The sequence below is a fragment of the Pelodiscus sinensis genome, chromosome 2 (assembly GCF_052426305.1).
Source record: "Pelodiscus sinensis isolate ZL-2025 chromosome 2, ASM5242630v1, whole genome shotgun sequence".
Lineage (NCBI taxonomy): Eukaryota > Metazoa > Chordata > Testudines > Trionychidae > Pelodiscus > Pelodiscus sinensis.
The window spans coordinates 5,202,024-5,256,179 of NC_143053.1; the positions used below are offsets into that span (position 1 = coordinate 5,202,024).

General features: G+C 51.3%; 2 protein-coding genes across 2 annotated transcripts; both read left to right on the forward strand.

Annotated features, from left to right (window-relative positions):
- The first annotated feature begins 20,385 nt into the window (after positions 1-20,385).
- On the forward strand, positions 20,386-29,344 carry LOC102459004 (lymphocyte antigen 6E-like). Its single transcript, XM_006125936.5, has 3 exons — positions 20,386-20,526; positions 25,616-25,735; positions 27,262-29,344. The coding sequence occupies exons 1-3, from the start codon at positions 20,475-20,477 to the stop codon at positions 27,468-27,470; spliced, it is 381 nt and encodes a 126-aa protein (XP_006125998.3). The 5' UTR covers positions 20,386-20,474; the 3' UTR covers positions 27,471-29,344.
- Positions 29,345-38,393: 9,049 nt separating this feature from the next.
- On the forward strand, positions 38,394-49,575 carry LOC102459720 (lymphocyte antigen 6E-like). Its single transcript, XM_025186062.3, has 3 exons — positions 38,394-38,731; positions 42,728-42,847; positions 47,696-49,575. Exons 1-3 carry the CDS (start codon positions 38,680-38,682, stop codon positions 47,902-47,904), a joined length of 381 nt encoding a protein of 126 aa, XP_025041847.2. The 5' UTR covers positions 38,394-38,679; the 3' UTR covers positions 47,905-49,575.
- Positions 49,576-54,156: the final 4,581 nt, after the last annotated feature.

Genomic DNA, 54,156 nt, shown 5'->3' on the forward strand with positions numbered 1-54,156 from the left:
TGGTCAGTTTCAGCAGCGGCAGACTTGGGGAAGCCGGGGGCAGAGCAGCTCCAATTGTCTGGCTGGCCGGAGTACTTCCGGGTTCCAGTTGGTGACGGACTATCGGGAGTGCTGGACCACTGGATGCCGGACAATTGGAGTTTTACTGTATTTTACTTACGGTTCAATTATTCCCTTTTACTCTCAGGTTTGACTCTCTCTTTTACCTTTCTTTTCTGGATTGGATGGTCACAATTTGAGCCTAGTTTGCTGACAAGGTATATTCATTATGGACAGTTTTTGCCTTCCCTTATTAGCTATGTCATTTGCACTCCCACTTTCTGACTTGCTTTTAGATCCAAAGCTATCATAACTCAGAAACTCTGTCTTAAAAAGGGGCACAATTAACATCCACCAGAGTCCTGATTACTTTTTTATGTTGAAGACCTGCTTCCATAACACACAGCAAAACCACAACCCATTCCCCTCTTCCACCATCTGGCACTAAAATTACTGGGCCTTCAGGTTATCTCTCCAAACAACCATATTCCAAATTCTTTCACTCCCCCTCCGAGGCTTGCCAGATGCTTTCACCAAAAATCCCAAATATGGCAGGAAAAAAACTTGGTTGAGGAAAAAAAAAAAGAGACACACAAAAGTTGTTGAGCAAAACAAAACAAAAAAACCCTCACGACAACAAAAAAAAAGGTCTCTGCACCTTTAAGAATCCCTGGACTCCTCAGTTCCCTCCGCCCACGCCAGACAGTCCCCGCCGGCCTTTCATCGGAGAGAAACAGAAAATGTTTTTCTTTTCTTTTTTTACAGGACAGGGGAGAGAAAAACTGGACACCTGGCAATCCTACCCCCTCCCTAGGAACTACACAATCATGTCATACATGGGAAAAGGGATACAATTGTTCATACAAAAGGTATCAATCTAATTCCGAACACAAAACTTCCATTAATACAAACTTTTAATTCGTTCAGTGTATTTTCTTTATACTACAATCGGTATTCTAATTACTCCCAAGAGCAACAGTGTGACGGTGCTGACTCACAAGAATCCCTCTGATCTTTCTCTGTCTTGATGTCAGATATAAATACAAGGGCGATGTCTACATTGGCAAGATTTTGCGCAAATACTTTCAACGCAAGAGTTTTTGCATTGAAGTATTTGCGCAAGAGAGTGTCTAAATTGGCATGTGCTTTTGTGCAAAAGCATCCGTGCCAGTGTAGACGCTCTTTTGCGCAAGAAAGCTCTGATGGCCATTTTAGCCATCGGGCTTTCTTGCGCAAGAAATTCATGTTGCCTGTCTACACTGGCCTCTTGCGCAAGAACAGTTGTGCAAGAGGGCTTATTCCTGAGCAGGAGCATCATAGTTCTTGCGCAAGAAGCCCTGATTTCATACATTAGAACGTCCGTGTTCTTGCGCAAGAACTCGCGGCCAGTGTAGACAGGCAGCAAGTTTTTGCGCAAAACCGGCTGCTTTTGCGCAAAATCTTGCCAATGTAGACACAGCCAAGCACTTTGCCTGATGCATCGTTATTAAGGGTCTAGAAAACTTCTTCCCTGCTATCCAGAGAAGGGTGGCCAGTGGAGTTATAGTTGTTTATTCTCACACTACCCAATAAGCACATTACATAAAACAATAAAACTCGTGGTTTACAATGGACATCTGTCAGGGATGATCTAGATGGTGTTTGGTTCTGCCATGAGGGCAGGGGACTGGACTCGATAACCTCTTGAGGTCCCTTCCAGTTCTATGATTCTATGAAAATTATTTTGCTGACGAGCAGCCTCAGCAATACAAGCAGGGCCCTTCCTGTCGTCTGCAAACACCCACAGGCAGGGCATGTGGGCTGCCAGAGGAGTGTGTGGGAAAGCTGTGGACCACTTGTTTGGATCACAAAAGTGCCCTCCTGGGATTAAGACCCAAGCTTTGCCAGCACAGAGTAACAGACTGTCCTTGCTCAGAAGACGAGCAAGTGAAGCTAATTCTGCAGAGCTTCTGACCCCAGAAACTAAACCAAACAAAACTTCTCTGCAGAATGGAAACTGATTCTCCTGCCAGCAAATCCGAGAAATGAAACGTACTATGAAATACTATTGTCAAAACACAGAGAGTGCAGCCAAAGGAAAATACAACACAACTAGGTGTGTAGAGGAGGGGAAACAAAGCATTTTCTTTTCTTTAAGCACCACTCAGTATTAGGTATCAACAGGGTTGCCAAAATTAAAAAAAACAAGCAAACGAACAAGGCCTAACTAAATAGAGGCTATCAATACCAGGAAATAAGATATTCCAAAAAGAACGACAAGAAAAGATTTTTCAAATGTCATAACAAAGCAAGAAAAGATTAAAATGTCTAAAACTAGAGAAGGGAAGTGATTAAAAAACAACCAAGATTGTTAACCAATGCTGGTCTGAAAGGCTATGTCCTGAAATAACTATCCTGTGTCTTAATAGCAAGTCCGTTATTTTGAAATATAACAGGCTCGTTATTCGGATATCCCTGTAAACCTCATTTCACGAGGAGTAAGAGACATTTCAGAATAGCGGGTTATTTCAAAATTAAGCGCTGTGTCGCGAGTGCCAAATTATGAACTAAGCTATTTAGAAATAAGATACACAATTGGCGTAGCTCAAATTGTGTAGCTTATTTCGACCACCGGTGCAGTGTAAAAAAGCCCCAAATCCTCAGACGCTACTCGTAGGTCATGTGTATCAGCCCCTTCATCATTTTGATTGCCCTCCACTGGACCCTCTCCAATGCATCCACATCCTTTCTATTGTGGGGGGCCCAGAACTGGACACAATACTCCAGATGTGGCCTCTCTAGTGCCGAAAAAAGGGGAATAATCACATCTCTAGATCTGCTGGCAATGCTCCTCCTAATGCACCCTAATATGCCATTAGCCTTCTTGGCTACAAGGGCGCCCTGTTGACTTGTATCCAGCTTCTCATCCACTGTAACCCCCAGGTCCTTTTCTGCCAGACTCCTACTTAGCCAGTTGGTCTTTACTTCTTCCTCCCCGGTGAAGTGCTCTCTTAGGCTACTCTGCCTGTGACCAAGATTAGCCAGCCAAGCTTTTAAAACAGCAGATTCTCGTACCATCTCAGGGCTTTGCACCACCTGACGTCCCATCTCCAGCTATGGCCAAACTCTGCAGCATAAGAGCATAGGTTCCCAAGCGAGGGAGTGCGCCCCCCCTGGGGGGGGCATGAAGAAATTCTAGGGGTGTGTGAGGCAACCCAGCCCTCCCCCCGTCAATCCCCTCCAAGAAAGAGCCCAGTCCGTCCGGGAAAAAAATTCAGAAAACACCATGGGTATGTCTACACTACCCTCCTAGTTCGAACTAGGAGGGTAATGTATGCATACCGCACTTACTAATGAAACCCGGGATTTGAATTTCCCGGGCTTCATTAGCATAAGCGGGGAGCCGCCATTTTTAAATCCCCGCTGCTTCGAACCCCGTGCAGCGCGGCTACACGGGGCTCGAACTAGGTAGTTCGGACTAGGGTGCCTATTCCGAACTACCGGTACACCTCGTTTCACCAGGAGTAACGGTAGTTCAGAATAGGCACCTAGTCCGAACTACCTAGTTCGAGCCCCGTGTAGCCGCGCTGCACGGGGTTCGAAGCAGCGGGGATTTAAAAATGGCGGCTCCCCGCTTATGCTAATGAAGCCCGGGAAATTCAAATCCCGGGCTTCATTAGCAAGTGCGGTATGCATACATTACCCCGCTAGTTCGAACTAGGAGGGTAGTGTAGACATACCCCATGTGAAATGCTCGGTATTTTCTGTATTCCTAGCTCGGGGCGTCTGTCGGAACACGTGCAGCTCGGGCTGGCTGGGGGGAGTATGGAGCATTCCAGGTAGACTTAAAAATGGCCACCTTAAAAGGGCAATGACTGCTCTGCTCTTTAAAGGGCAATTTTTTTGGGGGGAGGCATGAGGATTTCTCAAAAATCAAAAAGGGGGCGTGATGCCGAAAAGTTTGGGAACCACTACTTCAGAGGAAGGTGACTAACCCTGCTATATACATCTGGCCAGGCTAAAATCTTTCCTGACCCCTGCCAGTGACCTGCAGAAACCCTAGAGCAGGCATGTCCAAAGTCCGGCCCGCGGGCCAAATGCGGCCCGCGGTCGGATTTAATACGGCCCCCTGCTTCTCCCGGCTCCCCGGTGCTTTTTTTTAACTGGCGCGCTCAGCGCACCGCTTCGGGCCGCCGCCGCCACCGTGGTCCCAAACCCTGCCCCTGCACTCCGCTTTGGGGCTGAGAGTGCAAGGACAGCCCCCGCTTCCTCCCCCTCTCCTGGCTCCCCGGCGCTCCTCTGACTGGCGCTGCTTCCGGCCGCTTCCGGCCGCGCCGCCGCCGTCCATGGCGGCCGCTGGGGTCCTAAAGTCCTCCATGTAGGGCACGTCCGCAGCCCCGCTCCCCCGCTTGGCTACGGGTTCGCCCTGCCCCCGGGCCGCCGTGAGGCCAGCGTGCCCTGCGCTCTCCGCCTGCCTCTGACCCTGCAAGCCCTCTACCTTGGGGCTGAGAGTGCAGGGACAGACTCCGCAGCTGCTGAGATCAGGGACTGCCTTTGAACCAGACCTAGCCTATGTACTGCAGTCCAGATCTCAGTTTCACCCTTCACATTAGTGTAGGCAAGTTTTTTTTTCAATTGAGATGAATACATTGTAAAATCTCAGTTAATGTCAGTTGGTCTAAATCAGTTATAAATATATTTGGACACAACATGTATAGTTGGTGTTATGTCGTTTGCCGTTTGCAATAAACTTTGCATAAAATAGTTAATTTGCATTTAATTTTAATGGTTCAAAGAATGTCAGGCAAAATGGTCGGCCCTCACGCATGTTCACTTCATCAAATCTGGCCCTCTTTGAAAAAAGTTTGGACACCCCTGCCCTAGAGCATGAGCTTTTAAGTATAGCCAGTGTCTTAATGCAGACCTGCAAATGTTACAAATGTGTTGAGTGAAGCCGGCAGTTTCCTTCCCGAGCCTTGGGAAGGAACAAGGAGATTCAGAGATTCCCAGGCCAGAACGGACCACAGCGCTCCAGCCCAACCCAAAACCGTTCTCAGAGAGTGGTTATTAACGGTTCACAGTCATGCGGGAAAGGTATAACAAGTGGAGTTCCACAGGGGTCTGTTTTGGGACCGGCTCTGTTCAGTATCTTCATCAGCGATTTAGATATTGGCATAGAGAGGACGCTTATTAAGTTTGCAGATGATACCAACCGGGGAGAATTGCAAGTGCTTTGGAGGAGAGGGTCGTAATTCAGAAATGATCTGGGCAAACTGGAGAAATGGTCTGAGGCAAATAGGTTGATGTTTAATAAGGACAAATGCACAGTGCTCCACTGAGGAAGGAACAATCCATTTCACACATACACAAGGAGAAGTGATTGTCTAGGAAGGAGTCCTGCAGAAAGGGATCTAGGGGTCTCTGCTACATACGAGTCAACAGAGTGACACTGTTGCAAGAAACATGATTCTGGGCTGCGTGAACAGGAGTGTTGTGAGAAGTCATTCTTCCGCTCTGCTCTGCACTGATTAGGCCTCAGTTGGAGTATTGTGTCCAGTTCTGGACATCACATTTCAAGAAAGATGTGGAGAAACTGGAGAAGATCTAGAGAAAAGCAACAAGAATGATGAAAGGTCTAGAGAACATGACCTATGAGGGAAGGCTGAAAGAATTGGGTTTGTTTAGTTTGGAAAAGAGAAGACAGAGAGGGAACATTATAGCAGTTTTCAAGTATCTAAAAGGGTGTCACAGGGAGGAGGGGGGAAAATTGTTCTCCTTGGCCTCTAAGGATAGGACAAGAAGCAATAGGCTTAAACTGCAGCAAGGAAAGTTTATGTTGGACATTAGGAAAAACTTGCTAACTGTCAGGGTGGTGAAACACTGGAATAAATTGCCCAGGGAGGTTGTGGAATCCCCATCTCTGGAGATATTTAAAAGCAGGTTAGATAAATGTCTATCAGGGGTGGTCTGGATGGTACTAGGTCTTACTGTGAGGGCAGGGGACTGGACTCCACGACCTCTCAAGGTCCCTTCAGGTTCTAGGGTACTATGAAAGTCTCAGACAGTTCATACATGGCAAAGTTCTCGGTGTTCAGGCCACTGACAGAGGTTTGTGTTTCATGTCCCCAGAATTCTGGGTGGGACCGTGAGTATGTTTGGTTGGTGTTAGCAGCACTATGGCTTCTCTCCAACCCATGCCAACTGCTGAACTCCTAGCTCTCCTGTGTCTGCCACGTACCATCTACTTTGGCACCTGTCATCACATAAACAAATAGGCCGTTATCTGTCCTCATCTGGAACTGAGCTCTGTAAATATGTGTCTCGTGCCCATCCCTTCCCAGAAGGCTCCAAGGGAGCAGGAAGCATCTGTTCAGGAGGCCTTGTGGTAGAGCGACTGTATTTCCCAAAATGAGCCGGATACCCTGCAATAGCGAGACAGAGCTCCTTGTGGAGTTGCTTCCCACATTGCTGGCAGTGGCTAGCAGGAGTTTTCCCTGGTGCCAGCTTCTGTTGGAATAGGAACGGCAGGTCGGCTGGCTTGTGTGGGTATCTTTTTTCCTATTACTTAAACTAAAACAAGACTGTTCCCCGTGCCTCGGTTTCCCTGTCTATCAAATGGGCCTGAGGAGGCTCACACAGGCAGGCTGGGAGGGAACATTTTCAAGTGCCGGCAATAGCTCTGCCCAGGGTGCGGCTGAAGGCCAAGTGTCATCATGTGTCCCTTTGGCCTGCACTGTGTGGGCCACTGATGGCCTGGCCTGCAGCGCCCCCCGCAGGATGGGGCTTGTGCCCTACAGCAGGCGTTCTGGGGCTGAGTGTGGGCGGGGCCAGGCAGGCGGTTTGTTTCAATTCAAATTTCCAACCAATGAGTACGTTGGCAAGGTGACAGGTCACTCGTGGACCACTGGGGTGGGGAAATTCGGGGGGGGGGGTCGCACCTCCCTCGGGGAGGTGCAGGAATATCGCTGGGGGTGAGGAGTCAGGCCAGACCCAGAGCTGCAAGGTGCCGAGTGCCCCCTGAGCGCTGGAGCCCAGCGGGGAGACTGCGGCGGAGGGAGGGCTTGGCGCTGGACGCGGGGAAGCCGTGTGTCAAAGGCACCGGGCTCCCCGCCCTGGAGTCGGGCCTGTTGGCTGCTGTGCCCAGCCAGGGCCTGTCTGGCCAGTCAGAGGCAGCGCGGCGCTGCCAGCAAAATCCCCAGGGACCAAGCGGGCCCACGGCTGAGCCCTGCTCAACGGACCTGGGCAACTGGGTCTGTCCTGACACTGGGGGTGCCCGTCTCCCTGCCCCTCGACTGGGTCCCTGTGGGAGACACAGAGCCAGCTCCCGGCTCCCTGCCCTATCGCTAGGCCAGCCCTGCAGGGCTCATGGGCCAGCTCCTGGCTCCCTGCCCTGTCGCTAGGCCAGCCCTGCAGCACTCTTGGGGCCAGCTCCTGGCTCCCTGCCCTGTCACTAGGCCAGCCCTGCAGGGCTCATGGGGCCAGCTCCCGGCTCCCTGCCCTGTCGCTGGGCCAGGCAGGCAGGGCTCCTGGGCCAGCTCCCAGCTCCCTGCCCTGTCACTAGGCCAGCCCTGCAGGGCTCATGGGGCCAGCTCCCGGCTCCCTGCCCTGTCACTAGGCCAGGCAGGCAGGGCTCCTGGGCCAGCTCCCAGCTCCCTGCCCTGTCACTAGGCCAGGCAGGCAGGGCTCATGGGCCAGCTCCCAGCTCCTTGCCCTGTCACTAGGCCAGCCCTGCAGGGCTCCTGGGCCAGCTCCCAGCTCCCTGCCCTGTCACTAGGCCAGCCCTGCAGGGCTCCTGGGGCCAGCTCCCGGCTCCCTGCCCTGTCGCTAGGCCGGCCCTGCAGGGCTCCTGGGCCAGCTCCCAGCTCCCTGCCCTGTCACTAGGCCAGCCCTGCAGGGCTCATGGGGCCAGCTCCCGGCTCCCTGCCCTGTCGCTAGGCCGGCCCTGCAGGGCTCCTGGGCCAGCTCCCAGCTCCCTGCCCTGTCACTAGGCCAGCCCTGCAGGGCTCCTGGGGCCAGCTCCCGGCTCTCTGCCCTGTCACTGGGATGGCCCTGCAGGGCTCCTGGGGCCAGCTCCTGGCTCCCTGCCCTGTCACTAGGCCAGCCAGGCAGGGCTCATGGGCCAGCTCCCAGCTCCCTGCCCTGTCACTAGGCCAGGCAGGCAGGGCTCCTGGGCCAGCTCCCAGCTCCCTGCCCTGTCACTAGGCCAGGCAGGCAGGGCTCATGGGCCAGCTCCCAGCTCCTTGCCCTGTCACTAGGCCAGCCCTGCAGGGCTCCTGGGCCAGCTCCCAGCTCCCTGCCCTGTCACTAGGCCAGCCCTGCAGGGCTCCTGGGGCCAGCTCCCGGCTCCCTGCCCTGTCGCTAGGCCGGCCCTGCAGGGCTCCTGGGCCAGCTCCCAGCTCCCTGCCCTGTCACTAGGCCAGCCCTGCAGGGCTCATGGGGCCAGCTCCCAGCTCCCTGCCCTGTCACTAGGCCAGCCCTGCAGGGCTCCTGGGGCCAGCTCCCGGCTCTCTGCCCTGTCACTGGGATGGCCCTGCAGGGCTCCTGGGGCCAGCTCCTGGCTCCCTGCCCTGTCACTAGGCCGGCCCTGCAGGGCTCCTGGGCCAGCTCCCAGCTCCCTGCCCTGTCACTAGGCCAGCCCTGCAGGGCTCCTGGGGCCAGCTCCCGGCTCTCTGCCCTGTCACTGGGATGGCCCTGCAGGGCTCCTGGGGCCAGCTCCCGGCTCCCTGTCCTGTCGCTAGGCTCCCTGCCCTGTCACTAGGCCAGCCAGGCAGGGCTCATGGGGCCAGCTCCCGGCTCCCTGCCCTGTCACTAGGCCAGCCAGGCAGGGCTCATGGGGCCAGCTCCCAGGTCCCTGCCCTATCGCTAGGCCAGCCAGGCAGGGTTATGGGCCAGCTCCCGGCTCCCTGCCCTGTCGCTAGGCCGGCCCTGCAGGCCTCTTGGGGCCAGCTCCCTGCCCTGTCACTGGGCCGGGCCTGTGGGGTGCAGCAGCCAGGCTAGAGGAAAGGGGCTGCAGGACAAAGCGGGGAGCCCGTCCCAGGGGAAGGGAGGGGAGGTCTGGCTCTTAATGCAGCTCAGAACCCGTCCCCCCCCACACTCTGGGTTGGGCATTTTGCTTTCTGCCCCCAGGGAGAGGAGAAGCCATTCCGGGCGGTTCTCTGGTGCCACTCGGGAGACCCCCATGCTGCAGGCCAAAGCCCATCACCTTCCTACGCCAGGTGAGCAGCGTCGATCCCCCTGCAGCCCCGGGGGGTGGGGAGTAGAGACCAGTGGAAACCGCTGGGCTGCCACCCCCCCATCTCCTCCTACCTCCCCCCATGTGGGAGGGAGCAGGAGCGCCCACCCGGGTTTCCCCCACCCCGCTGCAATGTAGACAGCAGCCTCCTGTAGCCCAGCCCTGCCCCTGGTACCACATGGACACAGACCCAGGCCCTGGCCTGCTGTGCAAATCCAGTGACCGACAGCCGCAGGCCTGGGGAGACCAGCTGACACAGCAAGAAATGCCAGGAGTGGGAGGGGAAACTGAGGCCCACGGTGTGACGTAGTGGGGGGGCTGTCTGCTCTGCAACCCAGGGTTCCCCCATGCTGGGCTGTGTCATTCCCACTGGCTCACCCACATGTGGATTGGCCCAGACACCTACTCCCAGCCTGCTCAGATAACAAGGCTCTTCCCAGGGGGAGAGACAAAGGAAGGGAGGTGGCTGCGGGGCAGGGCCAGGGAGCTGGGCAGTTTTTTGCAGGGAAACCATGAAGAGAAGAGACTAAGCAGAGTGCTTATGTCCATGCTGTGCTGCAGCCTGGAGAAGCGATATTCTACAGGCTGGCGGAGTCTCATCTTCCTGCTATGGGGGCGCAGGATGGGGGGGATCCCTGACACATCGCCACACACGGTCACCCTGAGCACGAACGACCCCTTCCTCCATGAGCTGCCTCCCCGTGTCCCTGAGCGCCCCACAACATGTGTGCCCCCCCCTTTACCAGCGACCCCCCCTCTCTGAGTTGCCTCCACCTCTGCGATCACCCCTCGCTCGGCAGCTGGCCTTCCTCGGGCAGCTTTCAGCGGAGGATCCCGATGCGCAGGACAAGCCCTGGGGTGAAATTCCTCCCTGCTCCCAGAGCCAGCCCCTCCTAAGTCACCCCGTGACTAGGGCTGGGGTGGCGACCGTGTGCCGATCCCCTCTCCCCCGCCCCCGGCGGCGCACTAGGACGAGAACGCCGGCCCACGTGAACCCCAAGGTCTCCCGATTCCTAGCAGCGTTCCTGGGAAGCCGAGCACGTGGGCGGCCGCCTGGGGGAGAGTCAGGTGCGGCCCAGCTGACTGGCAGAGCGCCCTCAGTCGCCCACAGCTGGCAGCGTGTTTCGGGGGGGGGGGCATGTCTGTGCCTGCGTGGGTGCACAGCAGAAAATGTCTTCCGGGCAGGGAGGGAAACAATTGGAAGGAATTTTGCTTCTAAGAGTCGATTTTTTGTCCCCAGTTTGGTTTTACAGGCCGGTGTCGATTAGAGCTGAGGCCACTTTCCCAACACCCTCCCTTCTCAGTCGGGAGCCTGGCGTGACTCAGCCCTGGGCGTCTCCCCTTTCGCATCTGGCCCAGCCAGGCCACTTGAAACAAACAGAAGCAGCAATTAAACAGTCAAACCACGTCAGGGCACGTCGGTCTGAAAACCTTCCAGGCTGAGGGCCTCTATCCCAGCACGCCAGGTCCTCTCCGGTGTTGCCTATAATTTTTCCTCAAGCCTGTGCGGAATGAATTTTGTTATGTGCACAAAGGTGGAGGGGGTCTGTGACACATCACTTTCATATGGGTGCGTATAAAAAAAATCATGTGGTGGGGGTGGGGCCATAATATGAGAGGGGGCTTACGCCTGCGGCAGGGGGGGTTGGAGTGCAGGGGTCTGAGGGCTCTGGCTGGGGGTGGGACGGGCTCTGTGTTGGGGCCAATTTGAGGTGCTACTGCGAGGAGAGATGACTCCCTCCATCTCTCTCTCCTCGCAGCAGCGCCTGGACTGGCGGAGGGGACAACATACCTCCCCACCGTGGAATATTCATAAATATTCTTAGTCTGTAGAAGAGAAGAGTGAGGGGGGATTTGGTAGCAGCCTTCAATTTCCTGAAGGGAGGCTCCAAAGAGGAAGGAGAAAGGCTGTTCTCCGTGGTGTCAGATGGCAGAACGAGGAGCAATGGTCTCAAGTTAAAAGAAAAGTTATTCATTAGTTCCCATAATAGAAGAACTAGAGGACACCAAATGAAATTAATGGGGAGCAGGTTTAAAACTAATAAAAGAAAGTTCTTCTTCACACAGCGTGTAGTCAACCTGTGGAACTCCTTGCCAGAGGAGGCTGTGAAGGCTAGGACGATAACAGAGTTTAAAGAGAAGCTAGATAATTTCATGGAGGTTAGGTCCATAAAAGGCTATTAGCCAGGGGATAGAAATGGTGTCCCTGGCCTCTGTCTGTCAGAGGCTGGAGAAGGATGGCAGAAGACAAATCGCTTGATCATTGTCTTTGGTCCACCCTCTCTGGGGCACCTGGTGCTGGCCTCTGTCGGCAGACAGGATACTGGGCTAGATGGACCTTTGGTCTGACCCAGTACGGCCGTTCTTATGTTCTTAAGTTGCACTAGGGGAGGTCTCAGTTGGATATTCGGAAAATCTATTTCCCTAGGAGGGTGGGGAAGCACTGGGATGGGTTCCCTAGGGAGGGGGTGGAATCTCCATCCCTAGAGGTGTTTAAGTCCCAGCTTGACCAAGCTCTGGCTGGGTTGATTGAGTTGGGATTGGTCCTGCTTTGGGCAGGGGGCTGGACTCGATGACTCCTGAGGCCTCTTCCAGCCCTAGGATTTTATGACTCTATAAATGATCTGGAAAAAGGGAGGATTTTACAGGTGATACAAAACTAGTCAAGATATTTCAGTCCTCAGCCAACTGAAAAATGCTACAGCAGGATCTCACAAAACTGGGTGACTGGGCAACAAAATGGTAGCTGAAATTTAATGTTGATATACGCAGAAAGTAGGGGGGAAACATAACCCCAACTGCTCATACAAAACAATGGGGTCCAAATTAGCTGTTTCCACTCAAGACTGAGATCTCAGAGTCATCGTGGATAGTTCTCTGGAAACAGCCACTCAATGGGCAGCGGCCGTCAAAAAAGCAAACAGAATGTTTGGAATGGTTAGAAAGGGATCACTAATATGACAGAAAATATCTTATTGCCTCTATATAAATCTGTGGCAAACTCACGTCTCGAATACTCTGTGTAGATGTAGTCTCTCCAACTTAAAAAAGAGATCTTAGTGTTGGAAAAGGTACAAAGAAGAACATCTGAAATGATTAGGGATACTGAACATCTTCCATAAGAGGAGAGATTTCAAACACTGTTGCTACGTCTACACTGGCATGATTTTCCGGAAATGCTTTTAACAGAAAAGTTTTCCGTTAAAAGCATTTTTGGAAAAGCGCGTCTAGATTGGCAGGACGCTTTTCCGCAAAAACACTTTTCGCGGAAAAGCGTCCGTGGCCAATCTAGACGTGCTTTTCAGCAAAAAAGCCCTGATCGCCATTTTCGCGATCGGGGCTTTTTTGTGCAAAACAAATCTGAGCTGTCTACACTGGCCCTTTTGTGCAAAAGCTTTTCGGAAAAAGACTTTTGCCTGAACGGGAGCAGCATAGTATTTCCGCAAAAGCACTGATGATTTTACATGAGATCGTCAGTGCTTTTGTGGAAATTCAAGCGGCCAATGTAGACAGCTGGCAAGTTTTTCCAGAAAAGTGGCTGCTTTTTTGGAGATTGCCTATCTCCTAGAACTGGAAGAGACCTTGAAAGATCATCAAGTCCAGCCCCCTGCCTTCACAGCAGGACCAAGTACCACCCCTGACAAATTTTTGCCCCACATCCCTAAATGGCCTACACAAGGATTGGACTCACAACCCTGGGTTTAGCAGGCCAACGCTCAAACCACTGAGCTATCCCTCCCCCTTTTTTGGAAAAAGTGGCCAGTCTAGACATAGCCTGGGACTTTTCAGCTTGGAAAAAATAAAATTAAGTGGGGATATGATACAGATCTACAAAGTCGGGGAGGATGTGGTGAAAGTAAAGAAGGAAATGTTATTTACGCCTTCTCATAACACGAGACCTAAAGGTCACTCAGTGAAGTTAATGGGCAGCAAGATTTAAAACAAACAATTGGAAGTATTCTTTCTCACCATGCCCACTCAACTTGTGGAACTCCTTGCCAGAGGATGCTATGAAGGCCAAGACTATAACGGGGTTCAAAAAAGAACTAGATAAGTTCATGGAGGACAGGTCCCACAGTGGCTTTTAGCCAGGATGGGCAGGGATGTTTTCCTGGCATTTGTTTGCCAGAAGCTTGTTTTGGCAATGGGGGATGGATCGCTTGATGATTCCCTGTCTGGGGTGCCTGGCATTGTCCACTGTCAGAAGTCAAGACACTGAGCTAGAAGGACCATTGAACTGGCCGTTCTTATGTTCTTATCATTGTGCCAGCTGAAATTGTTCCAGGTTGAAAGTGGTTTAAATTAAGATGTGCTGCAAAGCAATAATCCCAGTTGTGGTTGGTGAGCGTTAACCAGTGGCCGGCAGGCCTGGGCAGGGAGGCTGCTTGTGCTCTTCAGACCTGCATCTGTCTCAAGGGAGATGCATTGCTTGTTCTCCAAAGAATGATGCTTTTTGCAGGCCCACGGTGGGCTTTAGGAAGGTTTTCCAGCCTTTCTTGCCCATAAACCACCTTGGCTCCTTGTGGGGCTGCTTCACCCCATGCTTGGTCAGGTGTTTCATGGCATGAATTCACACGTGGTCAACGTTGCTGCCAAAGCTGGCACTGGAGCAGGGAGGCATCAAATAACCAAGGCAACCAAGGAGGCAACCAAGAAGCGCAGTGACTTGGGGAGATGAGAAAAGCAGCAGGGACAATCAGCATGAAGAAAAGTGCGTCCTGCCATTCGAGGTGAGGAAGGGAACCGCCCAGCAATTAAAAGGAGGGTTGAAGCCCAGCAGAGACTCTGATGCACATGAATTTCACCTCGTCTAGTCTCTAATTGCTGCTTCTAGGGTGCGGAAGGTACCATTAGGATCTCCCTCCCCTGCTGGCATGGCAGTGGCCATGGAGATGGTGCACATCTTTTCCATATTGGTGCACATAACAAAATTCATTCTGCAGAGGGGGTGGGAAAATTGTAGGGAACACTACAGAGGCCTTGGTGTGCTGGGACAGAGGCTGCCAGCCAACTGTCCTCTGCCTCATGCGTGATACCACCCTAAAAACCTGGAAGGTTTTCAGACCGACACACCCTTGTGAGGTTTGGTTGCTTAACTGTTTCTTCTGTTGGTTCCAAGTGTCAACAGTGGAGCTCCTAGGAAAGCAGAGACATGCCTGGGCCTCACACCGGGCTCCCTATTAGCAAGATTGATGTGTCTGGGAAAAGAGGGTGTTGGGAAAATGGCATTGCCTCTAAATAGCATCTGCCTGGAACACAGAGCATGCAAAACCACACTTAGGGTCATTACGTTGATTGCTTCAGAAAAAAAGAACAGTCAGACTGGGTCAAACCAAAGATCCATATAGTGCAGGATCCTGTCTGCCGACAGTGGCCAATGTCAGATGCCCCAGAGGGAGTGAACAGAACAGGGAACCATCAAGTGATTTCTTTCCTGTCATCCATTTCCAGACTCTGGCAAATAAAGGGTAGGGACACCATTCCTGCCCGTTCTGGCTAATAGCCATTGGTGGACCTATTCTCCATGAATTTATCTAGTTCTTTTTTGAACCCTGTTAAAGTCCAACATCCCCCAGCAAGGAGTTCCACAGGTTGACTGTGCACTGAGTGAAGAAAAACTTCCTTTGGTTTGTTTTAAACCTGCCACCTATTCATTTCATTTAGTGACCCCTAGTGCTAATAAGAGGATAGAACAAGAAGCAATGGGCTTAAACTGCAGCAAGGGAGGTTTAGGTTGGACATTAGGAAAAAGTTCCTAACTGTCAGGGTGGTCAAACACTGGAATAAATTGCCCAGGGAGGTTGTGGAATCTCCGTCTCTGGAGATATTTAAGAGCAGGTTAGATAAATGTCTATCAGGGATGGTTTAGACAGTATTTGGCCCTGCCATGAGGGCAGGGGACTGGACTCGATGACCTCTCGAGGTCCCTTCAAGTCCTAGTATTCTAGTATTGGATTAATGTTATGGGAACAAGTAAATAACTTTTCCTTATTCACTTTCTCCATACCTGTCATGATTTTATAGACCTCTATCCTTACTCTGCCCCCTTAGTCTCCTCTTTCCTAAGCTGAAAAGTCCCAATCTTTTTAAATCTCAATTTTAAAAATTGACTCAAATCCACAAGGAACGTCATATCCACCACAATCTCTCTCCTGTGGAGAACACAGCTGTCCCTGTACTCTAAGCACCAAAAACCGATCAAACCAGCAGACAAAGGGGACACCAATTGGGAAGACTACAGTAACGTGGTCAACCAACATCTCTCCAAAACCACCTAATGAAGAGAACTCAAAGATGACCCCACATCACGCTTTCCCTAGGAATTGAAGGGTATCATCAAAGCAGTTGGTCCAATAAAAGATATTACCTCAGCCACCTTGTCTCTCTTATCACCTCTGAGTGACAAGCATATGTGCCAAGTGATTATGCAGGGGGAGAGAGAAATGGGATGATGAAGACCATCATGTCTGGGTGAGGTCTGCTTTGGGGATGCTAAATCCCCAGCCCCGCCCCTTCTGCCAGAGGCCCCGCCTCTACTCCGCCCCCTGCACGCACCCTTTGCCTGCTGAAGACCTAATTCCTCCTCCCACCTCAAGGTCGGAGAAGCGCTGGCTGAACCACCCCAACCCTCAACCGGCCGGAGCACTGATCCGCACCTCCTGGAGCAGAAGACGTAGCTAAGGCTTTTTATAAACAACTAACGGAATCAGTCCAGGACGTGGTGATGTTGAGGGACTTCAGCTAGTCAGACATCTGTTGGGAAAATAACACAGCACGGCACAGATGGAAAAGGATAAATATAGTGCCCATCCATAAAAAGGGAAATAAGGAAAATCCAGAGAAATATAGAACAGTCAGCTTAACTTCTATACCTGGAAAGGTAATGGTGCAATAATTAAGCAATCAGTTTGCAAACATATGGAAAATGCAAGTTGATAAGTAACAGTCGGCATGGATTTGTCAAGAACAAATCATGTCCAATCAACCTGATCATTTTCTTTGATAGGATAACAAGCCTTGTAGATGAGGGAAGGTGGTAGACTTCGTATATCTTGACTTCAGTCAAGCTTTTAATGCAATCTCGCATGATCTTTTATAAACAAACTTGGGATGCGTTAACAGGAGTATTGTGAACAAGACACAAGGGCTGTGTTTAGACTAGCCAGTTTTTCCGGAAAATCAGCCGCTTTTCTGGAAAAACTTGCCAGCTGTCTACACTGGCCGCTTGAATTTCCGCAAAAGCACTGACTTCCTACTGTCTGAAATCAGTGCTTCTTGCGGAAATACTATGCTGCTCCCGTTTGGGCAAAAGTCCTTTTGAGCAAAACTTTTGCGCAAAAGGGCCAGTGTAGACAGCTCAGATTTGTTTTCCGCAAAAAAAGCCCCGATGGCGAAAATGGCGATTGGGGCTTTTTTGCGGAAAAGCGCGTCTAGATTGGCATGGACGCTTTTCCGCAAAAAGTGCTTTTGTGGAAAAGCATCTGTGCCAATCTAGACACTCTTTTCTGAAAATGCTTTTAACGGAAAACTTTTCCAGTAAAAGCATTTCTGGAAAATCATGCCAGTCTAGACACAGCCAAGAAGTCATTCTTACACTCTACTCTGCACTGTTTAGGCCTCAGTTGGAGTATTGTGTCCAGTTTTGGGCACCACATTTCAAGAAAGATGTGGAGAAATTGGCGAAAGTCCAAAGAAGAGCAACAAGAATGATGAAAGGTCTAGAAAACATGAGGTATGAAGGAAGACTGAAAGAATTGGGCTTGTTTAGTTTGGAAAGGAGAAGACTGAGAGGGGACATGAGAGCAGTTTTCAGAGTGTCACAGAGGAGGGGTGAAAATTGGTCTCCTTGGCCTCTGAGGACAGGACAAGAAGCAATGGGCTTAAACTGCAGCAAGGGAGGTTTAGGTTGGACATTAGGAAATACTTCCTAACTGTGAGGGTGGTGAAACACTGGAATAAATTGCCCCTGGAGATTGTGGAATCTCCATCGCTATAGATATTTAAGAGCAGATTAGACAGACATCTATCAGGGATGTTCTAGATGGTGCTTGGTCCTGCCATGAGGGCAGGGGACTGGACTTGATGACCTCTTGAGGTCCCTTCCAGTTCTAGTGTTCTATGATTCTATGAAATGCATCCTAGATGGAGCTACTACAAGATGGGTGCAAAACAGAGTGGAAAACCATGCCCAGAGAGTGGTCCAAGAGTGTTACTGGAAGGGCATAACGAGTGGGATTCCACAAGGATCAACTATAAGTGCTACTCTGCACAGATCAGGCCTTGATTGGAGTACTGTATCCACATTTCAGGAAAGATGGGGAGAAATTGGTAAAGTCCAGAGTAAAGCAACAAAAAAGATTAAAGGTCTAGAAAACATGAGCTATGAGGGAAGATTGAACAAACTGGGTTTGTTTAGTCTGGAAAAGAGAAGACTGAGAGGGGACATGAGAGCAGTTTTCAAGTACTGAAAAGGGTGTTCCAGGGAGGAGGGAGAAAAATTGTTCTCTTTGGCCTCTGAGGATAGGACAAGAAGCAATGGGCTTAAATTGCATGCTTTCAAATTGCCGACAGTTCTTTATACAATACATCTGTATTTTCCTCTGAATTCCTTCACTCCTTGCATTTCCCTCACTGGCTGTGGGCATGTTGACTTGGGATGGTTCTGAAGAAAATGTTAACAAAAGAATGAAACCCTAAACCTTCTGCATAATTAAAAACAAATTTTCATGGGAACCCTACACTCTCATGATGTAGGACGTAAAACCTGCCATGATGTAGGATGTAAGCCAAACAGTAACTGATAGGATCAGGCAGAAACTTCCCATAAAGGGAGGTTATTTGTGTCGGCTACGGGTTTATTTCCACTTTCCTCTGAAGGCCCCAGAGGGCAGATCCAGTCTGACAGTTCTTATGCTCGTTTGTAAAACAGAAGAAAATCGGGAGAAAAAAAAATCCATCTGGGTTCTTAACGTGGACAAGCTCCCTCCGACATGCATCAGCGTGGTGTTGTGCTCCAAGAGACACCCAATCCCCCAAATTACCACAATCTGGGGATACATCTCCACAGCAGTGTTATTTCAGAATAGCTGACGTTATTCCGAAATAGCATCGTGCGCGTCTCCACAGCAAGCCGTTATTTCGAAATAACGTCGAGCTGGAGGACTTCTGACTCGGCCTCGTGTAAGCCTCGTTACACGAGGAGGAAGGGAAGGCGGAGGAACAGTTCTTCCTTCGGCTTCCTGCAGTGTAGTTTGGCCAAAAGCCAAATGAAGCTATTTTGACTTCAGTTACGCAATTGACGTAGCTGCTGTCACGTCACTGAATTCGACTTGGCCCTGCGGTGGAGACGCACCCACAGTAATTTAAAACAAACATTGCAGAGCCATGCGCCACAAAAGGCAGGGAAGACAATGCCTCCTCTGGGTCTTAGTGCTCAACATGTCCCATATTCTGACCATATCTACAAGCTCCCCCAGCAGCCTCGCTCAGCCGTGTGAGTCTCCCCCTCGCCCCAGTGGATCTGTTAACTTAAAAGCGAAAAGCCTTCCAGCAGCTTGCCAGACCTATTAGCCTAACACTGGACCTGTGAAAGAGCCATGAAACGGCAATGAAGCCATGGAGCAGGCATGTGCCAACCTGTCAGCTTCTGAACGTGCTGAGAAAACCAGCTGTGCACGACCGTAGTCGTTGAATATTTGCTGTCAATATTTCCCTAGTTTGTGGCTGAAGATTATAAAAATCACAGCTCTAACAAATCCTGACATAGATATTTAAATGCACAATCTGTGTATTCTTAAATGCGTGCATCTTCAAACATACCGTTTTTAAATACGTTCTTCAGAAAACCACCTTTTTCTAAAATACACATTTTAATTTTCAGTACTATCGGACAAACACTTGCTTTCAAAATCTTCCTCTCCTTTCATCCTCTTGTTGAAGAGAACCCTTCCAGATAGCTGGGAAAATGAGTTTCCCTTTTTGTTTTAGTCTGACTATTTGATTAACTAGTTTTAAGAGAATCCTTCATCATGATCAGTATCTTGGTAAGGTATAGTATCAGAGGGGTAGCTCTGTTAGTCTAAATCTTCATGAACAACAAGAAGTCCTGTGGCACCTTATAGACTAACAGATTTACTGGAGCATAAGCTTTCGTGGGCAAAGATGAAGTGGGTCTTTGCCCATGAAAGCTTATGCTCCAATAAATCTGTTAGTCTACAAAGTGCCACGGGACTTTTCATTGTTTAGTAAGATATAGAAGCCTTTGTTTTGCTTGACATCTTTGGAAACCAATTTGTAACAGGCACCTACGATGAAATTTTGTCAGCATATCTGTTATGCTGACACACAAAATAAAGTAGTGTTCCCTTTTTTCTAAAAACCATGAACACTGCTAACCCATATTGACTGCTTAGGGAATGGATTACTTGCTGGAGGATTCTCTGCATCTTGGGGTCTTTAAACCATCATTTGAGGACTTCAATATCTGACATATAGGTGGGAGGATTATTCTAGGAGTGGGTGGGTGAGATTCTGTGGCCTGCATTGTGCACGGGGTCAGACTAGATAATCATGGTGGTCCCTTCTGACCTTAAAGTCTATGAATCTATTTAAAATAATGCCTTTGTTTCAGTGCATTCAATATGTAGTAATCCGGAATGATTACTTTATGGAGGTTTAAGAGGGCATTTAAAATATAAACTCTGCTTAGAAATACTGATGAAGCAAATGTAAAACAGAGATGGGCTGCATCATGTATTCCATGCTATTTAACGCTGCATTCGGCGGAACAGCTGACTTCCCCTTCGTTTTTGCACATAAATCTGACAAACTTGAGGGTATATCAAAAAACCTGTGATGGACATTTTTTTTATTCCCAAATGTAGGGCTTTTAATGAGGTACCTTCCTCATGCTCAGTCTTCCCAGTCTGGCATGCAGGAGAAAACACGCGCCATTCTCTTTCGAAAGACATTTCGGAAGCGTGGTTTTTTTTTTTCAAATGTCATTTGCTATACTTGGACTCAGGGATATGGCTGGAAAGAGTGAGTAAAGAGGGACGGAAGAGAGGAGGGAGGCAGTGGGGAGGGGGCGGGGCCTGGGCAGAGCAGAGATGGAGAATGGGCGGAGCCATGGGCTGGCGAGTTGGCTTCCCCAAGCTCATGTGCAGGACTATAAAAACTGCCCAGATGCAGCCGTGCTTATGCAGTCTGCAGAGACGGAGAGAAGATGAAGGCTTTCCTTTTCATCCTACTGGCTGTGGCCCTGGGCATGGAGCAAGGTAAGATCATCAAAATTTGTCTTTGCTAGTCAAAGAACGCGCCGATGAAAGAGAAATAGTTTAGAAATGGCGGGGGCAAGGGGTGTTTTTCCAGTGTCAGTGGTAAAGAATCTACCGTTAACAGTGCCCCAAGACGTGCCATATTTCTTGCGGTGGGGTCCTCCTCTATCCCAAGATGCACCCTGTGTCTCTCCCTGTGCCGAACCAAGCCATGACACAGTACCTTGTACAATTTACTAAGCTAAACAAGAAGTGCATGGAGGATAGACCAGCTTTATTACAGCTGCTGAAGAGCAGGTGTGTTGCACAGCTAACGGTGGGGCACGTTCACGGGGACAGCTGGTTCTGCTCCCGCTCTGCCGGATCTCATCGGCTTTGAAATGCAAAAGCCCTGGTCCAGCAAACCACAGCCTTTGTGAGATGTTGGCTGCGTGTGAGTCAACCTGGGGCAGGTGCCAGGACTGCTGACATGTGAAGGTTTCTCAGCTTGGCGTGTTTGGGGAATGAGAACTAGGCAGGGATGAGTCTGATCAATGCCTGTTAGAGGAAACCTTACAGGGGAACAGGGCACCACGTTTATAGGTTACAGCCTCTCTGCAGCAACCTGTGAAGAAGATGCTGTGGCGGTAGGTAACCTACAAGAGTTGCTGTTGAAAAGCACATCGGCAACGAAAATTGTCTGACCAGTTTCTACAGCTGTTATCGGTGACCCCTGGGGTTACTATTTCGGCAATCAGGAAAAAAAAACAACCCCACCTTTGTTCCTATTTTTCCCAGTTGCTAGGGACATTTCCTAGTTTCCAGTTTCCTCTGTTCTATTGTGTCACTTCACGTCTCCGGGGGAGAGAAAGCACATTAAAAAGGAAGCAAAATGTCATTCTAAGCCAAGGCTATGCCTACACTATTCTGAAATAGATCATTTCGAATTAGCACGTCTACACTGCAAAGGAGCCTCAAAGGGTATGTCTACACTGCCACCCTAGTTCGAACTAGGGTGGCTAATGTAGGCATTCGAAGTTGCAAATGAAGCCCGGGTTTAAATATCCCGGGCTTCATTTGCATCTTGCTGGGCACCGCCATTTTTAAATCCCCCTTAGTGTGGACTCCGTGCCCGCGGCTATACACGGCACGGAGTAGGTAGTTCGAATTAGGCTCTCTAATTCGAACTACCGGTACACCTCGTTCCACGAGGAGGCAGTGTAGACATACCCTTAGTTATTTCGGAATAACAGCCGTTATTCCGAAATAACTTTGCTGTGTAGACACACTCCAGATTTTGATAGATTAGATTCAGGTGCAGGGATGAGACCAGACTTACATTTTAACTCTCTTTTCAAAACGGACTCCGGGCTCGTCCGGAGAGAGAGCTGCACTGCTTTTATTGAAGGTGTGAATTTCAGGCAATGTATTTAAACTGCCGCAAACCCTCACGTGGCTGCTTTCACGTTGGTATTAGAGAGGTTTGTGGCAACGTCAGCTGAGAACAGCTTTAAACTAACCCGAAATAAAGGCTCTCTTCAACCAAAATAAAAGTGTCCACACAGTGGTTTGCAGTGGCTTGTCTAATTTGGTTTGAAACCAGTTTAAGTTAAGCTGGGGAAGTTTTCTCATACTGCCAAGCCGTGAAGAATTGAGTTGAAAGAGGCTCCTTAAAGTTCAAGCTAACACACTAAGAATGTCCTAGACGTGTACTGTTAGCTTCCATGGGCAAAACCCAGTTCTTCAGAGGCGCTTGAGTGGAAGGGGAAAAAAGAGGGGACCCTCTTTTTCTGTTATAAATTTTGAGGGTCCCCCATTTTTTCTCCACTCAAGCTCATCTGAAGAAGTGGGTTGGGCCCACAAAAGCACATGCTACTATATATTGTGGCTAGTCTCTAGGGCTGTGTCTACACTGCAGCACTATCCTGTATTTTCACAGCAAGCCTGGGACTTCGAAATGTCACGGGCGTGCTATTCCGACATCCCGGTAACCCTCATTCCACGAGGAGCAAGGCACATTTTGGAATAACGGGTTGTTTCGAAATTTGGCGCTGGGTAGAAAGTACGACGTAAGCTATTTCGAAATGCGATCAAAGTAAGATACACAATTTGCAAAGGTCAAATTGTGTCGCTTCTTTCGACCTCCGGTGCAGTGTAGTCGCACCCTAAGGTGCCACAGGACTGCTCGTTGCTTTTACAGGTACAGACTCACACGGCCTCCCCTCTGAGACTTTTAAGACTGCCCTGTTCTTTGTTGCAGGTACAACAAAGGATGGAGCATCCTTTGTGGGCGGGGTCACTGCCACATGCTGGCAAACATTTAGACAGCGTCTGACCATTCTTCACCCTCAGCCCTACCCCAGATCTGATGAGAAACAGTCTACAGGCAATGGCCTCCCAAATTGCTCTCAATCACCTTAGATTCTTGTCCAGAAATCAGGAGCTGTTCAGTCTTCTGGGATGCCGAGCAGGAAGCAGCCAGGCAATGTCACTTAGTAGGCAGCTCTTAACCAAGTCCAATGTCTCTTTCAGCAGGCACCCCGCAACTCCAGTTAGGTCTTCTTTTCTGCAGATGGACTTGTTCCAGCCAGCACCTGGAACGTCTCTTTGACATTGTCGCTATCAACACCTTTCCTAAGGAACTCCCTTCAGCTCTTTAATCACAGATCTGATTCGGAGCGGGCGGGGGGAGAGCTGTAGGAGGAGTTGCTCCTGTCCTACTTGCTTTGCAGACGCTTTGCAGACGAAGCATGCCTCTCCCCCACCCCCATCCCTCGGAGAACAGCGCTAGTTTATTTTCTACAAGGAAATAAAATTGATCTGCAAAGAGCTGGGGAGTAAAGACCTTTTCTGAGCTCTGCTGTCTGCAGACTGGGGAGAGCAGGCAGAGAAAGTCAGAGGAGAGTCCTGCTGAGACGCAGATATTATTGGCTTGGGTAAGGCAAGGAAGAACCTGGAGGAGGTAGGGTTGAGGGAAACTCCTTAAGTTAATTGCTAAAAATATTTGCAAACAATAACTAGCTTTTTTCCTTCTACAGGTTGAACGTCTCTAGTCCGGCACTCTCTGGTCCTGATCGGGCATGAGTTTAGTTAGCTGGATGTCCACTTATCATGGGTGTGGCCGAGTTTTCTGCAATCCCATAACGGTTGTTGACGGCCACCAGTCCTGGCTCTCAGTGTTCTGTGCTGTTATTTAGTTGTTATGGACCCTTAAATGTCTTCTAAGAGCCCATCGTGTAGCACAGTGGTCCTCAACCTTTCGGGGCTGCCAGGCGTCTGGGGGTGGGGCCGGTCATGCGCCGTGCAACCAGGGCTGGCGCCGCGCATGTGCCATGTGTGACATAGTGGGGGGTACCTTGCTGGTGGCTATGCTGGGCAGTGGGTTGTGAGTGACCTCCACTGGCTGCTGGCTGTAGCACGGCCCAGCAGGGCAGGGGATGAGTCATTATGCAAAGGGGGGCTCCAAATCTGTCCAACCAGCTACCCCCAATGGAGAGAAACAAAGGAAGGTGGAATCCCACTCCTGACACCAGTGTGACGGCGCGTTGGGGTTTTCCCATCTCCTGCACCCCCGGAGTGGCACAGACAGACTCCACCAGCCAGTAGAATAGAGGGAGTTTATTGCTTCTCCAGGATACAGCACAGCACAGATGTCATCTGGTTATAGGAAGTGGGGCTAAGAGGCCTCAGTGCCCCCCCTTGAGATGGGGGGTGGCTGGGCCCTACAATCCCAGCCCCCTCCCTAGCTCCTTCTCCCCTGCTTCCCAGACCGAAACTAACTCTCTTCCAGCTCTGCCCCCCCAGCCAGGGCCGGCTTTCCACCTTCCTTTGTTTCTCCCGCTGGGGGGTAGCTGGTCAGACAGGTTTGGAGCCCCCTTTGCATAATGACTCATCTCCTGCCCTGCTGGGCCGTGCTACCGACAGCAGCCAGTGGAGGTCACCTGCAGCCCCACTGCCCAGCATAGCCCTCAGCAAGGTACCTCCCACTATGTCACACCATGTGCCCGGGGCAGGGGCCACCCATGCACCGTGTGCCCGGGGTAGGGGCCACCCATGCATTACATGCCCAGGGCTGGCACCGCGCATGAGCCGGGGGGGGCCAGCCCAGCTGATTCGGCAGGTGCACATAAATGCCCCGGCGGGCGCCGTGGCACCTGTGGGTACTGCGTTGGGGACCACTGGTCTAGCAGCACCCTGAAGACTAACAAAACATGTAGATAGTATCATGAGCTTTCATGGGTTGTTTTGTTAGTTTTCAAGGTGCTGCTAGACTATTAGTTGGTTTTTACGTTTGTCCAGTTACAGACTAACTCGGCTACCCCTCTGAATCCTCTAAGGGTGTGTCTAGACTACATGCCTCCTTCGACGGAGGCATGTAGATTAGCCAGATCGGAAGAGGGAAATGAAGCCGCGATTAAAATAATCGCGGCTTCATTTAAATTTAAATGGCTGCCCCGCTCTGCCGATCAGCTGTTTGTCGGCAGATCGGGGGAGTCTGGACGCGATGCGCCGACAAAGAAGCCTTTCTTCATCGGCACAGGTATGCCTCGTGAAACCAGGTTTACCTGTGCCGATGAAGAAAGGCTTCTTTGTCGGCGCATCGCGCCCAGACTGCCCCGATCTGCCGACAAACAGCTGATCGGCAGATCGGGGCAGCCATTTAAATTTAAATGAAGCCGCGATTATTTTAATCGCGGCTTCATTTCCCTCTGCCGATCTGGCTAATCTACATGCCTCCGTCGAAGGAGGCATGTAGTCTAGACACACCCTAAGAGCCCAGCGAGCAGGGGAAGTGTTGGTAATGCCGCTACGCAATATTGACCTCCTTTGGTTCGGCAAATTTTCTCAGCCCTGGTCAAGTCCTGAGGGTGCCGGACTAGAGAGGTTCAGCCTGTAGCTGAAATTGTTCCTAGAACTCTCAGACCCGCTAGATCAAAATTAAAATTCCAGGGGCCTTCAGCTTCACAGAGAAAATGTTTGCTTAGTTTTGCCTCCCCTGTGCCCTGCCTTTTTTCTTTCCCTTTGCCAAACATGGGAACCTTTGGGATGCGCCCTTCAGAAGAGGAGGTTTCCCCAAGTGGCTAAGCTGGGCTGTGCGTTCCTTTTGCAGTGGCCTCTTTGTCTTGCTTCACATGCTCTGAGGAGTCGTCCAACCTCAAGTGTCTTACACCAACGCAGTGTGCCGACTCGGACAAATACTGTCTCACCATCTACGCGACGGGAGGCATTGGTGAGTACCTACAAATATCTTTGTGAGGTTTTCCTAAGTCTCTCCCTGCCCTGAGGATGGTTTTTTGTTTGTTTGGCTGTTTCACGGGACTCTGGACATGATGTTCCCATACAGGCTGACAAGAGATGGGTGTTGTGACGCTGTTGCGGTGCTGGGTGTTGCAAGGAGAGAAATAGCAACTGGAATCACAAGGCCAGGAGCTGCTTACCAGATAGACTGGTTGGGTTGGAGGCCTGGGGCAGACCTGGGGGCTACAGTGGATGAAAAGCTGGGTCTGAGTCAACAGGGCGCCCTTGAAGCCAAGAAGACTAATGACATATTAGGGTGCATTAGGAGGAGCATTGCCAGCAGATCCTGAGAAGTGATTATTCCCCTTTATTTGGCTCGGGGGAGGCCACATCTGGAGTATTGTGTCCAGTTCTGGGCACGCTACAGAAAGGATGTGGATGCATTGGAGAGGGTCCAGCGGAGGGCAACCAACATGAGGAGGGGGCTGGAGCACATGACTTAGGAGAGGCTGAGGGATTTGGGCTTGTTTAGTCTGCAGAAGCGAAGAGTGTGTGGGGGGGAGGGAGGGTTGACAGCAGCCTTCAACTACCTGAAAGGAAGCTCCAAAGAGGATGGAGAGAGAGGGGGCAGATGACAAGGAACAAACCACTCAAGTTGCAGTGAGGAAGGCGAGGGTGTCTGATGTGTAAGGTGGGGGAAGGCTCAGCCTTCCCAAACCACCAGCCTGGCACTGTTGATGCTCCGCCCCCCAGAAACCCTGCTGGAGGCATTTTGGGGGTGGAGGATTGGTGCCCCCAGCGCCCATCCTCCTGGTGCTGGAGAGGCTGGACTGCACCATGTGGATGCGCCCTCCTCCCTCCCCTGGTGCTCCGGGACTGGAGAGACCAGGTTGGGCCATGTGGCGTGGCCTCCTCTGGGCCTGGGCCACGTGGTGTGGCCTCCATGGGGCTGAGCCACGTGGCGTGGCCTCTTCTGAGCCTGGACCACGTGGTGTGGCCTCCTCAGGGCCTCGACCACATGACGTGGCCTCCTATGAGGCTGAGGAGGCTGGGGTGAGCATGCGGCCACCCACTTTCCTCCCCTGTGATTGAAAGGGGGGAGCACGCAAGTGGCACGTCATCCCGCCTCCCTGTGTGGGGGCAGGACAGGGATGGGGCCTCAGTGGAAGGCCAGGGCTGGAGGTGGGGCTGGGGACTTGGTGGGATATTAGGAAAAACTATTTCCTGAGGAGGGTGGGGAAGCTCTGGGATGGGTTCCCTAGGGAGGGGTGGAATCTCCATCCCTAGAGGTGTTTAAGTCCCGGCTTGACAAAGCACTGGCTGGGATGATCGAGTTGGGGTTGGTCCTGCTTTGGCCAGGGGGCTGGACTCGATGACTCCTGAGGTCTCTTCCAGCCCTGGGATTCTGTGATCCTCATTAGCCCTCCTCCACAACCGCTCTCTCCTCTGCCCAGGGCTGCTGGAACGTTGGGGGCTCTTCCATGACAATTCTCATCTCGGTTTTCTCCCCCCGTTCAGGCGATAACAAGGGACAGCGCATCAGCAAGAAATGCTCTTCGGTGTGTCCCCAAACGAACTTGAACATCGGCATAGCAGCTCTGTCTACCTCCTGCTGTGAAACTTTCTTGTGCAACATCAGCGGGGCCAGCAGCGTGAGAGCCAGCTACGCGGTGATGGTCACGGGGATCCTGGCCAGCCTCCTCTGCATCCTCAGAACGGGGCTGTGAGGGGGCCAGAAAAAAACTGGGCCTCCCAAAGAACCTCTTCCCCGAGGGACACCCAAAGCCCTCTGGGCAAAGTTGCCATCTGGGCTAACACAGCCCGGTCTCTTGTGTGTCGTTTCAGATCCCTCTGCTAGTCGCTTCTCTCTCATTTTCTGGGCTGTGGTTCTTTCTCAGAGGGACGGGAGCTGTACCCTGGGGGTAACCGCACTGCCCTACCTCACCGGGGGTGGTGGTGAAGGGAAACACATGGAAGATATTAGAGTGTTGGAGGCTAGATACACACCTAAGATTTTAATTTCTCTATTTAATTAATAACCCGCCTCCCCCTTTGTGAGTCACCTCCCCATGCTGAGTGTTGGTGAGCTCAGCAGAAAGATGCTGCCTGGATGGATGCGCCAACTCAAGGGAAAGGCCCCATATGGCCTAAAGTACTAACCTTGTTACAATTACTTGTTCCACCCTCTGCCACAGCCCGTGTCCTTCCCCTCCTCTTTCCCCTGGCACAGTGTCTCCTCACAATCTCTCCTCACAGTCTCTCCTCACATTCTCACCTCACAGTCTCTCCTCACAGTCGTCTCTCCTCACAATCTCACCTCACAGTCTCTCCTCACATTCTCACCTCACAGTCTCTCCTCACATTTTTACCTTACAGTCTCTCCTCACAGTCTCATCTCACAGTCTCTCCTCACATTTTTACCTTACAGTCTCTCCTCACAGTCTCTCCTCACATTTTTACCTTACAGTCTCTCCTCCGTCTCTCCTCACAGTCTCATCTCACAGTCTCTCCTCACAGTCTCATCTCACAGTCTTTCCTCACAGTCTCTCCTCACATTTTTACCTTACAGTCTCTCCTCACAGTCTCTCCTCAGTCTCTCCTCACATTTTTACCTTACAGTCTCTCCTCACAGTCTCTCCTCACATTTTTACCTTACAGTCTCTCCTCCGTCTCTCCTCACAGTCTCATCTCACAGTCTCTCCTCACAGTCTCTCCTCACAGTCTCATCTCACAGTCTTTCCTCACAGTCTCTCCTCACATTTTTACCTTACAGTCTCTCCTCAGTCTCTCCTCACAGTCTCTCCTCACATTTTTACCTTACAGTCTCTCCTCACATTCTCATCTCACAGTCTCTCTTCACATTTTTACCTCACAGTCTCTCCTCACAATCTCACCTCACAGTCTCTCCTCACATTCTCACCTCAGTCTTTCCTTACAGTCTCTCCTCATAATTTCACCTCACAGTCTCTCCTCACAGTCTCATCTCACAGTCTCTCCTCACAGTCTCACCGCTGGCAGCATCTGAGCCTTCTCCTCCAGAACAGTTTCTCTTCACTCACCAGAACAGTTTCTCCACCTACACCCAGGTCTGGCCCCTGACACCTCCTCTCATAGTAGCTCCATGGGCAGCGGGTACGCTAAGCGGGGGAAGGCTCAGCCTTCCCAAACTGCCAGCTGGGGCCCACGCACACTCCACTGACAGAATGCTTCCCCCAATGCCAGCCCGCCCCAGTGCTCTGGGGCTGGGGAGGCTGAGGCATGTGCGTCCACTCCCCTCCTCTGCTCCCCATGCTGGGGGGGAGGCAGGGAGGTGGCTTGGCTCCCGTGGGGAGCAGGGCCTCACCGGAAGGGCTGGGGCTGGGGGCTTGTATCCCCCATCCCTACCATTGCCATCGGCCCATGAGTAGCCCTGACGAGCGAGTGAGGGAACGAATGCCCATGCTGGATTTCACCCATCTATACTTGGTTCCCATTGCTTGTTTCGGACATTGCCCCATATAAGCATTTGCTGGTTTGTAACGCTCCCCTCTGTGAACGCCCATTTTGATACCGTTTGTAGGACAAACGCTGGACAAAATAAAGTGCTGATTTTATTCTGTCACGAACGTGTCAGTGGTGGTAGCGCTGGAATAAAACAGGCGGGAACAAAAAGATTGCGGGTCTAAGTCAGTGCACTGCATTTAAGCCTGGGAGGCGTCAATATTTATAGATCACTGTGCGTAAACCCCTATTTCACCCTATATGAGTGGTTCTCAACTCGTTTCAGTCCACGGACCACCAGGCTAATCAAAAAATTTTCGTGGACCACCTCCTTTTTGAGAAAAGATAAAAAAGAGCAGACAGCGAACATTTTGGTTTGAAATTTATTTCTTACTAACAGATTTTTGGTTCCTGCCCACCCCGTGTGACTTTGGATAATGTTCCTGTGGACCACCAAAAAAGTCACCGTGGACCACCAGTGGTCCGTGGACCACCAGTTGAGAACCACAGCCCTACATACACAGCCTGACAGAAATGATTTTCATAGATAATAATGGACATCAGGGAGACCAAACACGGAAAATGATGCCTTGCTAGGTCTACACTATCGGGGGTTTTTCGGAAAAGGTTACACAAATTGCACTCCGCAATTTGTGTAGCTTTTTCCGATTGCTTTTCTGGAAGAGGTTTTTCTGCCATTTGGCCCCATCTAGACGGGGTCAAAGGGCAGAAAACCTTCCTCTTTTGGAGGAACCCTTATTCCTCATGAAACAAGGAATACAGGGCTCCCCGAAAGAACATGTCTGCTCTTCCATGAAAAAAAGTGGAAGAGCAAACGTGTTCCCTGGATGCAGCGGGGGTTTTTTCCAGGATATCTCTGGTATCCCAGAAAATCCCCGCAGAGTAGACATAGCCCCATAGAACTTAATTTTTGAATGAGGGCTATCGACGTTGTCTCTCTTGTCATGGGGTTTTGACAGCTTGTGTTCTAATGGCGATGAATCTTTCATTTCCTGAATCTCAGCATCTCCTATCCTGAAATAATTGTTCTCTGAACCCACCCCGTGACCTGACCCTCTCCCTGCAATTCCTGCAGCGGTGAACATATAAAATAGGGGGAAATGCTTAAAAATAATCATTGATGTTATGCATCAAAATTAAAAAAAACTAGAAGTCTTACCAGGCATTGCCAGGACGGGGTGGGGAAGGGTGTTGGGGGGTGCAGGCATCAGGGCACGTCCCTCTGGCTCATGTCTCCCCGTGTCCTCACTCCGCCTGCTGGCCTCTCTCTTGCTGGTGCGGCTGCCCCCAGTGGTCATGCTGCAGAATAACTCTCCCCTGTGGGCTCGCTGCCTCCAGTGGCCACTCTCAGTATCACATCCCTCCTCTCCATGCCCCTCCCTTTCCATGTTATGGAAAACAGTCCCATTCCCAGCACTTCCCATTTTCTTGGCATAATCAAACCCTCACCTGGCTTTACGTTAGGAGAAGAGGAAGCTGCCTACCAAATCTGGTGGCCCTAGCTCTTATTGCTTAGGAGGAGTTCTTGAACAAACAAACTTACAGACACGCAGACAGACTCACAGACAGAGACAAATCTCTAAAGTATATATAGAGAAAATAAAAATCAACTCTTCTGCACCCAGATAAAGGCCTGCGCATGGAAACTTGCTTCTTTATCCCCCAGAAACACCCACACTATTTATATTGAAACTATTTTTAATTAGTTCCCTGTTGACTTATCCTGGATTCAGCTAGCCCCTTCTGTGAATGAGCTGAGGTGGCTCTATTTTAAAGAGCTTTTTTCCCATTATACACCCTACGTATATTCTTATACCAATATTGAAATACTGCATTTTGGCTATATTTAATCCCCAAAAGATCTTTGAGGTTGAGGGCCTGTATTCCTTCATCTGAGTGCTTAAAGAAACACGAGAGTTCCATGGTATCTGCTGTTGGAACATCCCTTTCCTTGGCGTGTTTCCGGGGGATGGAGGGGTTGGTTTCAACGCCCAGGCCTGTATTCGGGTGTGGAAGAGTGGTGCAAACCAAAGCCGGGGCAACCAACCAACTCCCCAGTTCCTCACCCCAGGGGTTCAGGAGACTGGTTGGGACGTAATATGGGCCGCAGCCTGCAGAACTCTAGGACTATGTCTACACTGGTGGGTTCTTGCGCAAGAACATCTTGCGCAAGAGTTCCTACACAAGAACTCTTGCACAAGAACACGTCCAAACGGCCATGTGCTTTTGTGCAAGAGCGTCCATGGCAGTGTGGACACTCTCTTGTGCAAGAAAGCTCTGATGAACATTTTAGCCATAGGGCTTTCTTGCACGAGAATCCCCTGCAGCGCATCCATACTGCCGTCTTGCGCAAGAGCTCCTGTGCAAGAGCGCTTACACCTGTTAGAAAAGAGCGTAGCTCTTGCACAAGACGCCCTCTCTTCCGACGCTGTACTGTAAATCTTGTGCAAGAGTGGGCGGGCAGTGTGGATGCTCTGCGGAAGAACGGCCATTCTTGATCAAGAACCCTCCAGTGTAGACATAGCCAAGGAGGACCAAGCTGCCAGGGGATGGAGGGGAGGCCAAGGGTTATGTTGCAGCAATTGGGCCCATGAATATTACCCTGACTGTGAGTTCACTGTGAAAAGTGAGTGTAAATTCATCAAATGTCACAATAATCTATAATAATAAGTGTGGAAAGGGACAGGGGTAAGAAAACCAGGACAAGATCCTGGATGAGTCTAAACAGAAGGGCTGCGTCTAGACTGGCAAGTTTTTCCACAAAAGCAGCGGCTTTTGCGGAAAAACTTGCCTGCTGTTTACACTGGCCGCTTGAATTTCCGCAAGAACATTGACGACCTCATGTAAGATTGTCAGTGTTCTTGCGGAAATGCTATGCTGCGGCAGTTCGGGCAAAAGCCCTCTTGTGCAAATGCTTTTGTGCAAGAGGGCCAGTGTAGACAACGCGGTATTGTTTTGTGCCAAAAAGCCCCAATCGTGAAAATGGTGATTGGGGCTTTCTTGCGCAAAACCGCGTCTAGATTGGCACGGACGCTTTTCCGCAAAAAGTGCTTTTGCGGAAGAGCATCCGTGCCAATCTAGACGCTCTTTTCCACAAATGCTTTTAACGGAAAAACTTTTCCGTTAAAAGCATTTGTGGAAAATCATGCCAGTCGAGATGTAGCCAAGAGGTCCCATTGATGTATTCCAAGGTTTGTGGGAATTATACTTGTTGAAAACAGAAAGCAGAACCAGACGCGAATGAACCAAGAGAGATGTGTCAGGCAGGAGGCATAATTGTTGGATAAGACAGTGAGCGGGTGGGCTATACTGCTCAGCATCCCCTTCCTGGTCCACTTGGGAGGGAATATGGAAGAACAGATGAAGGTTACTGAAACCGGATGGCTATATGCCCCTCCAGCTCCCGGGCCTTCATCAGCCTCATCCTGAGAAGTGTCCTGACCAAAATGAGGAGCAGGAGTGCAAGACCTCTGGGTTGCATCCGGCCTGTCATGGTCATGAGGGATGGCCCGCAGCCTGAGGTCTAAGGGGTTAACTGTACCTAGCCAGGTAGCAGTCAGCCAATAGAAATGCAGATAAGGATTTCAAACTGAGACAAAGGAATTTGGGGGTTTTCCCTCTGTCTCTGGGCCAGTTTTTCTCTCTAGAGACTGAGGCAGACAGAAGACATGTCTCTCTCCAAGAAAAAAGACTCTTCATAATGTATAAGCAGGGTAAAGTCTAGATAAATCCATTAGGTTTTATTGTTTTCTGTTGTGGGATTGTAGATCTGATGTCTGTGCTGTTAGAAATGGGTTTTCCTCCCTTTTGTAACTAAGTTTTGCGCCATGGGAAAATTCCCCACCCTCCTAGGGAAATAGTTTTTCCTAATCTCCAACATAGACCTCCCCCACTGCAACTTGAGACCATTGCTCCTTGTTCTGCCAACTGTCACTACTGAGAACAGCCTCTCTCCATCCTCTTTGGAACCTCCCTTCACGTAGTTGAAGGCTGCTACCAAATCCCGCCTCACTCTTCACTTCTGCAGACTAAATAACCCAAATCTCTCAGCCTCTCCTCGTAGGTCTCCAGCCCCCGAATAATTTTTGTTGCCCTCCACTGGACTTTCTCCAAGAGTCCACATCCTTTCTGCAGTGGGGGACCCAGAACTGGATGCAATACTCCAGGTAATGCTCAGATCACAGAAACATACCGGAATCACCAAACATAATCAGACCAATGGACCTGTGTCTACCCATAACTCCAGCTAAGAATTAGTTACACGCAACACAACCAGAGCCGCTAACCTCCCACGGCTGGCAGGAGAGAAACGATTTCTAACGTGTTTTCCATTTCTGTTTAAACACCTGACATGAGTCAGCTGATTATAAGCTTTGGCCTAGAGTGAACCTGCTATTTCTGAACCTGGCAGTGGATGATGCCAACTGAACTAAGTACAAAAGGCACGGTGGCTGAGTGGTTTTGTAAGGGCAATGTGTGAGCTACAGGATTGAAGCTCATGGAGACTTAACTTCCTGTTTTGATTTCTGCCTCTGACTAGGGAGCAATGAAAGTAGAATTTAGTTTGCTATCTGTCTGGAGGCCTGAAGGCTTGGTCTTGGGCTCTCCCAAACATGCCTTCCCTAGGTGGAGGGATCTGTACTCATGGGCACGGACTTTCCCTTCCTACCCACATCCTTCATCACTCATCTCCCCGGTCACTGTGTAACCCACACCTCTAGTGTGGGTCACTGTCCCATGGAGGGGCACTTAGTCCTTTTAGACTACGTCTACACTGCACAGTTATTTCGGAATAAGCTATTCCGGAATAGTTATTCTGAAATAGTTTATTTCGAAATAGCATGTTTACACTGCAGGGAAGCCTCAAAATGAGTCCGAGGCAGGCTTCCCTAATGTAGACGTGCTACCTTGATTTAGAGCCCCAGAATGAATAACTCGGAATGGCCGTGGGGAGGGACTATTTCGAAATAGCAGCAGTGGAGCGTCTACCCACGCCTTACTCTGAAATAGCTATTTCGGAACAGGTGTTACTCTTCATAGAATGAGGATTACAGAAGTCAGAATAAGCCATCCATTATTTTGAAATGATTTTTAATAACGGAATTGCTGTGTAGACGCTCGCATCGTTATTTTGGAGTAATGGTGAGATCTGACATTGCGGCCAATGGAAACCTGCTTGGGCCACATGTGGTTGTTAAAAGGGCAGCGGTTTTTTTTTTTTTTTTTTGCTCAACATCTTCTTTCCCTCAGCTCTTTGTGCTGTATCCACCACTATTGTGGCTCTTTGTCTGTAATGGGTTTGCCACCTCTCCTGTAGAGGCTCCTACACTGAGCTCCAGAGGTCTCAGGTTCAAATCCACCTGGTGGCAGTTACAACTGCACTGTTTGGCTGTGTCTAGACTGGCCACTTTTTCGGGAAAAGCAGCTGCTTTTCCGGAAAAACTTGCCAGCTGTCTACACTGGCCACTTGAATTTCCGCAAAAGCACTGACGATCTCATGTAAGATTGTCAGTGTTCTTGCGGAAATACTATGCTGCTCCCGTTTGGGCAAAAGTCTTTTTCCAAAAAACTTTTGCACAAAAGGGCCAGTGTAGACAGCAGAGATTTGTTTTCCGCAAAAAAGCCCCGATCGCGAAAATGGCAATTGGGACTTTTTTGCGGAAAAGCGTGTCTAGATTGGCCACGGACGCTTTTCCGCAGAAAGTGCTTTTGCGGAAAAGCATCCTGCCAATGAAGATGCTATTTTCTGAAAATGCTTTTAACGGAAAACTTTTCCATTAAAAGCATTTCCGGAAAATCATGCCAGTCTAGACGTAGCCTTTGGGTCTTTCTACTCCTGTGTTTTCCCCTCCAGTCTTGCAGCAAATTTGAACATGTTTGAATGTATCCTCAAGAAATGCCTGACCAAGCAAAATAGCCCAGAAGAGAGCAGCAGACACAAAAGGCGGGAAAATCCTCCCAGAGTTCAGCACTGGGCCACAGCTAACCACGAGCATCATCCTGTGGAGAATGAGAGGTGCCTCTCCCTTGAGGCAGACATGGGTACCGGGAGGACAAGCAGCTTTGCTGCCCAGTCTCCAGAGGTCTCTGCTTCATACTCACCAACCCAAAGTACTGTTGGAAAAGAGAAGTCTGAGGGGGAACTTAAACACTGGAATAAATCTATCAGGGATGGTCTAAACCAGTGTTTCTTAAACTTTTTAAGACTGAGGAACACCAAACAATAATTTTTTTATGAGGAACACCAAGGATTTTTGGTTGAGAAAAAAAAAAGTCAGGAGGAAAGGGCCGGGAGGAAAGTTATCGAGGAAAAAAAAAAGGTTGCCTGCCCCTTTAAGGGTGGCCATTTTGAATTCTATTGTTCTCCGTGGCACACCGTTTAAGAAACACTGGTCTAGACAGTGCTTGGTCCTGCTGTGAGGGCAGGGGGCTGGCCTTGATGACCTCTCAAGGTCCCTTCCTCTTCTAGTGTTCTATGATTCTATGATTCCTATTTTTTGGAGTATGTTTTATTTAATTTAAATTGCTTTCAAGCAGGAGTTGCTTTTCTCAGTGCAGTGCTGGGTTTCTGCTCAGCAGCAAAATTTCCAACGATGACTTTCTTTGCTTTTTAATCTCATCCCCCCAATAGTATCTGCACGGGGCTGTTTTAGGATCCCAACAAAACAGGACAGGCTATGGCGTGCTGGAACAGAGAGCGTCAGCCTGCTGCCTTCTGCCGTGTGTCTGATACCACCCTGAAGACCTGGACGGTTTCCCGACAGACACACCCTTGTGAGGTTTGGTTAATTAATTGATGCTGCTCTTTGCTCCCAGTTTCAAAGCTGGAGCGATTGGGAAAGCAGGGACCTGAGTCACACCAGGCCCACATGTGGCATTGTTAATGAATGGGTGCTGGAAAAACAGCATCAATACGAAATGACCTACAATCCTCACGTGAACTCATGCATGTAGGTGGCAAATATTCAGAGTCATGAATACTCAGCGGGAGAGAGAACTTGAGATCAAGACTTCACAGAGATGATGGAGAGCCACAAGTTGGGCTGGGGTGGGCAACAATTTTTAAAAGGGGGCCACTTTATAAATGTCTGAAGTGGACCCAGGTTGCCCTGGAAGGGGCGGGGCTTGGGCGGAAGGGGAGGGGCTGGGAGAGTTCTCGTGCTCCCTCACCTACAGACCCTGATTGGCCTGGGGGTGTGGAAGAGCGTGAAGTTTTGCCCCCCCTCCCGATGCCTAGAGAGAATCGCCAGCTGTTTCAAAACAGCAGGTGGCTCCCTCTAGGCACTGCAGTGGGAGGAGACTTTACACTCCGCCCTACCCCCAGGCCAATCAGGGCCTGGGGGCGGGAGGGAGCGCGTGAAGTCTCTTGCCTCCTGCCCCCACCCTGCCAGAGGTGCACAGCAGCTAGAGAGAACCATTGGCTGTTTTAAAACAGCCACCAGTTCCCCTGGCAGGAGGAGAAAGTTTCACATGCTCCCCCATCCCCAGCTCTTGATTGGCCTGGGGGCGGGAGAACGGCAGGGCAGCCACGGGTCAAATCCGGCCCACGGAGGCTCTCATGCCCTCTCCTGAGTTAGTCAGTTATTTGCAAAGTGATAGGGCATGAAAAATGGCTAGTGAAATTTTTGCCTTTACGTGCATTGGCTTCGAGACCTTGGGACCATGAGTCCATCTCAAAGAAGAGCCAGGAGAATGGAAAGGGGGCGAGCAAAGAAAATCATTGGAGCGCCAGGAAGAGTTGGACATTTTAGTTTAGAGAGGAGAGGACAAGAAGCACGACGAGAGGGGTGAAAATCGTGATGAGCGTCTCATAGATGGCCAGTCAAGTGCTTCTCTTTACCCTTCGGAAAAATATTTTCCCTCTGTGTTGCTTGTGGAAGTTTGTTTTTACTGTAAGGTAGATTGATCGGCTTACTCATACTGTGGGGTGTTAGAAACATCAAATGGCCAGTTCAGAAATCAAAAAGTGTCATTAACCAAAAAAGTTTTTTTAAAACTCATAGGCTGTGGCTACACTGGCAAGTTTTTCCACAAAATCAGATGATTTTGTGGAAAAGCTTGCCAGCTGTCTACACTGGCTGCTTGAATTTCCGGAAAAGCACTGACGGTCTCCTGTAAAATCATCAGTGCTTTTCTGGAAATACTATGCTGCTCCCGTTTGGGCAAAAGTCTTTTTCCGAAAGACTTTTGCGCAAAAGGGCCAGTGTAGACAGCATAGTACTGTTTTCCGCAAAAAAGCCCTGATCGCGAAAATGGCGATCGGGGCTTTTTTGCGGAAAACCGCGTCTAGATTGGCCACGGACGCTTTTCTGCAAAAAGTGCTTTTGCGGAAAAGCATCCTGCCAATCTAGGCGTGCTTTTCCGAAAATGCTTTTAACGGAAAACTTTTCCGTTAAAAGCATTTTCGGAAAATCATGCCAGTGTAGACGTAGCCATAGACTTTAAGGTCAGAAGGGACCATTATGACCATCTAGTCTGACCCCCTGCACAGTGCAGGCCACAGAATCTCACCCACCCCTCCTAGAATAATCCTCTCACCTATATCTCAGATATTGAAACCTTCAAATACTTTGAAGGCCCCAAGATGCAGAGAATCCTCCAGCTGTGATCTGTACCCCATGCTACAGAGGAAGGCGAAAAACCTCCAGGGCCTCTGCCAATCTACCCTGGAGGAAAATTTCTTCCCGATCCCAGATATGGCGATCAGCTAAACCCTGAGCATGTGGGCAAGACTCACCAGCCAGACACCCAACCATTCCGTGGGAAATGCGACCAGGGGACTATACATGCCTTTGGATTGGGCAACATTTCCGGAAAGAGACCCCTCACCCTGGATTGAAACCGAATTCTCTCACTTCTCCTGGCATCTTTCTTACTGTTGTGTGGATGTTGTCAGCAGGAAACACAGAATTGTAGAACACTAGGACAGGAAGGGACCACGAGAGGTCATTGATTCCAGCCCCCTGCCCTCATGGCAGGACCAAGCACCATCGATCATCTCTGATAGATGTCTGTCTAACCTGCTCTTAAATATCTCCAGTGATGGAGACTCCACAACCTCCCCAGGCAATTGATTCCGGTGTATAAATGTTTGAAGAAAATACAAACCCCCAAACCATGCATTGCCCTACAAAGACACCTTTTCAAACAATGCACATGGAAAACTTCTCAGACGTATTCACCCACATCTGTCTTGAGTCAGGGTGTCAACCAAACACTCAGTGAAAGAACCAGCAAGCTGCATCCCATAAAGGTAGGTTAATTTCCCTCTCATCTACAGACACACGCCCATCAATCTGGTGTCCTGCCTGGTGAGATGCCCCACACCCTCAAATGAGTCTCATCCCCGCAATGGAATAACAAACACCGCAGAGCTATAAAACCTGACTGGAACGTAGCTGCCCTTATTGCGAAGGCTGTGAAGACGGATCAAAGATGAAGGCTTTTCTTTTCGCCCTGCTGGCTGCCACCCTGTGCATGCAACGAGGTAAGCTGCTAAGAACGGCTGTATGCTAGACCGCGAAGAGGCAGATGAGAGAGGTCCAGCTTAGACCAGGTTTTTCCGGTCTAAGTTTTTCCGTTAAAAGCATTTGCGGAAAAGAGCGTCTAGATTGGCACGGTAATAGAAATGTAGCCGTGTTAGTCTGGTGTAGCTGAAGCAAAAGACAGGACTATGTAGCACTTTAAAGACTAACAAGATGGTTTATTAGATGATGAGCTTTCCTGGGCCTGAGGAAGTGGGTCTGGCCCACGAAAGCTCATCATCTAATAAACCATCTTGTTAGTCTTTAAAGTGCTACATAGTCCTGTATTTAGATTGGCATGGATGCTTTTCCATAAAAGCACTTTTTGCGGAAAAGCGTCCGTGCCAATCTAGAGGCGGTTTTGCGCAAGAAAGCCCCGATCGCCATTTTCGCCATCGGGGCTTTTTTGCGCAAAACAGTTTTTAGCTGTCTACACTGGCCCTCTTGCGCAAATACATTTCCGGAAAAGGGCTTTTGCCCAAACAGGAACATCAAATCATTTGCTCAAGAAACACTGATTTCAGACAGTAGAGCGTCAGTGCTTTTGCGCAACATGAAGTGGCCAGTGTAGACCGCTGGCAAGTTTTTGCACAAAAGCGGCTGCTTTTGTGGAAAAACTTGCCAGTCTAGACGCAGCCAGCGAGATTTTACAGCCTCGGTGGTGAAGATGCGAGTGTCAGCCGTGCGTTGACACAGCTGCTACACCCTTTGTGGTCTGAGAGTCCAGCTTGTGGTTGGGTTATTTCAGAGCACCCCCAGCTAGGAAGTCTCATTCCGTTCGAGTCACAAAATTGTGCCAGGTGCAAATGTAACCCACACCCTGTCTCATGTAGTGGCACTTACACGCTTTAAGGTGCGTCTACACTGCACCCGTAGCTCGAATTTGAACAATTTGAACTATGCACTTTGCGTAGCTTATTTCGAGTCAATTTTGAAATAGCTTATTTCAAAATTTAGCTCTGCCTACAGAGCACTTATTTTGAAACAAATCGCTCTTCCAAAACGTCCCTTACTCCTCATGGAACGAGGTTTATGAGGACATCGGACTAGTGAGCCTGTTATATTTCGAAATAACGGGGCGTGCTCAATAGATGCAGAATCTCTATTTCGGAAAACCTCCGGTATCCCGAAATAGCGCTGCAGTGTAGACATATCCCTACAGAGAGACAGAATGAGTTTCTGCTTAGCTCGGAGTCAGCTGGCTTTTAGCTCAAGCTGTAGAGGCTCATGCACTAAGGTCCCAGGTTCGATTCCACCTGTCAGCATTACACGTGGCTTTGATCCTTTGCACATTGGGCTATACAACGGACCCATGCCCATAAACAATGGGGGCCTGGTCTACCAGCTGCATGAAGGAAGAGGGATGAACTAGCTCTGGGGATCTACTTAGACCTTTGACAAAGATCTTTTACACGCTCTGTAATCTTGAGCCTTTTGCTCAGGGCGAGTAGCGTTTCCCAGCATCATTTTCTTACCAAAAACTCTTCATCCTGTCTTATGGGATCTGATCCTGATCACTGTGGACCACACTGCTTTCTATTCTATTCTACTAGCCAATTAGCCCGTCATAAGATGGGATTTTCAGGTCTCTACTCCATGTAGAGCCTCCGGTCTCTTGCTCTGTCTCTCTCTCTCACTCTCTCCTCCTCCTACTGCCTGCCCCCCCCTCTCTCTCTCCTCCGCCTCCTGCCTCTCTCTCTCTGTCTCTCTCTTTCTCTTCTTCTTCCCCTCCTGCCTCTCACTCAGGGGACTGTGGAGCCCAAACAGCCATTTGGGCTCCACACTCCCCATGCTGCATGACTTCTGCGCTGCTCAGCCAGGCTGCCACGGGGGAGCAAGTGGTGCAAGCAGCCATTTGGGCCCCGCACTCCCCATGAAGCACGGGCTGCCCATAGGGAACAGCCAGCGTTTCAGGCAACAGCGCCACCCAGAGGGAACAACCAGCATTTCAGGCAACAGCGCCACCTAGAGGGAACAACCAGCGTTTCAGGCAACAGCGCCACCCAGAGGGAACAACCAGCATTTCAGGCAACAGCGCCACCTAGAGGGAACAACCAGCATTTCAGGCAACAGCGCCACCCAGAGGGAACAACCAGCATTTCAGGCAACAGCACCACCTAGAGGGAACAGCCAGCATTTCAGGCAACAGCGCCGCCCAGAGGGAACAGCCAGCATTTCAGGCAACAGCGCCGCCCAGAGGGAACAGCCAGCATTTCAGGCAACAGCGCCGCCCAGAGGGAACAGCCAGCCTTTCAGCGTTACAGACTCTCAGACACTGGGCTACTATATATATGATTCTATTCTATTCTATTCAGTAAAACACTACATCACATTCTTAATTTTCAGCGGTGAATAGAAGTCAATGGGACTAACCCCAAGGAAGAACAAAACAGAAGGGCCATACTGGGTCAGAACAAAGGTCCATCTAGCCCAGTGACCTGTCTGCTGACAGTGGTCAATGCCAGATGCCCCAAAGGGAGGGATCATGTGATCCCTCTCCTGTCACCCACCTCCAGACAAACAGAGGCAAGGGACACCATCCCTACCCATCCTTGCTAATAGCCATTGATGGACCTAACCTCCATGAATCTATCTAGCTCTTTTTTAACCCGGTTAAAGTTCAAGCCTTCACCGCATCCCCTGGCAAGGAGTTCCACAAGTTCACTGAAGTAGAAAGTTAGCAGATGCTGCCTGGGGACTGGAGTGCTCACCACCATGCAGGGTCGAGCCCTTGTGCAAGAGCTGAACAACTGTGATCAAATACAAAATAAATGTGTACAATGGGAGGGTGGTGAAGCACTGTAATGAGTTAGCTAGGGAGGGGCTGATCGCGGTGCCATGCCGGGCTAAAATCTACTCACCACGGGTGAGTAGATTGCCCTAATTGTCGAGCCCTGCCTATTGGACTAACAGAGACTATTTACATGGGCAAGTCTCAGAGGGGTTGCTGTGTTGGTCTGTATCTGCAAAATCAACTAGAAGTCCTGACGCACCTTAGAGATTAACAGATTTATTAGGGCATAAGCTTTCGTGGGTAAAACCCACTTCATCAGACGGATTGGAGTGGAACTTACAGAGGCATGGGTGTGTGTATACATATATGTGAAAAACAAAAGTATAGGACCAGTGTGAATGAGACTAATCAAGTCAGAGTGGATGTCGTTCATTCATATCAGTTGATTGGGAGAAATGAATATCCAGAGAGGGGAAATTGCCTTTGTAATGAGTTAACCAGTTTAGATCCTTATTCAATCCTAATTTGTCTGTATTGAATTTGCAAATGAATTCTAGTTCAGCTGTCTCCCTTTGTAATCGGGTTATGAAATTCTTTTACAGAAGGATGGCTACTTTTAGATCCATTACTGAATATCCAGAGAGGTTAAAATGTTCCCTTCCAGGTTTCTGTGGGTTACCATTTCTGGTGTCTGATTTGTATCCATTTATCCTTTGACCCAGTGACTAACCCAGAGACTGGTTTGGCCAGTATATGTGGTAGAGGGGCATTTTTGGGACTTGATGACCTATATCACATTAGTGGATGTGCAGGTTAGACAAGGTATTTGCATGAGGTCTGACGTTGCTCAGAGCGTGGCAGAGACCAGGCGTCTCAGAGAGAAAAGCTTGCTGTTTAATATGTTTATCTTTGGTTCCCTCTCTGCCTCTGAAGCCGTCTATGAAGAAGGAACGCTGGCTACTAACCCCTGAGCGTAGCCGTTCAGCAGTCACGTAAAGGGAGAGCATCGGCATTTCTCCAAAATGTTTCTCCTGCAGTTTGCGTTAACACCTGTGGTACCCACACCTGAGGTTAGAACAGAAGCCTTTGCCCCCGTTTTTCCAGTTTGTTTCACTCTGCATGTGTGACGGCACTTGACACGGTAGAACCAGGCAGGTTTCTCAGCGTGGCTTGGCAAAGGACGTTCCCGCGAGGTTCTAAACGGCGCCTTACCTTCCTTTTGCAGCTGGCGCGCTGAGGTGCTTCACTTGCAACGATGAACCCTCCCACTGGAATTGCATTGAAATAACGGACTGCGCCGAGAACGAGAAATACTGCCTCACATCCTACACGAGGACCGGGTTTGGTGAGTCCCCGCTGCAGCACGGTCCTCGTCTAAGCCTGGGATCGGTTTATTGATGGGATTGGTTTATTGATGCCAGGCCGTCGGATTCTTTCTTCTCTCTTCAGGAGGAGGGATAGCCCCTCAGCTTAGCACAGGGAGAGAACATAAGAACATAAGAACGGCCATACTGGTTCAGAACAAAGGTCCATCTAGCCCAGTATCCTGTCTGCCGACAGAGGCCAGCACCAGGTGCCCCGGAGAGGGTGGACCGAAGATAATGATCAAGCGATTTGTCTCCTGCCATCCCTCTCCAGCCTCTGACAAACAGAGGCCAAGGACACCATTTTATCCCCTGGCTAATAACCTTTTATGGACCTAACCTCCATGAAATTATCTAGCTTCTCTTTAAACTCTATTATAGTCCTAGCCTTCACAGCCTCCTCTGGCAAGGAGTTCCACAGGTTGACTACACTCTGCGTGAAGAAGAACTTTCTTTTATTAGTTTTAAACCTGCTACCCATTAATTTCATTTGGTGTCCTCTAGTTCTTCTATTATGGGAACTAATATATAACTTTTCTTTATTGGCCCTCTCCAAACCACTCATGATTTTATAGAACTCTATCATATCCCCCCTCAGTCTCCTCTTTTCTAAACTGCTTTAACCTCTCCTCATATGGGACCTCCTCATATGTCACATTGGGCAACAGTAGGACACTTCAGATGACCTGTGTCCCTTTGCGCCAGGGCTGGATCGTCCCCCCTCACTACAGTAATTACTCGTTTAACACGTGCCCACTTAACACGTTTTCTCAATAGCACGATTTTTTTGGTGAACGTTTTTCAAATAACACGACCATCTGCAAAATAACACGAAAATAATCAAGTGGCAGACTACTTTGCGCAGCGGTATACGTTGGTGAAAACAGTGGTAATACGCATGCGCGGATGAATCCACGTGGTCACAGCGCTCCTCCGCTCATTCATGTGTTTGTCTTTGTGTTTTAACAAACCGCGGCGGCTTGTGCTGCTAGATATCGAATGTTGACATTGACAACCCAGCACCAACAAAAAATTGACTTTGCCACCACCACCTGAAACGCAATCCCCACCTTTTCCGTTATGTTTAATGGGAAAATTGACCCCGCTTAGCACGTTTTTGCTTAGCACGAACATTTTCAGAAACGCATCTCTAGTGTTAAATGAGGAATGACTGTAATCGCACGCCGGGGAAGGACCTATCGGGAGCAATACGAGTAACGTGCAAAATCTCATAACCTGATCTTGGTGTTCATAAACATGGGCGGCGGGTAGGCTAGGCAGGGGAAGACACAGCCTGTCCAAACCACCAGCCTGGCCCCGGAACATCTCCTGTAGGCCTACTGAAGGTAGAGTGTTGCTGCCCCCGAGCCCCCACCCCCCACGCTCAGGGGCCATGGAAGCTGGGGCCGTGTGCTGCCCGCTCTCCCTGTTCTCTGAGGCTAGTGAGACTCAGTCCACACCCCCCTCACCCTCTCCACATTCCAGGGCTGGGGAAGCCTGGTCTGTAGGCCCTCTGCCCTCCTTGTGCTCTCGGCCCAGGAGGCTGGGCCATGCACACCCGCTCTCCCCATGGGGGTGGAGCCTCGGCAGAAGGGGCGGGGCTGGGGGCTTGCCCTACCTTCCCCCACTGCCCATGCTCATAAATATATCTGCATGGTGTTGCGCATGCACAAAAGGATCAGGACCCTACTGTAGTAGCCCTTTCGTCCTATTGGCCAGTGCATCCTTAGGCCAGGCCTACACTAGACCCGGCAGCTCGGCTTAAGGTAGACTAAGGAACTGGAGTCGGCTTTAAGCTGCGCTTGGCAGCGTCCCCACAGCAGAAGGCCAACATGTAGCCCTGAATGCCGTGGGCTAGGGGTTATGGCTCACCAGTTGCCACAGCGTGAGCGTGACCCCAGAGAGTTCTGTCCCAGAAGGGGCGTTTCGGGGAACGCAGCAGGGGCACTTAGACAGAGGACAATGCCAGTTTGTGAATCCCTTTATTAAACCAGTGCCAGGCATCAAGCTGCTAAATGTCAAGGACTCCCCCTAGCGACATTACAGAATTAGTGAACCCAGCCTACCCACAACCCTTCCTGGAGACCTGCTGCTAAGCAGGTCTCCCCCATGCCGGGCCATGGGGGAATTACTGTAATCGCACTCTGGGGAAGGACCTATCTGGAGCAATAGGAGTAACGTGCAAAATCCCATAACCTGATCTTGGTGTTCAAGATCACCAAGCAGGTAGACTGCAAAGCAGCTAAGCTAGACAATAAACTAAACTCATAGAATGGGCAGCCTAGAGAGGGAGAGCTGAAGGAACTTCAAGAGTCTAAGAAAGTTTCGGGAAAAGAACTTTGAAGCCAAAGAAACCAAAAGACCCAACTAACGTCAACAACACGGATATTTATAGAGTCTTGGCATTGCTCGATTCCCACCCTGCCTACTATGACCCTAATTTATTTCCGCACCCTAAGAATATATGGGTACACTTATTCTATGGGTAGTTGATTATGACACTTCCATGGGCTAGCTGATTATGAAATATTCATTAGCATTATCTGATTCCCACGGCTTCTGATCCTTATGGCAACATATTTGCTTTGTCACTTTTGCGATTCCTGACTGAGTCAAGTCAGGCAGACTAACTCCAAATAGACACGTTTCCAGTATGGTTCCTCTACTTAGTTCCCCAAATGAAGGCACATCTGCACTGAACATGCATTATATTTGGGACGGATGCAGCTGCCTGCAATATGCCTTAGCTGCTCTCATGAGATACGGGCCTGTAGGTTTCTTGCATTCCAACTTCATATAATAAAGATCTTTAATCTATATCTAAATGAAATGCAATGAACACAATAATGAATAGAATACGAAGTCAGTATAAATCAATCCAGACACATGTTATCTGATATGGCAGGCAAGCAGCTTAATCTTATAGGCTTCAGGCAGGAACAAACACTCCCATTGGCTTCTCTTACTCCTCACAAAAGCAGGAGTACTGGCTGCTGCAGGGGAAGGGTCATCCTCTGAGTTTGATTTAGAGAGTCTTAACTAGACTTGCTAAATCAAACTCCGGAAGATGGATCGTGGCCATGGCGATCATCCATGTAGTGTAGACAAGGCCGGAGTCTCTCATACTGCTGCAAGTGCTGGGCACCGAGCCAGGTTACTAGCTGGGGTGGGGTGCATGGCTGTGAGCCACATGGATCACAGCTGCATTGCAAGGTGTCTGCACGACCCTCCAACTCCCCAACCCCTTGCCCACCCCCCCACCCCCCATTCATTGGGCTCCGTGTGAATCCTGGGAAGGACTCTCCGGGGTCGGGGTCTCTCCTTGGGCTGTTCCAAAGCCGTGGTTAGGAATTGGAAGGGAGGTTCAGCGCTTCATGGACTCCAAGGCCAGATGGGACCATTGCGAACCTCCCGTCTGACCTGCTGCTTCACACAGAGCCCTGCCCCAAGGCGTTCCGAAGGCCGATTTCTATTTTTAGGAACCCTCCTCCCCATCTGATCTCAGCTGAAAAAGTTGCCAGTGAAGACCCCGGCAAATTCTTCCAGCGGCGAACTGCTCCCTGTGCTGCCCAGGGTGAATTTGTCTAGAGTCAGTGTCCAGCCACAGCGAGGTACTGGACCTTTCTCCGCTAGGCTGAAGCGCCCAGGATCAAATATTTGTCCTTGCAGACAAAAGTCACCCCCTTTGCTTGTGCTTTGCCAAGCGAAACAGATTTGAGTGCCTGGAGCCTGCTGCTAGAATGACAAAAAGACTCCACAGGGGTGGGGAACCTCAGGCCCGGGGGCCGGATGTGGCCTCTGACTTGCCTGGATCTGACCCCCAAGCCTCGGGGCTCCCCCTCCCAGGATTGGGGAGCCCACGCTCGTGCTCCAGGCCCCCTGCCACATCTCTCTGGGGCTGGAGCACACAAAATCTACTCGCCTTGACCCCCAGGCTCTGGTGTGTGACGGGAATGTGGGGAGTGTCTTTCTCCTCAGTTGGGGGCTAACATGTGAGGGGTTGTTTTGTTGGTTTTTTTCCCTTCTCGCTTGGGTAATTTTTCTGGGGGTCAGTGGCCGCCAACCCCCAAAAGATTCCCCACCCCACCCCTGACGTGGAAACCGTGCCTAAACACGCCCCTATAGCTACCTTCAGGAAAGAGACCGGTGCCGTGCCACAGTTGCAGCGCCGGGCGTCTCCAGCCTCTACGGTTGCCAGATGGTTTCAGAAAAAAAACACAACAACAACAAAAAACACGCCAAGAAAAAGTTTGTTGAGCAAAAAACAAACTGGCTACTCATCACCTTGCCTCCCTGTGCCAGGCTGGACAGCTCCCCGATAAGCACTATGGTAGCCAGGCTGCCTCTGTATTGAGCCGGACTGCCTGGGATTTTTGCCTCCTGGCCTGGAAAAAATCAGAAAGTACCAGACATTTTAGGTGTCCGGTATTTTCTGAATTTTTTTACTGGACAGGAGGTGAAAATACCAGACTGTCTGGTTCAATACTGGACACCTGGCAACCCTACCAGCCACAGCGAGCGCTAGGCCCGGTATTTCCGAGTCAAATCAACCAATCGGTAAATGCTGAGAAACACCTTCCCCTTTGGCTCCTCTAAGAGGAGCCGGCAGCCACGCTGGGCCCCAGGCAAGGTGGGGCGGCCCCGGCTCCGTGTGTCAGGGCCTTGGGTAGAAAGGGTGGGGCTGGGGCAGCGAGCGTCACATGCTGGACCCTCCCAGCCCTCCCTCTCCCCTCGGCGGGCCTGGCTTCTGTCACCTCAATGAAAACGGTTGCGTAACTCTGGGGGCTCCTAAAATAAGGGTTCTTTGCTCTGTTCCCCGCCCCGCTCAGGGGAGAAAGCCGAGTACCGCATCACCAAGAGATGCTCCGACGTGTGTCCCCGGACAAACCTGAACTTCGGCATAGCGGCCACCGCCATCTCTTGCTGCCAGCGATCCCTGTGCAACGTCAGCGGGGCCGGCAGCGTGAGAGCCAGCGCCACGGCGATGGCCACGGGGATCTTGGTCGGCCTCCTCTACGTCCTCCGAACGGGGCTGTGAGGGGGCCGGGAGAAGGACACGGCGTCCCGGAGAACCCGCTCGAGCGTCCCCTGGCAGACAGCAAGGCCCTCGGGGCTAAGGTTCCCACCTGCGTTCACGCCGCCTGTGTAGAGCTAGGGGTGTGATTCCCACCTCACGTAGGGTGTACTCGGGCTCAAGCGCTCATTGAGACCGCAAGCCGCAGCCGGCCACGGCAGCCATCCCGAGTCCACGGCCGCCGCCTGTGTTGCCGCGGCAACGCTTCTATCAGCATCCTGCTGGACGCACACTGGGGCACGTACGTCTGCATGGGCTGGGACTCGTCCCCCCGCTAGACTTCAGATTCCGTCAGCGAGGAGCGCCTCTCCCCGATATCGCACCACGGTCCGGCCGCCGACACGACCACACCTCAGGGCTCGGCGTGAACGGGAGGCTCAGCGGCACGGCGCTGCCTGCTCAGAAGGGCGTCAGCTAGCGTGAAGCACTAAGGTCGGAGCCATCGCGCCGACCTCTGCCCCAGACTCTGTGCCATCCCCCTGACGCCTTTCTGCCTCTCCTCGCAGCGCCTGAGCCTTCTCCTCCATGGCTCGCTCACCCCCACAGCCTCCCTGCGTTCTGAACATTCCTTCACCCCTGTAGCCAGACAGACTAACCCCATATCATCCATCTTATTTGCCTCTCTGAAGCACAGGGCAGAGAAGGAGCAATAATATCAGCATAGTCTATGCTGGCTCATCTGATCCTGAGGAGCTGAAAAAAAAAACAGATATGTGGATAGAGAGCAGTTAAGGCTGCGGCTGGCACCTATGTTGATTCGAACACACACACAGTCCCTGGGAGAGGAATTTCCCACTGAGAAAACAATGTCCCGTACTTCCAATTTAATCATCTCAATTCTCTCTTACAAGTGTAAATTAAGTTCACAACTCCCTTGTAAGAACTGGTCTCACAGCAGACAGATCAGCATCAATTGGCATTACAGACAAGAAAGAAAAATACTGTCCCCATGGGTATATAAGATAGGTCCAGCACACACTCACTTTGAGTGTCATTCTACCCTCTACCTGCTGGTCGGGTTAGGTGTTTGACCTCCCGAGGTTCTATGGGGACGCCCACCTCGTATTTTCGTCTTTCCTAGGAATTGAGGGACCGGCCCTGGCCTGACATGCTGGAGTCGAGAGGCACAGAAGGGGGTAAAAATTGTACCTGGATGTGGTCCTCTGTCTTAAGTGTACACATAGAAAGAGTAAGCTGTTACTTGGTGTGACGTAGTGGGGGTACCTGGCTGGTTTCTATGCTGCTGGCTCTGGGGGAACCCCCACTGGCTGCCGTGGGTACCACGACCCAGCAAAACAGGATGAGTCACTATGCAAACCAGTGACCAGACACCCCCCATGGAGAGGAACAAAGGAAGGTGGAATGCTGCCTTGGCTGGGGGGCAGGGCTGGAAGTTAGGGAGTTGGTTGCTGGCTGTCGGAGGGCATGGATGAGACAGCCTAGGGAGAGGAGCTGGAGTTTAGGGGCCCAGTCTCCCCCATCTCAAGGGGGCCTGAGGCATCCTATCCCAGTTCCTGTGACCAGATTACATCTGTGCTGCGCTGTGCTGGAGGAGCAATAAACCACCCTCAATTCCACTGGCTGGTGCAGTCTGTTTGTGCCATTTCGGGGTGCAGGAGATGGGGAACCCCCAACGTGCCGTCACACTGGTGTCAGGAGTGGGATGCACTGCACCCCGTGGATGAAGCTCCCAGCGGCAAGCGACAAGGCGCAGTAGAAGCAAGAGCCCTGGAGCCAGGCGTGCTGGAGACAGAGCGAAGCGGTTCCTGGGAATCGTGGGGCGCTGCAGCACTAGACTGGTGAGTCTGCACCGAGGGGACCAGCGGGCAGATGGCCTACGCCCGACTCTTGAAGGCAGAGCTGGTGGGGCTGTGCAGAGAGAGGGGCTTGCCTGTGCGGAAAGCAACCAAGGCCCAGCTGATTACCCAGCTGGAAGAGAATGACCAGCCACGGGGCCAGGATCTTGTCCCCAGGGGAAGCAGCCAGACCCCCCCTGAGAGTGTGTCAGGCTCAGAGAGGGGGAGGAGCGCTGGAACCCAACGGAGAGATGAGACAGCGTCTCCCGGGAGGCCTGCAAGCCGTAGCCCATCTAGGGCAGGGGCCAGCCCAGCGGAGCTGCGGCGGCTGGAGATCCAGCTGCGGATCAGGGAATTGGAAGTAGAGGACCGAGAGAAGGAGCGCCAAGATCGAGAGAGGCAGCGACAGCATGAGCTGGCCATGGCAGAGCGGAGAACCGGCGGGGCACCGGCTGCGCCAAGTGCGGATGGGCCCCAAGGTCCCAGGGCTGCCAGCCACTTGGAGAGGCTCGTGGTGGCCCAATTGAAGGACATGGGTGACATAGACGGGTTCCTCAGCTCCTTTGAGAGGGCCTGTGGACTGCAACGGGTTCCCCCAGCTGACTGGCTGCAGGAGCTCGTCCCCGCACTGAACCAGGAGGCGGCCGGAGTGCTCAGTCAGCTGGAGGACCTACAGCCAGGGGATTACAACCGAGTCAAGGAGGCCCTGCTGCACAAGTTCGGGCTGACCCCCGAGATGTACAGGAAGAAGTTCCGGGGGGTACAGAAAGGGCCACGGGAGACCTATGTGGACCTGGCCTCCCGCCTGGCGCAATACTGCCGCAAGTGGGTGTCTGGAGTCGGAGCCCAGACCGCAGAGGAGCTGCTCAAGCTGGTCATGATGGAGCAGTTCTATGAAGCGTGCCCACCCAAACTGAGGCTGTGGCTCAAGGACCGGAGACCAGAGAACCCCCAGGAGGCCGGGAGACTGGCGGATGAGTTCACGGAGAGCCGGTCCGGGTGTGAACGGGAGTCCCGGAGAGAGAGGGAACCGCGCAGAGACCGGATCTCGGCTGAGCGACGGAGGGAGTCAACTACGGGGCGAGACCAAGGAACAGGTCGTCTGCGCCCCAGAGAACCAGCCAGGGCCTGGACAGAGACAGCCCAAAGCCTAACTTGCCAGCGCTGTGGGCAAAAAGGCCACAAGAGGGCTCAGTGCACCAGGTCCCAGGACCGGGGACTGTCCAGGGTTAACTGGCTGGGGCGGGAGGAAGGGCAGGCTGCCCCAGAGGCAGGGGCTGGCAGGCAAACCTCAGCTCAGAGAGAGGGGAAGGATGCTCTGTGCACCTCCCCTGGGAGGTCTGATTCTCAGGAGGCGGATTCCTCCGTGTACCGGGTGGGGGCAGGACGGCCCCTGCGGAGCGAGTGCCTCATACCCCTGGAGGTGGATGGTAGGAAGGTGACGGGCTTCTGGGACACGGGGGCGGAGGTGACTCTGGCCCGATCTGACATAGTGGCCCAGGAGCGGATACTACCCCACGCGCAGCTGACCCTGAAGGGCATAGACGGGTCCCCGTTTAAGGTGCCTGTAGCCAGGGTGCATCTGAAATGGGGGGCGAAGGAAGGCCTCAAGGAAGTGGGGGTGCACCCGCACTTGCCCACCGAGGTGCTGATGGGGAACGACCTAGAGGAGTGGCCCCATGAATCCCAGCGGGCTCTAGTCACTACCCGGAGCCAGAGCCAGCGGGGGGCTGACAACGTGGGTCCAGGGAAGGACTCCTGGCAGCGTCCTCAGGGTCCCATCCCAGTGGACACGGGGTCCAGCTAGGCTGGGACTCCGGACCTAGGCAGAGGTGGGGGACAGGTCCCGATCCCTGCCTCAGCAGCTGAATTCCAGGCTGAGGTGCAGGCAGACCCCTCCTTGCAGAGGCTGAGGGACCAGGCTGGCCTCCATGCAGCTCAGCCCCGGGGGAGAGGTGGCCAGGAGAGATTCCTGCGGGAGCGTGGGCTCCTGTTCCGTGAGTGGCTCCCCCCCAGGAAGGCGAGGGCATGGGGGGTCCAGCGGCAGCTGGTCGTCCCCCGAAAGTATCGCCTCAAGCTGCTGTATTTGGCCCACGATTCCCCCGTTGGGGGCCACCGGGGGATCCGGAGCACCCGGCTGAAGCTGCTCCAGCACTTCTATTGGCCGGGAATCTTTACAGCCGTGCAGCGGTACTGCCGGTCCTGTGACTCCTGCCAGAGGGGCGGGAAGGCCCAAGACAGGAGGAAAGCGGCTTGGGGGTCTCTACCCCAGATAGAGGACCCTCTGGGCTTGCTGAGAGAGTTATGGGAGGGGAAGTCCTCCCTGGATGGAGCATCGGGGGTGGAGGCCGCCCTGGCTGTCCAGAGAAGGCTCGCTGGGCTCATGGCCCCAGCCCGAGAGACCCCGGCCAGAGATCAAGGCCAGCGGAAGGGTGGGTGTGACCCCCGAGGACAGGCCTGGGCCAGTCACCCTGGAGCGGGGCGGCGAGTGGACAGAGGGAAGCCAATTCATGTGGGGCCTCGCCACGGCCGGCCCGAGTCAAGGGGAGCACCCATGTACCCAGGGCGGGTTCCCACGCAGAGGACCCGAACTTCCCTAGGTCACGAGCGGAGTGACCCTGCTCAGTTCGCTCTCGGAGGGGGGAGAACTGTGACGTAGTGGGGGTACCTGGCTGGTTTCTATGCTGCTGGCTCTGGGGGAACCCCCACTGGCTGCCGTGGGTACCACGACCCAGCAAAACAGGATGAGTCACTATGCAAACCAGTGACCAGACACCCCCCATGGAGAGGAACAAAGGAAGGTGGAATGCTGCCTTGGCTGGGGGGCAGGGCTGGAAGTTAGGGAGTTGGTTGCTGGCTGTCGGAGGGCATGGATGAGACAGCCTAGGGAGAGGAGCTGGAGTTTAGGGGCCCAGTCTCCCCCATCTCAAGGGGGCCTGAGGCATCCTAGCCCAGTTCCTGTGACCAGATTACATCTGTGCTGCGCTGTGCTGGAGGAGCAATAAACCACCCTCAATTCCACTGGCTGGTGCAGTCTGTTTGTGCCATTTCGGGGTGCAGGAGATGGGGAACCCCCAACGTGCCGTCACACTTGGTACCATTATTTCTATTTTTCTATCTTTATCTTCTTTGTAACCATTTTTAAGATCTATATTTTGCTAGCAGTATCTATATTTTGCTAGTAGTTAAGAAATAGAGCAATAGCCATTGTAACCATATGATTTATAAGCTTCTTTAATAAACCTGTAACTGTTTAAGTTTTAACCTGCCTCCTTCAGTTGCTGTAACAGAACCAGGCACAATTTAAAAGAACTTCAGCCGGTCTTAAGGGACAGATATAGGGAGCCCTGACCGTCGGCTGACAACCCCCCAATCCATTGCCCCCCTCTGCCCCTCAAAGAGCAGCTCTGGTGAATGCTTGAGTTGAGTTTATCCCGCTCCTGGGCTGCTTCTACACTGCAGGCTTCTTGCGCAAGAACCATTTTTCGGAAGAGACCTTCCACAAAAAGTTCTGGCACAAGAGAGCGTCCACGCGGCACGGATGGTCTTGTGCCAAAAGGCGTGTTCCTCGTAGAAAGAGGAAGAACTCTTGCACAAAAAGCCCTGTCTCCTGACGACCTACTGTACATTTTCTTGCTCGAAAAAACGTGCTTGTCGAGTGGACGCCCTGCGAGTTTTTGCGCAAAAACTCTGCAGTGTAGACATAGCTCCGGGTTTTCCCCTACAGACTCACTGCTGGCGTGTGTTTGTTTTACCCTTTTCAACCCATCCTGTGGGACAGATGCCGGACGGAATAAAGTGGCATTTTAGTCCATCGTGTAAGCGTCTGATGTGTCAGCTCTGGGGGAGGTGGAGAAAACGGCTCTGCCAGGTTGGAAAGCAGCAGATGGGAGGTTTGAGTCTGCACGTTGCATAGTTTGTTGGCTCCGTGTTTACTCCAGGTTCCTTTACCCCATGGCGGGGGTCTGCGTGGTGCGTCTCCACAAACATTGGCCTCTGTTTGATCTCATAAGGCTGAGGCAGTACCAGGAGGTGGGCTGCTGCGCCCAGCAAGCCTCCAGGTGCTACGCTCACAAGCGGGAATGGGATGCCACCCGGGAGCTGTCCCCTCGGAAAAATCACGTCAAGTTTCTGAGACTCCCCCAACTCAATGGGGGCAGGGAGGTTTAATTCATCTTCAGCTGCAAAGAGATTTCGGACCCTCCAGTGGAAGGGGCGAATAAGCATCCAGGGCTATTAAAGAGGGGGAGAAGGGCCTCTTTGTGCATTTGGAGGCTAAGTCGCTGGGAATCCTTAGAGCCTTGAGGATCCTGGGGCCAAGCAGTGAGCCACCGAACTCCGCAGGGAGCTGAAACTAAGCTTCCGTTCCGAGAAAATCAAACCATTCTAGACCTCATGGTTGCTGGGGGAACATCAGCTG

Bases quoted from the DNA above. Each gene is read 5' to 3' on its own strand.
- LOC102459004 (XM_006125936.5), top strand. From the start codon at position 20,475: ATGAAGGCTTTCCTTTTCATCCTACTGGCTGTGGCCCTGGGCATGGAG. The intron at 20,527-25,615 runs GTAAGATCATCA...TTCCTTTTGCAG, and splicing joins GGCCCTGGGCATGGAGCAAG to TGGCCTCTTTGTCTTGCTTC. The intron at 25,736-27,261 runs GTGAGTACCTAC...CCCCCCGTTCAG, and splicing joins CTACGCGACGGGAGGCATTG to GCGATAACAAGGGACAGCGC.
- LOC102459720 (XM_025186062.3), top strand. From the start codon at position 38,680: ATGAAGGCTTTTCTTTTCGCCCTGCTGGCTGCCACCCTGTGCATGCAA. The intron at 38,732-42,727 runs GTAAGCTGCTAA...TTCCTTTTGCAG, and splicing joins CACCCTGTGCATGCAACGAG to CTGGCGCGCTGAGGTGCTTC. The intron at 42,848-47,695 runs GTGAGTCCCCGC...CGCCCCGCTCAG, and splicing joins CTACACGAGGACCGGGTTTG to GGGAGAAAGCCGAGTACCGC.